At 39.4% G+C, this 72,089-nt stretch overlaps 2 protein-coding genes across 2 annotated transcripts; both read left to right on the top strand.

Moving 5' to 3' along the window:
* Positions 1 to 490: 490 nt before the first annotated feature.
* Positions 491 to 29,220, top strand: LOC144581048 (histone H3.3A-like). The gene is made up of 3 exons (XM_078363030.1): positions 491 to 591; positions 4,629 to 4,684; positions 28,658 to 29,220. The coding sequence occupies exons 1-3, from the start codon at positions 491 to 493 to the stop codon at positions 29,218 to 29,220; spliced, it is 720 nt and encodes a 239-aa protein (XP_078219156.1).
* A 4,736-nt stretch (positions 29,221 to 33,956) lies between these two features.
* On the top strand, positions 33,957 to 39,520 carry BMP15 (bone morphogenetic protein 15). The gene is made up of 2 exons (XM_035289586.2): positions 33,957 to 34,333; positions 38,636 to 39,520. Exons 1-2 carry the CDS (start codon positions 34,006 to 34,008, stop codon positions 39,484 to 39,486), a joined length of 1,179 nt encoding a protein of 392 aa, XP_035145477.1. The 5' UTR covers positions 33,957 to 34,005; the 3' UTR covers positions 39,487 to 39,520.
* The last annotated feature ends 32,569 nt before the right edge of the window (positions 39,521 to 72,089 follow it).

The raw sequence follows: 72,089 nt of genomic DNA on the forward strand, positions 1-72,089 counted from the left end.
ACATTTATTAAGCACTGCTATGTGCCAAGGGTTGTAATATGCTCTAGGCATAAAATTGCTGCTCAAAAGGAGCTCAGAGTCCAAAGGGAGAGATAGACAAGAAAACAAAACAAAGCATACCATGATGACTGAGAGCATGGCTTTCATCATCAATATATCTGAGTTCAAATCATAACACTACCATATTTTGCCAGTAATATCTGATCCTTGATAGTCTTATCTACAGAATGGAGATGATAGTATCAGTTCATTTCTAATAGGATTGCACGGTGAAGACTAGAGGACTTAATATGTGCACTAAACTTAGAAAGGTACCCAGCCTGTAGATGCTATTATTATTATTATTATTATAGGTTTCTCTGTTTTATGATAGAGTGCCAGTGGCTAAGAGAAGGTACTAAGCCAGTGTTTGAGTAAGAGACAGAGGATGCCTGGATGGAGGATGCAGAAGAGGGAGGCAGGGGCTAGAGCATGCAGGACTTTGAAAACCATGCACAATGCCAAGCTAAGAAGCAGAATGGGCTTGGATCAGTTGAATAGCACCTACATCTCTGCTACTTTCAAGGAACAGAAGGCTGATGACCAACCTGTGTAAGTGGTCTAGCGACCCTAGCATGCAGCGAACATTTTTTTCCTTAACTCAGGTTCGCAGATTGAATAGCTGTGAGTGGCCATGTGAACTGCTGATCTGTCTCTGAGAGAAGCTCAACCCTCCCTTAGCTGTCAGCAGCCTTGTACTCCACCTGGCAACAGCTGGGAAGAATGAGGCTATTGGATAATGGCTTTTGGAGCTGACTTCTACAAGGCAAGGATTTGGAACCGAAGTGGATGGAGAGAAAGAGGGTGAGGCATTACACTGAGCCATTGGATAGTGTTTGGCCAAAGGAGACAGGCACCTTCAGGATCTGCTAGGATGACTTTCAAACAGCTTGTGATGATTCAATATGCCCCCCACGGATTGTGTTTTTTATAAAAGTGTATTTTCCAACTTGGGCCAGACAAACCAGTGTCAGTTTTATGGCCACTGTATTTTTGGTTATTTACTTCCCATCTTCTCTTTTTTTCCCAGGTGACCTACTTTAGCTGCTAGACCTTGGGGAGTCTAAAAAGAAAAGTAATAATTAGTCCTCATATTGGTACAATGCTTTATGATTTACAAAGAACCCCCACATTCATTGGATTTTACAATACTTCTACAAGGGAGGCAGGACAAGCAGTTACATGTTTATCATTTCCAATGTTACAGATGAGTAAATCAAGGCAAAGAGAGGGGAAAGCACATGCCCAGAGTTACACTGCTAGAGAGTGGTGGGGCTAGGACTCTGTATTACTTTTCTGTGCTGTATAATAAATTACCACAAATTTAGCAGCTTAAACCATTACATATTTACTATTTCAGTTTCTTTGCTCAGAAGTCTGGGCATGGCTTAACTGAGTCCTCTGCTTAGAGCCTTACAAAGTCACAAAGGCCAGGTTTGGGGGCTCAGCTGGAGGCTTGATTAAGGAACAATCTGTCTCCATTTGTGTAGTTGTTGGCACTGTTCGGTTGCTTGTGGCTATTCACTTTTTTTTTTTTTTTTGAGATGGAGTCTTGCTCTGTGGCCCAGGCTGGAGTGCAGTGGTATGATCTCGGCTCACTGCAACCTCCACCTCCCAGGTTCAGGCCATTCTCCTGCCTCAGCATTTCGAGTAGCTGGGATTAGAGGTGCCCATCACTGCACCCAGCTAACTTTTGTATCTTTAGTAGAGAAGGATTTCACCATCTTGGCCAGGCTGGTTTTGAACTCCTGACCTCATGATCCACCCACCTCAGCCTCCCAAAGTGCTGGGCTTACAGGCGTGAGCCACTGCTCCCGGCCGGCAACTCACTTCTTGAAAGCCTCCAAGGGGAGACAGTGAGTCTGCTAGCAAGATTGTATCTTGTAAAATAGAATATAATCGTAGAAGTGATATCCCCTTTCCTTTGTCATATTCTATTGGTTTGAAGCAGGACACAGGTTCCATTCACATTCGAGGGAAAAGGCTTACACAGGGGCAGGAACACCGGGACATGGAGACCGTGGTTGCCACCCCAAAGTCTGTTTGCCAACACAGCTTTGTCTGACTCCAAATGCACTTGTCTTTCCACTGGATCACACTGTTGCCCTTAGGGATGTGTGACATACATTCTCGCCACTCTCAAATGTGCATACACCCATTCAAAAGTACATTTGCCAGTCACAGAGTGGAGTAAATCTAAGAAGCCTGCTCTTCCCCTTAAACCTGTGTCCTGGGTTACACAGCCTAGAATCCTAACTGACTAACTTCTGAATACACCCCCACTCTCTTAACTCAGAAAACGTTTTTTTATCACTTCTAAAGATGGAATGTTGTTTTGGGACAATTTTGTGCAAACCCTGAGCTTGTTATCTTCGAAAAAGAATGCGTGTCTTTCTCATTTAGGAGACTTAAACGCTTACCCTGACAATTTCTAAATTGCTGACAAAGGCAAAGGAAGTCGTGCTGTGTTTTGCTTCTTTAGCTTTTGTGGCTAAGTCTCATTATTTCGATCCTATTAATGACTGTCAGAGAAGATATGGCCTTGGAGGAAACGGGTTAAAGAGAGTTCTTTAAATCTCTCAGCCGAGGCCAGAAAGCTCTCTGAGGATGGCTTCTGAAGTTTAGGCATGCCTGCAAAGAAGCCCTGCAGCTCTCTCCAGATGCCTGCTTTTCACTGACAATAGGGGCTACCTTAACTATTCATTTCATTCATTCAGTCAGTCAGTCAGCAAGTATTTATGAGCATTTCTTTGTGCAAAGCACCATTCTAGGTACTAGCCATGCTGAGACCACCATTCTCATATGCAAGAAGCTTCCAGTGGAGTGAAGACTCAGACTAAGAAAGCTATTACAAGGCTATAGAATTGCTTTAATGAAGATATGCTCTGAGTCTTTGGGATTCTGTCTGATGGGGTTGGGAAAGAGATGTGCTTCCTCCAAATTGCAAACCCAAGGCCTTCAGGACAAGGCGAATGAATCAAACAGGTGGATACAGGGATTGGTAGGGTTTATACCAAACTGGAGGGCATTGTAATTAAAAATATTAAACACTATGTGGTCCTAATAAAACGTGCTCTGTAAGCTGCCGATTTATGACTCCAGTTTAGACAAAGGAGGCAGTGTTTGTGCTGAGATTTAAATGATAATAGCAAACACTTATATAGAGGTTACTGTGTACCAGGTACTCTCGTAAACAATTAAATGTATTAACTCATTTAATCTCCATAACAAGCCTATTAGGTAGGTACATTAATTAGCCTTATTTTATAGATGAGGAAATAGAGGCCTAGAGATGTTCGATAACTTGCCTGGCATCACACAGCTAATGACCACAGCTGGAATTCAAACTTAGCCTGGATTCACAGCCCATGTAGCAAACTACTGTGTACTCAGCCTCTGCTAAAAAGTGACTAAGTGTTTGAAAAGCAGCCAGATAGCGAGATAACATGCCATGCAGAGAAAGGGAGCATCTGCAAAGGTGGAGGCCTAAAGAGTCTGAGGGATTCCAGGGTCCTTAAAAATTGTGGTATTTCTGGAATAGCAAGTGTGTGTTTTGAGGTAATGGGGGATTGGGTGGAGCAAGGTCAGGAGATGGATGGAGAGAAATGAGATCAGAGGTCGGGCACAGTGGCTTATGGCTCATGCCTCTAATTCCAGCACTTTAGGAAGCCAAGGCAAGAGGATTGCTTGAGCCTAAGGGTTCAAGACCAGTATGGGCAACCTAGTGAGACTCTGTTTCTACAAAAATAAAAATAAATAGAAAAAAATTAGCGGAGGGCAGTGGTGCACACCTGTCCCAGGTACTCAACAGACTGATCTAGGAGGATCCCTTGAGCCTGGGAGGCTGAGACTCTAGTGAGCCTTGATCATGCCACTGAACTCCAGTCTGGGTGACAGTGTGAGACCCTATCTTAAAAAAAGATAAAAAAAAGAAAGAGAAATGAAGCCAGACAAAAAATCAACAAAGACTTATATGCCATGCAAAGCACTCATCCATTCATTATATAGACATGTATTAAGCACTTTCTGTGTGCTAAACATTTACAAAGCATCATGCTAAGGAGATAGTTCCAGGCACATCTTTTTTTTTTTGAAGGGTGGTCCAGAGAAGGCATGAAACTCAGCATGAGGGAATCTAAAAACATGTTCCAAAAAAGTGATTGAATTGACCTAAGCCTTAAAGGATAAGTAGAGGCTGGCTTGGCAAAGGAGACATGAAAGGGCATTGCAAAGAAAGGGAGCAGAGTATGCAAAGGCATTTCTGAACGCATGGTAATAATGGTCATCCTTCTTGTCTTGAGTTTTCCTCTTCTTTCTATCCTCTCATCTATTCACGTCACAATGGGAGATAGAAAGCCAGAGAAGAATCAGACCAAGAGTTGCTCCACAGGATGTTTATGTTCTGGCATGCCTAGAACAGAAACAAGGGGGGAAAGGGATATATTTGAGGTTAGAATAACTGGATTTGGGCTCAGGCATTTTATCGACATTAACTCCATTTAACACTAAGGCTCAAAGGACTGACATGTGAGGGGATCATCACATCAAACTTGCAAATTTTTCCTTTTGATCCTTTATCCCTATTTTAGAAATGAGGAAATGGAAAGTCAGAGAGGTGATGTCACGTGCTTGAAGTACTCTGTTAGTAAGTGGCATGATTTGGGGTTAGAACCCAGGAACGTCTGACTCCGTAACCTGTGTTCTGTTGTTCTCAGCTTCTGAGAACCTTCTTTTCCCTGAAAGCATGCTGTCTTTTAGTAGCAATAGCTAAAAATCATTTATTGCAAGCTCAGTCTATAATTTCAAACTGCTTCCCTCTACATGTCAGTCCTTTGAGCCTTAGATTTATCAGCTGTAAAACAAGACCATGGTGGAAAATATTACTGTTCACTAATATTCAGTTCCTTTCTACTTTCAGTAATATAGCAGTGTTATACCTCTTTTCTTCCTTGAAGCTAGATATGGCCATATGGCTTGTTCTGACTAATGAAATATGAGTAGAAGTGACATGTGTCACTTTAGGAAGCGTTTAAGAGATCATGTGATTCATGTCTTCTCTTAACGCTACTACTAGACAAAATTCCGAATGACAGTACCTCGACTGGCCTGGGTTTCTCTGTAAAAGTGACATATACCAGAATCCTCCACTGGCTGGCAATGGACATGAATGAAATTATATAAACATACACACATACACACACACAGATATATGCACATACACTTTCATTGGTATAAGCCACTGAAAATCTGGAGTTGTTTGTCACCATAGCATAACCTATTATATTCTGACCAATATAGAAGTTAATGATCTCAATCAGTACCAGCCATTCCAAAATCACACTGAATGCTAAAGAGCTTCAACATAATGAAGAATCTACAACAACTAACAGGCAAAACAGCCACTTAGAATCAAAATGGCAGTATCAAATTCACACATAACAATATTAACCCTAAATGTAAATGGACTAAATGCACCAATCAAAAGACACAGACTGGCAAATTGGATAAAAATCCAAAACCCATCAGTGTGCTGTATCCAGGAAACCCATCTCACATGCAAGGACACACAAAGGCTCAAAATAAAGGGATGGAGGAAGATTTACCAAGCTAATGGAAAGCAAAAAAAAGCAGGAGTTGCAATTCTCATCTCTGATAAAATAGACTTTAAAGCAACAAAGATCAAAAGAGACAAAGAAGGCCATTACATAATGGTAAAAGGATCGATACAACAAGAAGAGCTAACGATCCTAAACATATATGGACCCAATACAGGAGCACCCAGATACATAAGGCAAGTTCTTAATGACCTACAAAAGGACTTAGACTCCCACACAATAATAGTGGGAGACTTTAACACTCCACTGTCAATACTAGACAGATCAACCAGACAGAAAATCAACAAGGATACCCAGGGCTTGAACTCAGACCTGGAGCAAGCAAACCTGGTGGACATTTACAGAACTCTCCACCCCAAATCCACAGAATACACATTCTTCTCAGCACCACATCACACCTACTCTAAAATTGACCACATAATTGGAAGTAAAGCACTGCTCAACAAATGCAAAACAACTGAAATCATAACAAACAGCCTCTCAGACCATAGTGCAATCAAGTTAGAACTCAGAATTCAGAAACCGACCCAGAACCGCACAGCTTCATGGAAACTGAACAACTGGCTCTTGAATGTTGACTGGGTAAACAACGAAATGAAGGCAGAAATAAAGAAGTTCTTCGAAACCAATGAGAATGAAGACACAACGTGCCAGAACCTCTGGGACACATTTAAAGCAGTCTCTAGAGGAAAATATATAGCAATAAGTGCCCATATGAGGAGAATGGAGAGATCCAAAATTGACACCCTATCGTCAAAATTGAAAGAGCTAGAGGAGCAAGATCAAAAAAACTCAAAACCCAGCAGAAGACAAGAAATTACTAAGATCAGAGCTGAGCTGAAGGAGATTGAGACACGAAAAACCCTTCAAAAAATCAATAAATCCAAGAGCTGGTTTTTTGAAAAGATCAACAAAATAGACAGACCACTAGCCAGATTGATTAAAAATAAAAGAGAGAACAATCAAATAGATGCAATAAAAAATGATAAAGGGGAAATCACCACAGATTCCACAGAAATTCAAACCATCATCAGAGAATATTACAAACAACTCTATGCACATAAACTAGTAAACCTGGAAGAAATGGATAAATTCCTGGACTCCTGTGTCCTCCCAAGCCTAAACCAGGAGGAAGCTGAAACTATGAATAGACCAATAACAAGGTCTGAAGTTGAGGCAGCAATTAAGAGCCTACCTCACAAAAAAAGCCCAGGTCCAGATGGGTTCACAGCCGAATTCTACCAGACACACAAGGAGGAGCTGGTACCATTCCTTCTAAAACTATTTCAAACAATCCAAAAAGAGGGAATCCTTCCCAAATCATTTTATGAGACCAACATCATCCTGATACCAAAACCCGGCAGAGACCCAACGAGAAAAGAAAACTTCAGGCCAATATCCATGATGAACATAGATGCAAAAATCTTCAATAAAATATTGGCAAGCCGATTGCAACAGCAAATCAAAAAACTTATTCATCATGATCAAGTAGGATTCATCCCAGGGATGCAAGGCTGGTTCAACATACGCAAGTCTATCAACGTAATTCACCACATAAACAGAACCAAAAACAAAAACCACATGATTATCTCAATTGACGCAGAGAAGGCATTTGACAAAATTCAACAGCCCTTTATGCTAAAAACCCTCAATAAACTCGGTATCGATGGAACGTATCTCAAAGTAATAAAAGCTATTTATGACAAACCAACAGCCAATATCATACTGAATGGGCAAAAACTGGAAGCATTCCCTTTGAAATCTGGTACTAGACAAGGATGCCCTCTCTCACCACTCCTATTCAATATAGTACTGGAAGTTCTAGCCAGAGCAATCAGGCAAGAAAAAGAAATAAAGGGTATTCAAATAGGAAAGGTGGAAGCCAAATTGTCTCTATTTGCAGACGACATGATAGTATACCTAGAAGACCCCATCGCCTCAGCCCAAAAACTCCTGAAACTGATAAACAACTTCAGCAAAGTCTCAGGATATAAAATCAATGTGCAAAAATCACAAGCATTAGTCTACACCAATAACAGACTTAAAGAAAGCCAAATCAAGAGCGAACTGCCATTCGCAATTGCTACAAAAAGAATAAAATACCTTGGAATACAACTCACAAGGAACGTAAGGGACCTCTTCAAGGAGAACTACAAACCACTGCTCAACGAAATCAGAGAGGACACAAACAGATGGAGAAACATTCCATGTTCATGGTTAGGAAGAATTAATATCGTGAAAATGGCTATACTGCCCAAAGTAATTTACAGAATCAACGCTATCCCCATCAAGCTACCATTGACTTTCTTCACAGAACTGGAAAAAACCACCATGAGCTTCATATGGAACCAAAAGAGAGCCCGCATAGCCAAGTCAATTGTAAGCAAAAAGAACACAGCGGGGGGCATCACACTACCGGATTTCAAACTATACTACAAGGCTACAGTAATTAAAACAGCATGGTACTGGTACCAAAACAGAGATATAGACCAATGGAACAAAACAGAGGCACCGGAGGCAACACAACATACATACAACTATACAATCTTTGATAAACCTGACAAAAACAAGCAATGGTGCAAGGATTCCATGTTTAACAAATGGTGTTGGGAAAACTGGCTAGCCATGTGCAGAAAGCAGAAACTGGACCCCTTCCTGACACCTTACACTAAAATTAACTCCAGATGGATTAAAGACTTAAACATAAGACCTGGCACCATAAAAACCCTAGAAGGAAATCTAGGCAAAACTATCCAGGACATAGGAGTAGGCAAGGACTTCATGAACAAAACACCAAGAGCATTGGCAACAAAAGCCAAAATAGACAAGTGGGACCTAATGAAACTCCACAGCTTCTGCACGGCAAAAGAAACAGTCACTAGAGTGGATCGGCAACCAACAGAATGGGAAAAAATTTTCGCAGTCTACCCATCTGACAAAGGGCTGATATCCAGAATTTACAAACAACTCAAGCAGATTTACAGGAAAAAAACAAACTAGCCCATTCAAAAGTGGGCAAAGGATATGAACAGATACTTTACGAAAGAAGACATATATGAGGCCAACAATCATATGAAAAAATGCTCATCGTCACTGGTCATCAGAGAGATGCAAATCAAAACCACATTGAGATACCATCTCACGCCAGTTAGAATGGCGATCATTAAAAAATCTGGAGACAACAGATGCTGGAGAGGATGTGGAGAAAAAGGAACACTTTTACACTGTTGGTGGGAGTGTAAATTAGTTCAACCATTGTGGAAGACAGTGTGGCGATTCCTCAAGGCCTTAGAAATAGAAATTCCATTTGACCCAGCAATCCCATTACTGGGTATATATCCAAAAGACTATAAATCGTTCTACTATAAGGACACATGTACACGAATGTTCATTGCAGCACTGTTTACAATAGCAAAGACCTGGAATCAACCCAAATGCCCATTGATAATAGACTGGATTGGAAAAATGTGGCACATATACACCATGGAATATTATGCAGCAATCAGAAATGATGAGTTCGTGTCGTTTGTAGGGACATGGATGAACCTGGAAAACATCATCCTCAGCAAACTGACACAAGAACAGAAAATGAAACACCGCATATTCTCACTCATAGGTGGGTGATGAAAAATGAGAACACATGGACACAGAAAGGGGAGTACTAAACACTGGGGTCTATTGGGGGGAAAAGGGGAGGGCCAGTGGGAGGGGGAGGTGGGGAGGGATAGCCTGGGGAGAAATGCCAAATGTGGGTGAAGGGGAGAAGAAAAGCAAAGCACACTGCCATGTGTGTACCTACGCAACTGTCTTGCATGCTCTGCTCATGTAACCCAAAACCTATAATCCAATAAAAAATTAAAAAAAAAAAAAAAAAAAAAAAAAAAAAGAAGTTAATGATCTCTATCTCACAGATTTGTTGTAAGGATCAATGGAATAGTGGAAGTAAAAGTGCCTTATAAATTCTGAGGCTGTGTGCACTTGCCAAGTTGCATGTCTGAATTCAGGTCCTATTGAACTGTGCTCTAATGGAATATGGCTGTACAAATAGGATATTTTTAGATACTTGTATCTTTTTACACTATGGGCAGATATTTACTTGACTGCAAAGCATTCTTGTGAGGGAGGCTTCCCTTTTATAGATAGGGGGAACCAACTCTGAAAACTGAAGTTCACTCCCCAGAGACTATGGGTAGCTGAAACAATGAGCCATTCTGATCAAAATGGTTACTACTGTTTCCAATGTTTTTCCCACCTAGGCTTAAAGAATCAATTTAGGGAGACCCAACCCTGATCTTCTCAGATAGCAACTCTGGATTCTACTTCTTCTAGAAAAGAGGAAACGCTGGTCATCCTAGGCCTGATAATTCCAAGCTAATAACCCTGCCAGAAGCTGACTTGGAAACATTGGCCTGAAAGGACTAGTAATGACATTTGTCATGTGGAGTGGTTTAGATAGTTTATGACCATGGGAAAAAGCCAGTTTTTCCCTAGGCCTAATAATCTCACTCTTTGATCTAGCAAACTCACTCCTGAGAGTCAATTGTAAAGTAAAAATTTAATAGAAAAAAAAGCTATATCTATGGATATTTTTATAATAGTAAAAATATAGAAAAACACCTAAAACTAAATAACAGGGTAAAGGCTATACAAAATTTAAAGGACAGTTACAAAAACTGTGCAGAAACATGGAACTATATGTCAGAAGTGAGAAAACTGATGCAGAGGAAGGCCAAATCAATAATCTGAGTTCACCTGCTCAACAAATGGTAAAGCTGGGACTTGGACTGAAGCAATAAACATCAGGGTTTGTGGGTACCTTAGTCTGCTTGGGCTGTCATAATGATATGCCGTAGACTGGGCGGCTTAAACAACAGAAATTTATTTTCTCACAGTTCTGGAAGCTGGAAAGTCCAGGACTGAAATTCTTCCTGGCTTACAGATGGCTGCTTCTTGCTATGTCCTTACATGGTAGGAGGTGAGGAGAGCATGAGAGAGACAGAGAGAGAAAGAGAGAGAGAGAGAGAGAGAGAGAGAGAGAGAGAGAGAGAGAGAGAGAGAGAGAGAGAGAGAGAGAAAGAGATCTGGTGTGTTTTCCTCTTTTATAATGATGCAAGTTCTCACATCAGTGGTCTACCCTGATGACCTCATTTAACTTTTATCACCGCCTTAAAGGCAATACAGGGGGTGTTAGGATTTCAACATGAAAATTTTGGGGAGACACAGTTCAGTTGATAGCATTCTATCTCTGGACCCTGAAATTCATATCCTTATAGCAGGCAAAATACATTCTTATCATTCGAACAGCCCTAAAACTCTTAATTATAGTATCAGCTCTAAATTCTAAAGTCCAATGTTTCATCTAAACATCGCCTAAATCAGAGATGGGCGAGACTTGAGGTTTGATTGATCCTGAAACAAAATTCCACTCCAGCTGTGAACCTGTGAAACCAGACAAGTCATGTGCTTCCAATGGGACAGGCATAAGATAGAAAGAAGTAGGAGAGAAGGAAGTGGTGAAGAGTCCCAATCAAATCCAAAGCCTAGCAGAAAAAGTTTTATTAGATCTTAAGGATCAAGAATATTCCTCTTTGGCTTGATATCCACCTTCCAGACCTAATGGGACAGTGGCTTCACCCCCATGCTTCTGTCTCCTGTTACAGCTCTTGTAGAAGAGTGGGAATAATTTGATCTGGAGTATTGCAATCCCAGAAATATCAACCCTGGTCAGCTCCAAAAAGGCCATAGGACTCGGTGGGTTTGATCTTCTGGGTAGGCCTGAAAGATTCCAGAGGAGGAACGCTCTTGGTTTGTTCACCAGGTTTGTGATACTTGTGAGCCAGGTCTCCTTTTGACCCTCTACAATGATGATGAAAAGCCTGTGACTTTCTGGGTCTGTTTATCCCACTGTGTCTCATACCCAAAGGGATCTGCTGGAAGTGATCTATCTTTGGAAATGGCCTAAATCCTCCTGCTGCATTCTAATCAGTTCTCTATGTTGGGCATGTGGGATGGAGAGTAAAGGTGATTTTAATTGCTTTTTAGCTCAACAACAGGATGATTAAAATTGCTTAAAGTATGTTTTTTTTTTTTTTTTTGAGACAGAGTTTCGCTCTTGTTACCCAGGCTGGAGTGCAATGGCGCGATCTCGGCTCACCGCAACCTCCGCCTCCTGGGTTCAGGCAATTCTCCTGCCTCAGCCTCCTGAGTAGCTGGGATTACAAGCATGCGCCACCATGCCCAGCTAAGTTTTTGTATTTTTAGTAGAGACGGGGTTTCACCATGTTGACTCGATCTCTTGACCTCATGTTTTAAGCTGCAAATCAACCTTTACTCTGCAGTTATATTTTACATTGGCTTTTTTCTGTTCCAGTGCCATCACAACATCAGTTCTGAGCAAAATTGTACTGTTAGCTGTTTCCCATCACCTGCCTCCCACTTGCATTTTCTCTGTCTGGGCCCCTCTTTCTTTTTTTACACTTCTCCCCCCCTCAGGGACTTTCAGTAATACCAATCCCTTGCTCAGGAAAATGAAACTCTCATGGGATACAATCCAGAGACAGGCTAACAGGAGTGATGGTTTAATGCAGTGAGGACCACAATGATTTCCATAAGTCCCACCGTTTAAGTATCCTTCAGCTTCCCAAAATAAACACTCCAGTCATTACTATGTACAGCTCCTCTCAAAAAGTGCCAAGGAAACTGAGGTAAACTCATTTATTCATTCATATACTTATTCATTTATTTATCAATTCTTTGTTGAGCACCTCAGCTGAAGGCATTCTAGGCAAGGCAAACAGCATGAGAAATGGCAGGGAGGATTAAGGGAGAGATTGGCTGGGGGAGAATGGTTAGTACTTTGGTTTGAATGGAGGGTAGGATGCAAATGTAGATATGAACACAGATGAGGTCTGATAAATATTTATGGATCAGATCAGAAAGTCTTTGTTGATATTTCTGAAGAGTTTGCGATGTCATCCTAAAAGTAGTGGAGAACAACTGAAATGTGTTAAGCAGGACAGTGACATCATGAGATATGTGCTTTAGAAAGCTTACTCGTAGAGTCACAGTATAGATGATCTTGAACAAAACTAAGGATACCATTAAGATATCATCCAAGCGAAAAACAGGGTTTTAGCCTATTAAACTTACAGATAAACACCTCTTTGTTTAGTGGACATCAGAAAAATTAAGTATGGCTTATTTAAAAGCAACTGAGAGCAGTGTATTTGAGTCTGATCACGGCACTCCAAGGTAATCTGCTTTGGTTGGCTGTGGGCCCAAGCTTTCTGTCTATTGCCTAACATTAACCAATTTCTGGTTTTTGGATCTTGAAAAATAGAATTGGTACATGACACATTCCCATCAACACTTATAAGTTTCTCACATTAAAAAATTTTCTGGATCCCACATTTTCCTTCAGCTACCACTTTTCTCACCTTATAACAACATTTCTATAAGGGTTTTCTAGCCTAACTTTTTCCAATGCCTCTCCTCCTATTCACCTCAAATGCAAAACAATCACATTAGCATTACCCCACTTCACCAAACAGAACTATCACCGGTTGTCTATGACCTTGATGCTAAATCTAATAACCACTTGTTAGCTCTCATTTTCTTCACTGCTGTGCATAATTCAATACAGTTCATCATTTGCTTCTTCCTGAAACACTGTCTTTCTGTAGCTTCTGGGTTAGGCACTCTCCTAGCTCTTGTCCTGCCTCTTTGTCCCTCTTATCTTTATCCAGTCTTCAAATGTTGGCATCATGTAGTTTCACCTTAGGCTCTCTCATTTTCTCACCCTGTACTTATCTAGATGAACTCACCCACTCTCATGTCTTCAATAACAGTGTATATGCCAATGAATACCAGTTTTATACTTCTAGATTTCTCTTCTGAGCTTCAGAATGGTAGAGGCATATCTCAGAGATATTGCAGATTTGGTTCTAGACCACTGCAATAAAGTGAATATCATAATAAAGCAAGTCACATGAATTATTTGGATTTCAGTTCAAATAAAAGTTACCTTTATACTATAACATAGTCTATTAAGTATATAATAGCATTATGTTTCCAAAATGTACATACCTTAATTATAAATACTTCACTGCTAAAAATACTAATGATCATCTGAGCCTTTAGTGAATCCTAATCTTTTTGCTGGTGGAAGGTCTTAACTCGAAGTGTATAGCTGCTGATTGATCAGGGTGGTGGTTGCTGAAGGTCGGGGTGGCTTTGACAATTTCTTAAAATAAGACAACAATGAAGTTTGCTACATTTACTGACTCTTTGTTTCATGAAATATTTCTCTGTAGCATGCCATGCTGTTTGATAGCATTTTACTCCGAGTACAACTTCTTTCAAAATTAGGGTCAGTCCTCTCAAACCCTGTCACTGCTCTATCAACTAAGTTTACTTAATATTTTGAATACTTTGTTGTCATTTTAGCAATGTCCACAGCATGTTCACCAGAAGTAGATTTCACTTCTCAATAAACTATTTGCTCATCCATAAGAAGAAACTCCTCATCCATTCAAATTTGATCATAAAGTTGCAGTAATTCAGTCACATCTTCCGGTTCCATTTCTAATTCTCGTTCTATTGCTATTTTCACCACATCTACAGTTACTTACTCCACTGAAGTCTCGAATCTCTCAAAGTAATCCGTGAGGGTTGGAATCAACTTCTTCCAAACTCCTGTTAACGTGGATATTTTGGCCTTACCCTATGAATCAGAAATGTTCTTTTAAAATTTTTTTTTGAGATGGAGTGTTGCTCTGTTGCCCAGGCTGGAGTGCAGTGGCACAATGATGGCTTACTACAATGTTCGCCTCCTGAGTTCAAGTATTTCTCCTACCTCAGCCTCCCGAGCAGCTGAGGTTACAGGTGCATGCCACCATGCACGGCTTTTTTTCTTTTTTTTTTTTTTTTTGTAGTTTTAGTAGAGATGGGGTTTCACCATATTGGTCAGGCTGGTCTCAAACTCCTGACATCAAGTGATTTGCCCGCCTCTGCCTCCCAAAGTGATGGGATTACAGGTGTGAGCCACCACGCCTGACCATGAACGTTCTTAATGGCATCTAGAACAGTGAATCCTTTCCAGAAGGTTTTCGATTTACTTTGCCCAGATCCACCAGATGAATCACTATCTATGGCAGCTATAGCCTTATGAAATACATTTCTTAAATAACGACTTGAAAGTCAAAATTATTCACTGATCTATGGGCTGCAGAATCATGTTGTGTTCGTGAACATGAAAATAACATGAATCCTCTTGTTCATCTCCATAGAGCCCCTGCATGACCAGGTGCATTGTCAATAAGCACTAGTACTTTTAAAGGACTCTTCTTTTTTCTGAGCAATAGTTCTCAACAGGGGGCTTAGAAATATTAGTAAACCATGCTGTAAACAGATGTGCTGTCATCCAAGTTTTGTTCCATTTACAGAGCACAGACAGGGTAGATTTAGCATAACTTTTAAGGGCTCTGGGATTTTCAGAATGGTAAATGAGCTTCAACTTAAAGTCACCAGTGGCATTAACTCCTAACAAAAGAGTCATCCTGTCCTTTGAAGCTTTGAAGCCAGGCATTGACTTCTTTTTATCTATGAAAGTCCTAGATGGCATCTTCTTCCAATATAAGGCTTTCCGGTATACAATGGAAATCTGATATTTAGTGTAGCCATCTTCGTCAAAGATCTTAGCTAGATCTTCTGGATAACTTTCTGCAGCTTCTTCATTAGCCTTGCTGATTTACCTTGCACTTTGATGTTATGGAGATGGCCTTTTTCCTTAAACTTCATGAGCTAGCCTCTGCTAACTTCCAACTTTTCTTTTGCAAGCTTCCTCACCTCTCTCAGGCTTCATAGAATTGAAGGGTCCAGGCCTTGCTCTGCGTTAGGCTTTAGCTTAAAGGCATGTTGTAGCTGATTTGATCTTTTTTCATTTGATCTTCTATCCAGACTACAAAAACTTTCTTATCAGCACAAAGCCTGTTTTCCTTTCTTATAATTCCTCTGTTTACTGAAGTAGCACTTTTAATGTCCTTCGGTAACTTTTCCTGGGAGGTCAGCTTCAAGATGGCTGACTAGAGGCACCTGACACTCACTTCACCTGCAAAGAAGGACCAAAACAGTAAGTAGATAAGAACACATCAAATAGATATTCTGAAAGAGAACACTGGAATTCAGAGAAGTGACAGGGAGCCTCTAAGGCATGGAAGGAGAGGGAAGTGAAGCATCTTGCCTGGCTAGAATTAGCTCACAGACAGGAGGAACTGAGCATTGCAGAAAAAAAGTAAGCAAGAAATCCCCAGCAGTCCACATTTCTGCCAGACTCCTATAGTCCTAGCTACAGGAGAGCCCCTTGGCCCTTGCAGGCCCTGAAACTAGTATAAGAAGCTGCCTGGAGTCCATGTAACAGCATTGTTTCAGAGAGGTTGTTTACGCTGGATCCTACACACCTCCAGAGACCCAGGCAGCTGCAGCATGGCACCATTTTGACAGCCCAGCCCCCAGAGACTACATTCTGCCTTGGAATCCAACAGCCCCTATATCTCCACATCCCTGGAGCCTCCTGACATCCCTGCGCACCCACCCAGAGGGTTACAGCCACCCGACATTGGCTAGACCTAGTGGTGCAGCAAGGGCACCAGCATTATAGCCCACAGGGTGTTCTAAAACCCAGGGAATGGACAGTGCAGTGTACCAAGGAGGCTGCCCCTCAAACAAAGGGAGCTGAAATACATGCTAACAATAGTCTGAGAGCTGCCTATTTGGGGCAACTGCCACTGCCAGCAACACTGCCTCCTACAGTGGCAGGGCCACCATGCACCTGTATGTGCCTTCAAGGCGTCTAGGGACCAGTTTTCCTGTGCACTATTCAGGAACCTGAGCATGGACCTCCCCTCCCACCACCACCACTGCAGGTGCACGAATGCAGTGTTGGAGGCATGAGGATTGATGTGCCCTACCCACCACAGCTGGTGCTTGTGCTCACCATTGAGAGGCCTTACTACAGGTTCAACACACCTGCCACCACCACTGCTTGCACCAGCACATGTTGTCCAGGGGCCTGAGGACAGAACCACCCCATTTTCAACCACTGGTGCCCATGCATGCCATTCAGGAATCTGAAGACAGTTCTGCCCTGCCCACTCACATTGCTGCTGCCACCAGCACCCATGCATGTAGTCACAGTGCCTGGCGATAGGCTCACCCTGCCTACTACTATGGACATACATGCACACCATCTAGAGGTATAAGGGTGAGACCACCACATTCCACCCCACCACCAGTGCCCGTGCCTCCTGGGGGCCTCGGAACTGGCTTGTCCAGTCTGCCACCACTGCTACCAGCACCCATATGTGCATGCTGGCTGGGGGGGCATGGTGACTGCCCTGCTCAGCCTGCCATCACCGCTGGCATTTACAGGAGCCACTCAGAGGCCTGAGGGTTGGCCTGTCACTGCTACTACCACCACTGATAACACAGACACTATCTGAGGGCCTGAGGACCTGCCCACCTGGCCCACTGCTGCCAATCATGGCGCCTGAGCACACCACCTGGAGACCTGAAGACTGGCATGCCTGGCCTGCTGCCAACACCACTAGTACCTAAGGACTGGCCTGCCTGGCATGCCCATCCCAGGGAAGCCTCATCATAGCCTTCATTAATAACTGTAGCCAACCCACTGAGTAACTCACAGACACCACTGACACTGATTAGAGCCAAAGAAACCATACAGAAAATACAAACTGTCCCCACCCAGACTGATAGCCAAAGAACCCTATCCAACCAACACTAGAAATACATCTATGTGAAGAGGGATTTTCCTATGAAAGCTAATTTGTAAAAATTGGAAGAAGTGACTGTTACACCAGATATCAGTGTAAGTACACAAGAAACATGCAAAAGGAAGGAAATATGACACCTCCAAAGCAACACAATGCTACTCCAGTAACAGATCTTTAAAAAAAAGAAATTTGTAAAATGTCTGAAAAAGAATTAAAATAACAGTATTAAAGAAATTCAGTGAAACACAAGTGAACACAGATAAACTTATAAAGAACTAACATTGATACTCAAGCTAGTCCAAAACATGATGAGAAGAGAATTCTTCCTAACTCATTCGACAAGGCCAGCATCACTCTGATATCAAAACTGGACAAGGAAGCAACAACAAAAGAAAAACACAGGTCAATATCCCTGATGAATATAGATGTAAAAATCCTCAACAAAATACTAGCAAATAAAATCTAATAACCCATTAAAAAGATAATATACTATGATCAAATGGGGTTTATCTCAGTGATGCAAGGATGGCACAACATATGCAAATCAAGAAATGTGATATATCACATCAACAAAATGAAAGACAAAAACCATATGATCATCCGAATAGATTCAAAAAAAGCATCTGATATAATTCAACATCTCCTCATGATAAAAACTCTCAACAAATTAGGCATAGAAGGAACATGCCTCAACATAATAAAGGCTATATATGACAAATCCATGGCTAATATTACACTGAATGAGGAAAAGCTGAAAGCCTTTCCTCTGAAACTGGATCAAGACAAGGATGCTCACTTTAACCATTCTTTTTCAACACAGTACTGGAAGTCCTAGCCAGAGCAATCAGGCAAGAGAAAGAAAAGGCATCTAAGTTGGGAAAGAGAAAGTCAAATTGTTTCTCTTTGCAGATGAAATGATTTTATATTTAGAAAAACCTGAAGACTCCACCAAAAAACTCTTGAAACTGATAACCAAATTCAGTAAAGTTGCAGGATATAAAATTAACATAGAAAGTTCAGTAGCATTTCCAGACACCAACAATAAACTAGCTCAAAAAGAAATTAAGAAACCAATCCTGTTTACAACAGCTAAAGACAAATGCCTCGGAATAAATTTAACCAAGGAAATGAAGGACCTCTGCAACAAAAATTATAAAACAGTGATGAAAGCAACTTGAAGACAGAAACAAATTAAGAGATATCCTATACTCACAGATTGCAAGAATTAATATTGTTAAAATGATTATACTACCCAATGTGATCTACAGATTCAATTCAATCCCTATCAAAATGCCAATGACATGCAAAGAAATAGAAAGAAAAAATTAAATAAATAAATAAAATATTAAAATTAATATGTAACCACAAAATACCGTAATAGCCAAAGCAATATTGAGCAAAAAGAATAAAGCTGAAGGCATCACACTACCCAACTTCAAAAAATACTACAAAGCTAATAGTAATCAAAACAGCATGGTATCAGTATAAAAGCAGACACATAGACCAATGGAACAGAATAGAGAACCCAGACATAAATCTATGCATTTACAATCAACTGGCTTTTGACAAAGGCACCAAGAACATATATTGGGAAAAAGATACCCTCATCAATAAATACCACTGGGGAAGCTGCATATTCATATAAAGCAAGACCCCTATTTATCACTATATGCAAAAATCAACTCCAAATAGATTGAAGACTTAATTAAACATAAGACCTGAAACTATAAAACAACTAGAAGGAAATACAAGGAAATAATTCTGCAGTGGTCTAGGCAAAGATTTTATGAGTAAGACTTCAAAAGTGTAGGTAACAAAAACAAATGGAACTATAGTAAACTAAAAAGCTTCTGCACAGCAAAATAAATAATTAAGAAATAAAAATAAAGGCCTAACTCCTCCAACTAAATGAACAGACCCCTCTCAGCCAAGGGCACCCCAGATAAACCTTAAAAACTATGTTCCTCAAGCCTGTAATCCCAGCACTTTGGGAGGCCGAGGTGGGCGGATTACGAGGACAAGATATCAAGACCATCCTGGCCAACATGGTGAAACCCCATCTCTATTGAAAATACAAAAAAATTAGCTGGGCATGGTGGCGTGCGCCTGTAGTCCCAGCTACATAGGAGGCTGAGGCAGGAGAATTGCTTGAACTCGGGAGGCGGAGGTTGCAGTGAGCCAAGATTGTGCCACTGCACTCCAGCCTGGCACCTGGCAACAGAGTGAGACTCTGTATCAAAAAAACAAACAAACAAAAACAAACAACTGTGTTCCTAGGCCAGGTGCAGTGGCTCATGCCTGTAATCCCAGAACTTTGGGAAGCTGATGTGGGTGGATCACCTGAGGTCAGGGGTTCAAGACCAGCCTGGCCAACCTGGTGAAACTCTGTCTTTACTTTTTAGTAAAGTTTTGTATTTATATACAAAAATGAGCCAGGAGTGGTGGTGGGTGCCTGTAATCCCAGCTACTCGGGAGGCTGAGGCAGGAGAATTGCTTGAACCTGGGAGATGGAGGTTTCTGTGAGCTGAGATTGTGCCACTGCACTCCAGCTTGGGCAACAGAGTGAGACTCCATCTCAAAAAACAACAAAACAAACAAACCAACAAACAGAAAAGACAAATGCTAGCGGGGATGTGGAGAAAAGGGAACTCTCATACAGTGTTGGTGGGAATGTAAATTAGTATAACCACTATGGAGAACAACTTGGAGGTTCCTCAAAAAACCCAAAATAGGACTACCATATGATCCAGCAATCCCACTGCTGGGTATATGCTGAAAAGAAAGGAAGCCAGTTTACCAAAGACACATCTGTATTCCCTTGTATGTTGCAGCACTGTTCACAACAGCTAAGATTTGGAAGCAACCTAAGTGTCCATCAAGAGAAAAATGGATAAAGAAAATGTGCTACTTATGTACAATGGAGTACTATCCAGAAACCTTCCATTCGTAAAAAAAAGAGAACCCACCACAATATCTGTGAAGAGCAATGAAGAGAAGCATGATAAAATGAGGCATGCCTGTGTATTCAGTCACCTATTTGACATGTACTTGAAATCATAATAATGAAACTCATTGATGAAACGATGAAACAGGAGAGTTCCTTGACTCCCCTTACAGGATGTGCAACAGGGGTGTGACTTGTCTGTTCAGTAACTGCTGCTGCTCAAACCCCTTATGGGAGGGGGAGCACACAAATAGAAAGGCACAGCAGCCCAAACAGAAAGGCACAGGAGCCCAAGTGTATGTTACAGTGTGCCCTTTGAGCCTTGACATCCATGGACGGCTTGAGTGTTAACTAGCTCAGTGGACCCTCTACCTTTCTGCAAGGGCAGAGGGTTGGTGTGACAGCCTTCTGTATCCTGAGCTCTTGTCCAGCTTCCTGGAAGAATCAGGTCGCACATGGACTTGAAGAATGAATGCAGAAGTTTTATTGAATGGTGGAGGTGGCTCTCAATGAGATGAATGGGGAGCTGGAAGCGGGGATGCAGTGGGAAGATGACCTTCCGCCAGAGTTTGGCTGTCCAGTGATCAAACTCTTCTCTGATGACCACCCCTAGCTGAACTCCTCTTGGCATTCAGACATTCCTCCTCTTCTTTCTCTGCTGCATTGTTCTGCCATTCATCTTCTTGTCTCCTTTTCTGCTCGTCTGCTTCTGGAGCCTGGGGTTTGGGGTATATATGGGCATGGGACAGGGGGGTATGATGGACAAAAAGGCAACTTTTTGGGCACAAAAACAGAAATGCTTGTTTTCACTTAGGGCCATGGGTCTCCAGGCTTGAGGTTGAGCCTTTGTCAGGGAACTGCCCCCTCCAACCAGTGTTTCCATCTCCTGTCTGTATCATTATTTCCTTTTGTCCCCATTTTCTTCTTCCAGTGCTCACCGACTCAGTAACATGAAACACCATTCCTGCAGTGTAGCATACCAGAATTTGATCATTCTTGATAATTTGCTCTCTCAAATCCAAAATTGTTTGTATTGTCTAAATGGTCGTTGCATGCTCTGACCCCTGATGAATTCTCTGCTCTTATCTCCTGTTTTGTGTTCATGCCAAACTTGCCTTCTTTCAATTCCTTTGGGACCAGTACACCCAAAATTTGGCCTCAGGGTCTTTATATTGGTATATCTTCTTCCTGGAATATTCTTCCTCCAAATCTTTTCCTGGTGAGTTTCTACTTAACCTTTATGTGCCGGCTGAAATATTTCTTCTTTGAGTGAATCTTCCTGGACCCATCTGACTAAATTCAGTCTTCCATGCCACCTTCATATCCTGATGGTTTAATTTCCCAGGGAAGCCTGTATTTCCCTTTATAGCACTTGACAACTGAAATGAGTGACTGAGGTATAAGTCTGAATGATTGAGCTTTATTACACCAGTTTTAGGGCATGTCTGTGAAGAACACAGTCTCTGTGGCTGTTTTTCCAAAGAGGTTTTCAGGAGATATCGTATTTGTATACTTCCTTAAAGCAGGGAAGGTATGTAGGAAGAGAGGTAGGTAGGTGGTTAGGCGAATAGTTAGTTGCATTCCTGTGAGACATTAGTTAGTGCCCAGTAAATCTACATTTTATATAAGATAAAGTGAATATCTGGAAAGAAAAAGGGAGCAAAAGATAAGTCAATTATGCAGCTGTCTCTAGGTAGGTGGAGGAAGGAGTCTTTGTTCTGCACCTGGGAGGATAAGCTTGTAATGACATTATCAGTGTAGAATCAAACAGACTTTAGTATTAGGATCTAGACTTAGATTGTAGACCTAGTCACATTTGGCATATCCTTGTTTATGGAAGGCCAGCAAATAACTAAGTTGTTGGGGGGCAGTTCTTCGCAGATATCTGAGGACTTTTACCTTTCCATGGTGATCTGGCTAATGCATAATATTAGGAACAGGTATTCATTTGGAAGAGTGTGTTGCAATGAACTTCTCTTTTTCTTCAGAAGTTTGGGGGGTCCTGAGATTATTTTAAAAATTTCCTTTGCACACTCTCACAATTTTAAGTATTTATTTGTGAGATTGTTTTCATAATGTCTGCCTTCACTACTTGACTGTAAATTTCACAAGTGTTGTTCTTGTCTATGTCCTCAACACTGAGAAGTGACATGTAGCAGACAGTTAATAAATATTTATTCAGTGAACATATGTATAAATGAGTGAATGAGTACAAGTTTTTCTCAAAAAGCATATATTCCTCTCTTAAAGAGGAAGGGCCTCCTCAGTTTGGGAGCCTATTCAGGGTCCTATGAATAGATACTCTGAAAGATTAAGAGCTATCTTTGATGGCCAGGCATGGTGGCTCATGCCTGTAATCCTGGCACTTTGGGAGGTTGAGTCCGGTGGATCACTTGAGGTCAGGAGTTCAAGACCAGCCTGGCCAACATGGTGCAACCCCATCTCTACTAAAAATGCAAATATTAGCTGGGCATGGTGGCACACCTGTGGTCCCAGCTACTCAGGAAGCTGAGGCAGGAGAATCGCTTGAACCTGGGAGGCAGAGGTTGTGGTGAGCCGACGTCACGCCATTGCACCCCAGCCTGGGTAACAGAGTGAGACTGTCTTTAAAAAAAAAAAAAAAAAAAAGCTATCTTTCAGAGCTCAGTAAAGTTCTTAACAATATTCCAAGTCATTTTTACCCTCCGCATTTGAGGTAAGTATTATACTATGTTGTTCTACACACAGTCCTTTCCGTAGGATTTTCACCAGCTCTTCTTTAACCTGAAAAGAGTCAAAAGGAAAAACACAATAAAAAATATTCATTAGATTTTCCTGAGAATCTAAAACATTTGAAGTTTGCTTAGAGATTTGGCTGAAGCTTTGGATTGTCTCCAAGTTTAAGCAATCAATTTATCTGGGGCTAATTTCAGCTGTTCACAAGGTTGTTTTTTTCCTTCAACTTTCAGTTTCAACATGATAGATGGAGTTAACCTCCTCATAGTTCAAATGGAGCAGTTAAACTCAGGGCCCAAGTTGGAAAATCTGACATAAGGAATCTCTGTTTCCAAACCTCATGACACCTGGTGATTACATTCCAGATTCTGGCTCCTGGGTCCATGGGAGCAGTAAGCTCTGGTTTTTCCAAAAGTCTTGTCATAGTAGTAGGGGAAAGGAACACTTCTCATGGACAGTGAAAGAGAAACACTAACCCGTCCACTATCTTCCAGACATCAGAAGTGAAAAGTAAGACAGAGGCATTTCTGACCTTGTCTGACTCAGTAGAAGAGTGTCAGAATTTGTTTAGAGAGAGAAGGTGACCATCCTTAAAAAAAAAAACATCCCTTATGCTCCCTACTGTCGGTCCTAAGTGCATGGCTTAGGTCCAGCCCTAGGTCTTTTTCATTTCAACACCAAACTACACTGGCTTTTGAGATGAAGACAGGGGTTATAGATCTGCAGAACATCAGAATAGCTGCTGAGTGCTTGTAAGAGCCCATTCTAAACCGCCCTTTTCTCTGTCCCAGTATCCAGAATGTCTTCCCTGTACTGAGTTGTTCTGGACCAGGCTCCGTTGTTATTTAGTCATGCCCAATCCCTGAGAATCTGACATACAATAGAAAAATGGAGTGATAATTATGCAGCCAGTCTCCGTAGGACTTTTAGGGGAAGAACCGCCTTCCTAGGAAGTTAGTTACCTAGTCATTTGCTTTAGTTATATATATATATATATATATATATATATATATATATATATATATATATATATATGGCTACTGAGACCAGAGGGAGCAAGGCCAGAGGATAGGAATATGGCCAATGTTTTACTGATGTTTACTTGGCTGAAAAAATACTCTCCTTGTTTCTCTGGGAGTTGTGGTTTGTAAGCAATAATGACAGTTAAAATTCTGCACTATCATGCTAAGGTTTACAAGGTTCTGTTTCTAGATTTCTTTTCCTGGAGATTCTCTATTGGACACCCCCACCAGCCTAAAGATCCCAGAAACGTGTGAAGAGCTCTCATAGGAACTGTTGGATAGAAGCAACTCTATTGCCACACTGAAAACCAAATCCTGGAGATCTAGCATGGGATTCCAACCCTGAAGAATGCTGCAGAAGGTAAGTACAGATTCCTCAAAGGTATGACAAAAGCCCTGGCCTGGGACTCAAAAGACCTGAGTGCAAATCTGCCTGTCATTATAACTGCTTGATCCAGGTTAAATCACTTAACTGCTTTGAACTTCAATTCCTCTTCCTGTAAAACAGGAATACAATTACGGTACCTACTTCACAGTTGTGATTAATGAACAAACAAATGCACAAAGGATCCAGTATACAGTAGCTGATAAGTATCAGTGACTTGTATCAGAATTTGTTTCTTATAATTGCTGTGCCTTAAAAATGCTGCCCAACTTTCCATAAGGGACCCATGGTAGGGATGACACTGCTCTTCAGGTCCTTCCTACAATTTTCAAGGCAATATTTGAAAAATTCTGAAAGGATCCTGGATTGGCAAGCTTCTTTTCTCCACCTATCAAAATCCTGTTCATAACTGTGGATCCAACTCAAGTGTCAACCTCATTACACATCTTCCTCAAATACTTTTTAGATCTTACCTAGGACCTAGGGAAGAGTTCCTCAAGGAAGAGATGCTTGAGCTGAGAGATGAAAGCTGAGAGAGAGTACCCTGGGGTAGGGGAGAGGAAAGAATATTCTGGATAAAGGAGACAATATATGTAACGGTCTTGAGGTAAAAGGTAATCTAGTTTGTTGGAAAAATGGAAAGAAAACCAGAATGCCAGTGAGGCTACACCACAGGGAAGTCCAGAAGCCTTATAAATAGAGTAGTTGTGCATGGCTGTGCAGTTGGAGCACAACACAAAGGTCCTTATCAAGGGAACATGTGAGGACTGAAATCCAGCCCGTGTTCTCCTTGCTAAACCATGCATTTATAGGGTATATAATGTATATATAGGTATCCACCCAGAAGGAGTGCCTTTTTCCACTCTGTCCACCCTTGTTTTCATTTTCAGAAAGATACACAAAAGTTAGCAGCATCTCTTACAAGGCCATGCGTCGTCTGGTTCCTACCTATCACACCAGTCTTACCTGGAACTCTTTCCCCCATTCTCTTCTTTGTGCTCCATCCACACAGGTCTTTTGCATCCTCAGGACTTTGCACATGTTTTGCTTGTTATATTGGATTTCACTATCGTCTACCCAGTACAATCCTTGGCATACTGCTGAGGCTGGATGAGTGTGTTTTAGTGTTGAGTCCATGACCTGAGGCTGATTTGGCTTCATCTGAGTCTGGACCTGAACCAACTGCAATTGGGTTAGAACTGCTCTGGTCTTCAAGCCAGTGAGGCTGGTGCAATGCCCATTTCTAAATGCTAGGAGCAGTGAATCTTGCTACCCAGGCATGGCAAAGGGGGCATGTTTTTTCTTGGGGCTGCTAAAATATTTAGAGATTGAGAGAGTCTCAAGGACTTCTTAATACAGGCAATATTGATTTACTTTTTCTGCATAGGATTGAAAGAATTGAGGAATGTGGTTGTTTCAGACTTTCCTGTACTTCAAAACTCAGAAGAGCTTCCTCTAAGGATACATTACAACATATTCAGCAAGAGTCTGCCCATCAGCCTGGATTTCTGAAAGAATGATAAGCTCCTACTGCTACCATTTGTTCAACAAATATTTATTGAGCATCTACAATAATTAATAAAATAGGCATGATCTTTGACTTCACAGAGCTTAGATTTTCGTACCGTGTTCAGAAATCTCTGTGGGATAATTTTACAGATGAAATGTGTTTTCTTAAGGTGCCAAATGATCATCGGCAGCTTATATAGCTACTAATAAGGTTCAAGAAGAGTCAGCCTTCCTTGGGTCCAAATCCTAGTGCAGTCTACCATTTGAGAGCTGTGCTACTACCTTGGGCAAGTTACCTTTCCTTATTTTCAATTTTTTCAGCTGTAAATGAGAATAATAATGCTTAACTTCATAGAGTTGCTATTAAGATTAAAGTATAATATGTAAAATGATGTAGCCTAGTGCCAGATCAATAAATATCTTTACGTGATACAGCATACCCTTTTGTTTTATGGAAAATGAAAATTATTTTTAAAATAAAATTTATCTAGGAAATAGGTCCGTTTCTTGGGAACTTAGTAATCAGAGGAAATGTCATGGCTATTGGAAATGTTTCCTATCTAGTATGTCCTGATCCAGGTTGTTATTTTCTTGAGATAGAAATTTTATCTTGATGTCCCCAGCCAACCCTAGTGCCTAGCATTGTGCCTGTGAGTGCTGCAGATACAGGGCTTGTCCCATTAATTTCTGCACTCTAAGGGTCTAGTGTAGTGTCTAGAACAAAGTACACATATTATTAGGTTGGTGCAAAAGTAAGTGAGGTTTTTGTCATTGAAATTAATGACAAAAATGACAATCCCAAATAATGACAAAAACCGCACTTACTTTTGTGTCAACTTAATAGCTGTATAAGCTTATTTCAATCTCACAACAACCCTCTAACACGATGCTATTATTACCATTATTATTAGATGAGGAAGCTAAGGCACAGGGAGATTAAGTCAATTATCCTAAATTACCATGGTAAGAGTGATGACAGAGCTGCAATTTAAACCAAGCAGCCTAGCTCTTGTCCTGCACCTTAACACCTAACACAACCACATGGGAAGTGATTACTAGATATTTGATGAAAAATGCAATTGTAAGAAAATGTAAGTTACGACCATTTAAAGGAAGAATTCTATTATACATGTGTGCTTAATACAATAGCCATATTCTGAAAAGTTAGATAAAAATCCATTATTTGTAAATTTCATGATCTATCATTAGTAGGGTGCCCAGAACATTGTAGTTTGAAAAAGTAATTCATACTGAGCTTTAAGGGTTCCTGCCATTCAAAGCAAATTGCAGTGATCCATTTTGCTGTGTCCTTTTGTCATGTCAGTCATCATCTCCTAAATTTCCTGATTTATAATTAGCTTTTTTCACATACTGGCTTTTTCTAAAGCAGAATGGCTGGTATATATTCTTTTGTAGATCTTGTTCCAATCACCTATTAAATGGCTGCCCCCTACCCCCACCCCCAACCCCGCCATCAACTAGAAGGCTAGAAAGACAGCTGGTGCCCTCTTCTGGGGGTTTGGGGCTGTTGCATACCTTAGGCCCACCACAGGGCATTTCCAGAAAACAATGATGTCAACTTCTTTTCAAGTCTGATGATAAGAATGGGGTTGGATTTTTATTCTTTCTTTGAAATAAGAAATTGTTTCTTTCTGAAAATAAGAAAGTTGAGTGTAGTGTCCAGAAGAAAGTATGCATATTACATGCATAAGCCTATTTCATTCTCACAACAACCCTATTAATATCCATTTTAGACAATGAAAATAGATAATAATAGGAGACTCAGCCAGGCGAGCCTCCCAAAGCCTTGTTGGGTAGAGGGATGGAATTCCACTATGGTGCTGAAAAGATGCTTCCTTCTGTCAGATATATTTTATTTTTTAATTTTGAGGCAGGGTCTCACTCTATCGCCCAGGCTGGAGGGCAGTGGCTCGATTTCAGCTCACTGCAACCTCCACCTCCTGGGTTCAAGCTGTTCTTGTGCCTCAGGCTCCCAAGAAGCTGGGATTACAGGCACATGCCATCATGCCTCACTAATTTTTTGTATTTTTAGTAGAGATGGGGTTTCACCATGTTGACCAGGCTGGTCTCAAACTCCTGGCTTCAAGCCATCCACCTGCCTTGGCTTCCCAAAGTGTTGGAATTTCAGGCCTGAGCCACCACACTCGGCCTCAGTCAGATATATTTTAGGTGTACTTTAAAATTGTACACTATTAATGATTAAGTTGAGCATTTATTGAGGATAATATACGTGCTAGATATTTTAGATACATTGTCTCATTTAAATCTCACCACAACCCTACAAGTGCAAACAATACCCCTATTTACAGTTAAGAAAACTGAGATGCAGAGATATTAAGCATTGGCCAAAAAATAACAGAACCAGGAATTTAAACCCAAATCATGCTCTTTCCAATGTAATATGTTTTCTCTTTCTACTTCTTATGATCCTGTATCAAAATCCCACTACTAATAGAGATGGCAAGGAAATGTTCTTGACATATGTAAACCCAATCCAACATCACTGAAACATCAAAGAAAATCATGCTCCAAACTTTTATATGGACCTCTTGCTAGTTGTTCTGACATCTTGTTGTTTTTTTAAAAATGTAGTTGTATTGAATTCTTTTTTAATGTAGTTGTGTTGAATAGAAACATAGGAAGTGGTGTTCGCAGCCACCACCACACTGCTGTCACTCTCCAATGCCAGCTCCAGCAGAAGGAGAAAGTGGGTAAGGAAGGAGGTCTCTATATCGTGGCTCATACACAGCAGACTGCCTGCAAATCGACCGGTGGTAATGCACCCAGGAAGCAACCGGTTACAAAGGCCGTTTGTAAGAATGCGCCCTCCTCTACTGGAGGGGTGAAGAAACCTCATCATTACAGGCCTGGTACTGTGACTCTCCGTGAAATTAGACGTTATCAGAAGCCCACTGAATTTCTGATTTGCAAACTTCCCTTCCAGCATCTGGTGCAAGAAATTGCTCAGGACTTCAAAACATATCTGCACTTCCAGGGCACAGCTATGGGTGCTCTGCAGGAGGCAAGTGAGGCCAATCTGGTAGGCCTTTTTGAAGACACCAACCTGTGTGCTATCCATGCCAGACGTGCAACAATTATGCCAAAAAGCATCCAGCTAGCACGCCACATACGTGGAGAACATGCTTATGAATCCACTATGATGGGAAACATTTTATCCTAAAAAAAATTCTCTTCTTCCTGTTATTGGTAGTTCTGAACCTTAGATAATTTTTTCCCATGGGGTTAAAAGGTACCTAAGTATATGATTTCAAGTGGAAAAATAGGGAACAGAAATCAGGTTTTGGCAGTTTTTCTGTTTTCATTTGTGTGTGAATTTTTCATATAAATGTGGAGACTTAAAGCATTAATGTACATTAAAATGTTTCAGTGAACAAGTTTCAGCGGTTCAACTTTATAATAATCACACATAAACCTGTTAAAGTTTTCTGAACAACGCCAGCATTTGTATTTTTTTAAAACAAGTAAATTTCTTATTGACAGCAACTAATTGGTGTTTGTAGCATTTTTACCATATAGTACATTTCATCCATCCACTATACTTTTCTGAGTTTTCCTACATGCAAGTACATGCTTTTAATGTTGTCTATCTTCTCTGCTGTTCCTGTAAGTTTGCTATTAAAATACATTAAACTATAAAAAAAAGGAAGATAGGATGTTTAAATTGGTAACAGACAGAGGTTAAAGAACAAAGAAACTTTTGGGAAGCAGAGAAGGGGTTAGGAGAGGAGGCAGTGTGTGGAAATAGAGTACAGCATCTTCTGTCTTCTTGGCTGCGTCTCTACAACTCGTGAGGCCAGAACTAGCATGCATATCAGGTTGAGTCTCAGCTTTCTGGGGAATTCAGCTTGCAACAAATGTAATAATAACTAACCTACATCTAGTACTTACTTTGTGCCAGGCAGTCTTTTAAGTGATTTACATGTATTAACTCATTTAATCCTCACAAAAAAAATCCTATTTTACATGTTAGAAGATTTAGCAGAGAGAGGCTATGATTTTCATTTTACAGATGAGGAAACTGAGGCACAGAGAAGTTAAGTAGTTTATCCAAGGTCAAGCTAACAAGTGGTGGAGTTGGAGTTTAAATTTAGGATTCTGCTTACAGAGCTGTATTCTCACCTCCAATGATATAGTTAACCCTTGAACAACATGAGTTTGAAATGCATAGGTTCACTTATATGCAGATTTTTTCCATAAATATATTAGAACATATTTGGGGATTTCAACAATTTGTAAAAACTTGCAGATGAACTGTATAGCCTAGAAATATCAAAAAACTTAAACAGTTACCTATGTTATGAATGCATCAATATATGTAAACACTAGTCTATATTAGTTTCTACCATAAAATCTATTGCAAAAAGTTAAAATTTATCAAAATTTACACACACACAGACCATACATGGTACCATTCACAGTCAAGGGAAATGTAAACAACTGTAAAGATGCAGTATTTAATCATAACTGCATAAAATTATGTACCCACCTCCTGTTGCCATGGTGGTGAGCTCAAGTGCTGAGAGTATCTGCTTAAAATGCCACCATGTGATGCTAATCATCTCCCATTGAGTGGTCCGCTTTACCAATGAATTGCATATGGAGATAATAAAAATTGATCTCTCCTGAGGCTGCAGTGAGCCGTGATCGTGCCACTGCATTTCAGCTTGAGCAAAAGAGTGAGATTCTGGCTCAAAAAAGAAAAAAACAAAGCCATCTCCGGCAGTTCTCCTGTACGTTTCACCGTGTATGTTTCATTGCGTTTAGTGCACTATTGTAAACCATGAATAACACTGTGGGACTCATATGAAGTGCCACTACTGCTGCCAGAAGTGCTCCTAAAAAGCAAAGTCGTGACATTCCAACAAAAAGTTGAAATGCTTAATATATATCATAGATTGAGATCTGCAGCTGTGGTTACTGGCCATTTCAGACTGACGATGTAAACTTAGAGTATTGATAAATACAGTACAATATTGTAAATGTATTTTATGTTTTTAAATCATTTTTTTCTGAGGCAGGGTCCTGATCTGTCACCCAGGCTGGCTGGAGTTCAGTGACGCCGTTATGGCTCAAGCAATCCTCCCACCTCAGCCTTCTGAGTAGCTTGGACCACAGGTGCACACACCATCCTGGCTAATTTTTGTATTTTTTGTAGAGACGATATTTCAGCATGTTGCCCAGGCTGGTCTTGAATTCCTGGGCTCAAGCAATCCTCCCTCCTTGACCTCCCAAAGTGCTGGGATTACAGGTTTGAGCCACCACACCTGGCCTTAAAAATCATTTTCTTTTCTGTAGCTTACTTTATTGTAGGAATACAGTATATAAAACATAGGACATACAAAATATGTTAATTGATTATTATCCATAAGACGTCTAGTCAACAGTGGACTATTAGTATAGTCATCCCTCCTCTCTGTTTACATGAGAGATTGATTCCGGGACCTACTTCAGATACCGAAACTTGTACATATTCAAGTCACGCACAGTCTGTATTTCAAAACCTGCACATACAAAAAGTCAGTCCTCTGTGTAAGTGGGTTTTGCATCCTGTGAATATTGTATTTTTGATCCATGTTTAGCTGAAAAAAAATCCATGTTTAAATGGGCTCAGGAAGTTCAAACCCATGTTGTTCAAGGTTCAACTGTAGTTAAGTTTGGAGTCAAGTTATGCAAAATATTGACTGCATGGGAGATGGGGTGAGGTTGTTCAAGGGTCAACTGTATTGCCTTTTCCAGTATGTTGTAAGGATAAGTATTGTTTCAGAAAAGATTTACTTCAAGATATATATGGGTGTGTGCTTGTGTTTGTAATGGGTAACAATGTAAAATGTATTTATTTTTGTAAGTCAAAAGTGTCTAAAAGTGCTACTGCTCTAGCAGTAGCATTGCTGAATTGTTTATCTTCAGCCTTAATGGAGATAATGCCAGGTTGCTCTCCAAAATGATTATACCAAATCACACTCTCAACAGCAGTGTGAGATGTTCCATATCTCTCTATATAGTCTATATATTATACTTATGTTCCATACCCTCACCTGAACTTAATAGTGTCAGAATTTTCAGATGCTATCAATCCAGTGGGTGTTGAATAGTATCTTAATATAGTTTTCAGCTGAGTTCTTCAGATTTCTAATACATCTTTTCAGACATTTGACCACTTAAATTTTGCTTATTGTGAGTCATCTGTTTATATCCCTTACTTGTATATTATACAGTTCAACCCTCACAACAACTCTCTGAAGGAGCCAGCAGTATAGATGAAGAAACTAAATCTGGGAGAAATCTTGCTTAAAGTAACCCAGCTAATGAGTTTTGAGCTGAAATTTGAGTCCAGATGTAGAGGACCCCTAAGCCTATGCCTTTGTTTTACACTACGTGCCAGTGCCCAAGGTCATGTCAGAAAAAAAAAAAGAGGAAGAGAACAAATAAATTTAAACATGCAACCATTAGCAACCGTGTCTTGTGTCAAACTAGGCTTTGTGCAATTAACGTAGCTTATTTCCCTGTGTCCCCACAACAACCTGTGAGGTAAAACGTGTTATCCCTATTCTACAGGTGAGAAAACTAAGGTGTAGAGAAAGGAAGAAATTTGCCTTGGAAGGGTTAAATTACAGCTAGAAATTTGCCTTGGAAAGGTTAAATTACAGCTAGGGACAGAATCATAACTCAAACACAAATCTCAACTCAAACAAGCACAGATCTCAATCAGAGAAACTCAAACAGAGATCTGCCTGATTACAAAGTCCATCCCTGTTCCACAATAATGTTGTCTATCCATAAATATTCCTGGTGTAAGGTAAAGGCCTCCCACAAATCAAGCCTGATTCATCATCTCATAGAGCCAGGTCTTGACCTGTTTCCCCACTTTCTCTGCAGATCCCCATATGTTTCTACTTTGATGAGGCCAGGACTATACCTACTATCTTTCTGCAGAATCCTGGTCTGAGGTAGCCTTAAAACAGGCCCAGCCCTGCTGCTTGACATTAACCATCTGAGCTAGGTTAGCTCCCATTCATTGATTGCTCTTCTACTTCCTCAGGCTTCTTTAATGAAGCCCAATCAAGGTCTCAGCACCTTCCATGCAAAACCAGAAAATTATAAGCAGAGTCCTTAAATGTGGCTGCACATTAAAATCACTTGTGAACTTAAAAAAAATCCTCATGCGCTAGTTACAACCCAGACCCATTACATCAGAATGGTACCCAGGCATTAATAATAGCTAAAGCCTCCCAGATGATTCTAATCTACAGCCAAGATTGAGAACCACTGTTTCAGCATCTTCTTCAAGCTCCAGCAGCCATACTCAGTAGCTTCCACATTTTAGGTTCTCAAAGGAATTTCCTGGAGCACTTGTCAAGACCCAGATATCTGGACACCACCCTGGAGAATCCATGTTTGGGTTCAGACGCAGGAGTCTACATTCTTAATAATCACCCCAGATAGTTTCACTGCAGATTATTAGCAGACCATATTTTGGGAAATGCTGCATTAGAGGCATGGAAGTAGGATGGGAACAGGAGGCCTCTGGCCCTTTAAGGGTAGATTAAGGGACTACTTTTAAGGCTGTAGGGCAAAGTAGGGTCAGGCTGCTTTTTTCCATTCTAGTGGATAAGTTAAGGAAGTGGGGCCTGAAATGGACCTCTCCTTTTAGTTACCTCAGCCTCTCAATTGGTACTATCTTGTTCTCAGCCCTGGAGAGCGGGAGGGGCATGCTGCGTTGTTCCACCTTCTGTTTGTTTTGATGCAAAGAGGCCAAGTTATAAGGCATTCTTTGGCCCAGGAGATCCTCTTAGAGAAAGCAACATAGGGCCTGCCTGCCTTTCTTTTTCATGCCCCATCCTTGGTTGTGGAGCCAGGATGCAGTTATCTGCATGAAAGGAAACGATCAGAGTGACATCCCTTGGACTTGTGTTGGGGCCTGTCGTTGAACACCAAGCCTTTCAAGATGACCCTCCTCAGTATTCTTAGAATTCTTTTTCTTTGGGAACTAGTGCTTTTCACGGAACATGGGGCCCAAATGGCAGAAGGAGGGCAGTCCTCTATTGCTCTCCCAGCTGAGGCCCCTACCTTGCCCCTGATTCAGGAGCTGTTAGAAGAATCTCCTGGTGAACAGCCAAGGAAGCCCCGGCTCCTAGGACATTCACTGCGGTACATGCTGGAGTTGTACCAGCGTTCAGCTGACTCACATGGGCACCCTAGAGAGAACCGCACCATTGGGGCCACCATGGTGAGGCTGGTGAAGCCCTTGACCAATGCAGCAAAGCCTCGCAGAGGTGAGTTGCTATGACCCCATACTGCCCTTGACGGGAGAGAAGTGGAGAGGAGTGTAGAGAAAAGGGAATTGGTGGGTTTGCGGCCTTATTGCTGTGTGGGCAGGTTGTTTCTTTAGTCTTGGCTTTCAAAGGATAGTAAGTCAGGGAGAAACCAGCACCAAGCCTACTTCCTTCACGGCATCAACTTAAGAACAGATTGCTTTGGTGCCTACTGAGAAGTGTTTTCTGGGTCCCAGGACAACTGAATGATGTGTTAACACCTATCTTTCACAGAAACCTTTTGCTTGTGATAGTTCTGAATAATGTAATTCAGATATACCCAGCTATACTCTTCTGGAGGGCTATTTAAGTGGCTTGCTCTTAGAAGGCATAGAGTACAGGATGCTGAGTTAGTTGGGGAAACTTATAAGGCCTCAGAAAGGACATAAATAAGCTAACATCTGAGGGTCTGCATACCTGGCTCTGTGAGCATCTGCTATTGTATTTAATTCTTAATGAAAGCTACTATCTCAGCTGTCTTGATGCAATTAGCCTGATTTTAAAACTAAGGCATGGAGAGGTTAAGTAATTTGCAAGTGTTGCAGAGTGGGTAGCAGAGATGGGATTTCAGCTCAAGTCTGTCTGATTCTAAAGTCTGTCGGTAACTTCTTAAGTCTTTAAATGCAGTATTCCAATATCCTTGTACCCCCAGCGGTTTTTCTACTTGGGTCATATTGCTACTTTGGGATTCTAGTACTAAGTGTATTTTGGAACTTTTTCTTGTTCCCATCACGTTTGATTTTGCTTTCAACATTTGCATCAGACATTGTTCCAGGACAGCAGTGGGCTCCTGAAATGTAGGACTCTCTAGGGTATGCAGACAGTCATCAACTTCAAGGAATTCTTGGGAACCTAATGAGATCAATCTGTGACCTTCACTAGTCTCAAAGGCGAAAAGAGACAGGACTTAACCCCTTCCCCAAGTAAGACAATATTCTCGTACCTAACCTTTACTGTGAGCTTACTGTGTGCCACGCATTGCACACAATATTTTATACACATTATCTTAATCCTCACAACTACCAGATTAGGAGGTAGTATTAACATACCTACTTGATAGGTGAAGAAACTGAGGATCAGAGTCATTTACTCGATGTCATACAACTAGTAATTGCTAGAGCCAGGTATCAAACCGAGGTCCTCAGACCCAAAGGCTGTGTGTTAATCATCATGCTGTTATGACTCCCTGTTGGATTTTAATTGAGTGCCAGACAGTGTGTTTGGGTTGGGTATATAGAAGCAAAAATTTCCCAACCTCTGGAAGCTCCCAGTATAGTGGAATGGATAATTACATAATATTACAGTATGCCAAGTGCTTTGGAAAGGATAAACAGTAGGGCTCCCAGGACCTATGAGAAGAAATGGCTCATTGCTTGAAGCCAGGATTGGGAAGCGAGGAGACTATTGGAAGGCCTCATGGAGGAGGTAGTACTTGAAAGTGACCTTGCAGAAGGAGCAAAGAGGCCATGAATTGAGGCAGATAAGTGTATTCTGATATAGGAAAGAGAAAATGGTGTGGGTAGAAATTCATTGAACAAATATTTATTTGGCTCCTACTGAGTACTAGGCATACAGATATCATCAAGATAGGTAAAACCCCTACTCTCATGGAGCATGTGTTCTCATAGGGGAGACAAAGAAGCACACACAGTTAAATCGTGAATTGTGGTAAGTGCTATCAAAGGATGAAGTCAGTTGTTAAGATATAGAATGGCAATGAAATCTTCCCTTTCCATGGAGTTGTCAGGGAATTTATCTTTGAAAAAGTGCCATTTGAGCTCAGGTCTATAAGATAAGCTAGGCATGGGAAGAGTAGGGAGAAGCCTGATTTAGGCAGAGGAATGACAGGTGCAAATGCCTAGAGGGTGAAAACAAGTTTGTTCCAATTAAAGAACAGGGGAAAATTAGTATGGCTGGACCCTCATGAGCATTGTGGGAAATGGCAGGATATGAGGCTGATGAGAAGCAGGGACTTGTAGGCTGTGATAAGGGATCTGGATCCTATTTGTAAGTGCAACAGAAAGTTGCACAAAATCAAGCACTGTGGGAGGCCAAGATGGGAAGATCACTTGAGTCCAGGAGTCTGAGACCAGCCTGGACAACATAGGGAGGCATGTCTCTACAACAAATAAAAATACATTAGCTGGGTGTGGTGGTGCACACCTGTGGTCCTAGCTACTCAGGAGGCTCAGTTGAGCCTGGGAGGTTGAGACTGCAGTGAGCCATGATTGTGCCACTGCACTCCAGCCTGGGTGACAGTGAGACCCTTTCTCAAGGGGAAAAAAAAGACCAATCTCACAAATGAAGAAAAAATTAGGCATATACAGATGATGTGAGGCTAGAAAGGAGGATACCTAGAATTAGGCATGTATCCTGGTCTCACTGTGGAACATATTGGTATCTAGGGACTCTGGAAAGGATCCAGAGACAGATGACAAATTCAATCACACAGGAAGTGTGAGTCAGCCCTTTCCCTGAAAAGCTCTGACCAGACCCTTCCTGGCTCTGATTCTTAGCAACCCCATCCTGCTTCAGGAAACATGTGATGTCAAGGTCTCAAAGGAAAGGGCAGTTCCTCCCCAGACAGCCTGCTAGAGCTTGGGTTGGGTTCCTTTATAGGCAGGGTGGAGCAGGTTTATGGGTGGGCCTCTAAGAAAGATTACTGTAAGAAGGGAGTATGGAATAACTTGAGAAAGCAAACATAAGCCTGACTTAGATTTGTGTGAATAATATCTAGTGCCCCAAACCCAAGGGTATATTAAGCATGAGTTGGAATTTGAACTTTTAAAGACATTCTGGGGCTGGGTGCAGTGGCTCAAATGACTGCTAATCCCAGCACTTTGGGAGGCCAAAGGGGGCAGATCACTTGAACCCAGGAGTTTGAGACCAGCCTGTCAACATGGCAAAACAAAGAAACAAAACAGAAAAAGCTGGGCATGGTGGCATGTACCTGTAGTCCTAGCTATTCAGGGGGGCTGAAATGAGAGGATCTCTTGAACCTGGGAAGTCAAGGCTGTAGTGAGCCATGATTGCACCACTGCACTACAGCCTGGGTGACAGAGTGAGACTGGGGGAAAAAAATTTCTGGAACATCAAGATGTTAAAGAACTTCTATGTTGAAAATGCCACAACTAATGAAGTATTCCAGTCTTGTGGATTCAGTGAAGAAGGAGTAGGAGAATAATATGCAAATTAACCTGGAATTATTTACTGATGTCTGAAGATGAGAGGTGGCTCTTTTCCTGAGGTGCCAGGCTATTGTAGTCTTTGCTCTTGACCTTTGCAGGGAGGGGGTGCAGAAGTTTGGAGCACCTTGGGTGCAACCTTTTAATCCTTTGACAGTTGGATGTCAGCAATACAGTTTGGATTAAAGTTCTTATTCACGAAGGAGCATGCAGCTTTTAGTAGACTTCTCAGCAAACAAAATATTTATGTGATCAAGACTGTGTGGAAAATAGTATTTAGAGAAATAGTGGTCAGTATTTAGAGAAGTAGTGGTGAAACGAGTGAGATAAATGGAGAACAATTTCCAGCAAGGACTGGCAAAGAGAGATTGAGGGCCAATGGAGGAAAAGATGCTTAAGAAGCAATTCTTAAAGTAGATGGAAGGCAGAAGTAGTAAGATAGCTGTCTGTACTAGAGGAGGCTAGAAAAAATTATTTTGTACTGCCTTGATCCTGAGCTTGAAATTATAGCAGGCCACAGCACCCAATATTGAATTGCTGTCCCAAAGCTGCACGTGTATAGTGAGATGACATAAAGATTCTTTCTTAATCCATGTATGTTTCGACAATTCTAAATGGACACATTTAATAGTCAACTAATAATAATATTGATCTTCTCCCTACATAGAGTATGTGCACAAGGTAATTCTATATTCAAATTTTCCCCCCTGAGCCCAACACTGTAAGTAATCTAACAGTGAGACAGTTTCTCTTAAGAAAAACAAACAGACTTGGCTTCAAATCTTACCTCTACCATATACCGGCTATCTGTCCTTTGACATAGCTTCTCTGAGCCTCAATTTCCTTGTCTGCAAAATAGAGATGATAACTATCTCCTAAGACTATTGAGAATTAAAGAGCTAATACATGTAAAGCATCTAGTGTATTAGTAAGTGCTCAATAAATGATGGTTTCCTTTTACCTTGAGTTAATTTTAGGGCTGATTGTAGCTGCCAGTCTGTATCAAGCAGGTCTTTGAGGAAGACTCAGGTTGGGAGGTAAGCTAAACCTCTGCTCTTGTTCCCTCTTACTTGTGCAGGTACCTGGCATATACAAATACTGGGCTTTCCTCTCAGACCAAACCGAGGATTATACCAACTAGTTAGAGCCACTGTGGTTTACCGCCATCATCTCCAAGTAACTGGCTTCAATCTCTCCTGCCATGTGGAGCCCTGGGTTCAGAAAAGCCCAACCAAACACTTTCCTTCCTCAGAAGGAGGTTCCTCAAAGCCTTCCCTGATGTCTAACGCTTGGAAAGAGATGGATATCACACAACATGTTCAGCAAAGGTTCTGGAATAACAAGAGACAGAGGATCCTGAGACTCCGTTTTATGTGTCAGCAGCAAAAACATAGTGTTGGTCTTGATCTCTGGCATGGCGCTTCATCCTTGGACATTGCCTTCTTGCTACTCTATTTCAATGATACTCATAAAAGCATTCAGAAGGCTAAACTTCCCATGGGCATGGAGGAGATCATGGAAAGGGAATCCCCTCTTCTACGGAGAACCCGACAAGCAAGCAGTATCTCAGCTGAGGCTACTGCCTCTTCCTTGAAAGATAGTGAGCCTGAAAATAACCAGTGTTCCCTCCACCCTTTCCAAGTCAGCTTCCGCCAGCTGGGCTGGGATCACTGGATCATTGCTCCCCCATTCTACACCCCGAACTACTGTAAAGGAACATGTCTCCGAGTACTACGCGGTGATCTCAATTCCCCCAATCATGCCATTGTTCAGAACCTTGTCAATCAGCTGGTGGACCCGAGTGTCCCTCGGCCGTCCTGTGTCCCGTATAAGTACGTTCCCATTAGCGTCCTTCTGATTGAGGCAAATGGGAGTATTTTGTATAAGGAGTATGAGGGTATGATTGCTGAGTCTTGTACATGCAGATGACAGCAAAAGCACAGATAGCTCAGGTTTCCCAGGAAGTTGGAGGAGAGTTTAAAATATCAATGTTAAAACTGCAAGTGATCCTGTACCAATCTGTAGGTTTTATTTCTTGCCTTGTTACTTAAGTCTCTTCCCCCACTTTGTAGAAACAGTTCTGATAGCAGTCTCCTAGCATGAATCAGTACAGTTTGACCACTAGTCAGAGCCCTTGCTTGGATAAGATGTCCTCTATTTTGTCTTCCTTGGGGCTTTGTCAAAGTCAGCAGTCTGTAGCAGTAGAACTTCAGAAATTGTCCAACCTTTCCTAGCCTGGGAAAGGAGGGTTCTTCCCAGTGTCCATATTCTCTGAAACTCTAGAAGATTCAGGGTGGTGAGCATAGCTTGGGATTTTATACTCTTCTTGCCTCCTAGGTCCTAGAAACTACTAGTGGCTAATCAGATAAATTGCCTGCTTCTCTGTTTGCACTGCCTTCTAAACTTTTCTCAGACAGGCTGGATAATTTTCAGGTAACAGTCTTCATAGAAATCTTTTTCTAAACCAGCAGGGCTTTTCCTCTTAGCCCCTGAATCTGGGAAAAGTACCTGGGATTCTTTTCTGTCCTAAGTGAGTACAGTAGCCTTTAAGGAAGCCCATAAGGAACCTACATTATGAAACTGTCTGGGATGATAATCTACTTCAAAACCTGCATTTATGGTGAAGAAGAGAAAACCTGTCATTGTTGATTAGTATTATGAATAGGGGAATTATTTTAAGTATTCCATGGATCAATAGAGTTCAGGGCATTTTCCTTATGTGATGCTTAAACCCCTGTAAATTACTGCATAAAGAAAGTTCCCAGGTGGCTCAGAGGCTAGGAGTTGGCCTGATTGGGAGTGCAGGGGATTACAAGGCTGTGATGGAAGGAGTATGGGATGAGGGTGAAAACTGCCAAGGCCTGGAGCTGACTTTTTATTCTGGGCTTGCCTGTTTTATGTGTTCAGTTTGGATCTCAGGTCCAGATACTGAAATAAACAATGCTTGCAATGTGACTCCTTTCTACTCCTATACTGTATTTAAGTGATGGGACTGGGTTTTGTTGCAAATAAATCATTCTTTTGTTGAAGAAAATCTTGACTGTTGTTAGAACTGGGAGAGAGTGGAAGGAATTTATTTTCTTCGTTCCCTTTAGCTGAGGCTAGGAATTCAACCCTAATCCCTGAAGGGCAGGGCTGGTGCATCCTCACAAGTTCTCTCTTAAGGAAACACTGCTAGCCATCAGCCCTCACCAAGGTACCCCTTTGGCGAAGCCCAGTAAGCCCAGTAAGTCTTTCCCTACCCAATTGCTCTTGACTAGTCTTATGGCAATTCTCATGGGATAGGACTGATTTAGGGTAGGTATGTGTGTTTGTCAAATCCCTACATTTCTTACCTATTAATTGTAAACTAACTTATTTTAACACTCCCTTCAACAACTGGTTCCAGCTAGGCTGAATATCTTGCAAGTGTATAAATACAGGTTTTATTCTTGTGACTGAGGAGCTGTTTCTTAACATCCATTTGCCTGTCTACCTTCTTTACTGTATCATTAATAGTCAGTTCAGGCATTTCTCATCTTCTCAATGTTCCCTTGAGACACCAGCCTCAGGTGTGTATTAAGTTTTCTATGTATTCAGAACTCACAAAGCTAGGAGATCATGACTTATTGAAAATCCCTAAGATCCAAGATGCTAAACTTAGGATCTGGTCTTATAACCAAGGTTCATCTTCAGCTAGACTGAATATCTTGCAAGTCTCTAAGTGTCCCTCTGTGTTCATATAGCACTTTGTACTTGCCTATAATATACTCTAGTATAAATGTTTATTCTTGCAAAAAGATGGAGCCCCTTTTGAGGAGTTTCAACTGCATCTTGCCCTTTTCTATATTATAAGAGCCTGACACCTAGTAGGTCCTTAATGAATACACACAATTATGACTTTTTTGGTGAGTGATACATTCTTCCTGACATGAAACATCTCAATTTTCACACATTTTATTTTTCCATGGGAATAAATATAAAATACTTTGTATATCAAGTAAGATGATTATTGAATCCCACTATTTTCAAAATCATGATTTAAATCATAATAGATTATAACAGCGATGTTAGGCAGTTTTTGTAATCATTATATATGCTGCAAATTGGTCTGAGAGAGGAACTATGGGCTTCCAGTCTAGCCATTTCCCCAGCCTACTTGGGGTAGGCACAAATATCTAACAGGCCTGAAGACGGACCTTGATTATAGGACCAGATCCTGAGTTCAGCATCTTGGTTCTTAGGGATTTTCAGAAAGTCATGATCTCTTAACCTTGCGAGTGCTGAATATATAGGAAATTTAATCTGTTTATGGAGAGTTCAGAATTAATTGGCCCTATTATATACATTAAGCCCTGAGTTATCAGAATACCCAAGAAAAACACTGGCCGGATGGCGTTACTTGGTTACTTAGGATGATGTTATGAATTCTGTCTTTCTTTGAAATATTGCTTCAGTTCAGTACTTTTTCTCAAATCCAAGGTAAGAATTCTGTACCTCAAGCCTTTCTCTGAGAGGAAGAAGACATGCTTGCTAGTGGAGGATGTTGATGGGTGGGGGTGGGGCCTGTCTGCCCATGTGGGTGGAGAGAAATGGTTACTTGACCTGGAAAGGGAAAGTCGGAAGCAAAGTCCACCTTGCCCCAACAATCCCAGTGAGTAAGCTAGAACTTCATTTAATGTGTGGGTGCAAAAGGAGCAGGTGTAGGCATTTAAGCTTGTGTCTAATCATGGCTCTCTTTTGCATTTACCTTGGTAGTATGTCACAACCAATTCTGGGCAAAGTTGGAAAGCAGGCAGAACTTCAGTTACACAAAATATTTGGCCTAACCTTGTAAAACATTTCATCTCTTCAGTTAATTCTTCCAATAGCACTATGAAGTGTAGGAGGTATTAGTCTTATTTTTTTAAAACTGCCTCATTGAGGTGTAATTTACCATAAAAGCTACTATTTAAGGTGTACAGTTCAGCGGTTTTCAGTATATTCACAGACTTGTGTAAACATCAACACAATGTAATTTTACCACAAAAGAAACCTCATGCCTTTTAGTGGTCAATCCTCATTCCCCTAACCCTTACTACCAGCTCCTGACAACCACTAACCTACTTTCTTTTTCTCTGGATTATGGACATTTAAACAAATAGAATCATAAGATATTTAGATTTTGTAACTGGCTGCTTCAGTATATTTTCAAGATTCACCTGTGTTATAGCACATATCAGTACTTTGTTTCTTTCTGTTGCTGATTAATATTCTGTAGGATATATCAAACTTATTCATCAGTCTGATGGATCATTCACGTTTCTATGTTTTGGTCATTATAAATAATCTTGCCATGAATGTTCATGAGAAGTTTTTATATAGACGCATATTTTCATTCCTCTTGTACATACATCTTGGAGTTGAAAAGGTGAATCATACGGTATATTTAACATTTTGCGGAACTACGAAACTATTTCCCAAAGTGGCCTTACCCTTTTATAATCCAGCAATGTATGAGGGTTCCAATTTCTCCACATCCTCATCAACACTCATTATTGGCTGTGTTTTATATTCTAGCCATATTGGTGGAAATGAAATGGTGCCTCCTTGTGGTTTTGCTTTGCATTTCCCTAATGACTAATGACGTTGACCATCTTTCCATGTGCTTATTGGCAACTGGCACATCATCTTTGGATAAATGTCTATTCAAATCATGTGCCCAGTTTTAAATTGTGTTGTCTCTTGTAAAGGTTCTTTATATGTTTAAAATATTAATCTCTTATCAGAAGTATGATATACAAATATTTTCTGATTCTGTGCATTATAATTTCACTTTCTTGATGGCGTTCTTTGAACACAAAAGTTTTTAATTTGGAAGAAGTCCAGTTTATCTATTTTTTGCTGCTTGTGCTTCTGGTATCATTGGAGAAAAGTTGAATAATCCAAGGGTCATGAAAATTTACACCTATGTCTTTTTCTACGTGTTGCATAGTTTTAGCTGTTATATTTAGGTTTTACACCTATTTTACTTAATTTGTACATCCTGTGTGAGGTGAAGGTCCAAATTCATTCTTTTGCATGTGGTTACACAGTTGTCCCAGCATCATTTATTGAAAAGATTAATCTTTCTCCATTGAATTGTCTTGGCACCTGTGTCAAAAAAATGACCACAAATATAAGTTTATTTGTGTACTCTCAAGTTTATTCCATTGATCTATATATCTATCCTTATGCCAGGACAATACTGTCTTTATAACTGTAGATATGTTGTAAGTTGTGAAATTGTAAAGTGTGAGATGGGCATGTTTGCTCAGGCCTATAATCCCAGCACTTAGGGAGGCCAAGGCAGGTGGATCACTTGAGTCCGGGAGTTCAAGACCAGCCTAGTCAACATGATGAAACCTCATCTCTACTTTAAAAAATACAAAAGTTAGCCAAGTATGGTGGCACACGCCTGTAATTCCAGCTGCTCTGGAGGCTTAGGCACAAGAATGACTAGAATCTGGGAGGCAGAGGTGGAAGTGAGCTGAGATAACACCACCACACTCCAGCCTGGGTAATGGAATGAGATCCTCTCTCAAAAAACAAAAGAAAACAAAACAAAAATTGGAAAGTGAGATTCTTCCAAATATTTTTATTCTTTAGCAAGATTGTTTTGGCTATTCCGAGTCATTTGTATTTCCATATAAATTTTAGGGTCAGTTTTTCAATTTCTGCAAAAATACCAGCTGGGTTTCTTTGATGGGGATTACATTGAATTATAGACAACTTTGAATAGTATTGCCATTTTGACATTAAGTCTTCTGATCTGTTTATTTAGGGCCTCTTTAATTTTTTCAATGATGTTTTAGCATTTTCAGTATATGTCATAAATTTATTCCTAATTTTTTAAAATTATTTTTGATGATATAAATGGAATTGTTTTCTACATTTTGTTAAATCAGACTGTTTATTACTAATGTGCAGAAATACAATTCATTTTTTTGGTGTTGAATTTATACCCTGCAGACCTGCTGAACTCATTTATTACATCTAATAGTTTGTGTAGATTTCTTAGGATTTTCTGTATACAAGTTTATGTGATCTGGGAATGTGAATAGTTTTACTTTCTTTCTTTCCAAACTAGATGCCTTTTATTCTTGCCTAATTGCTCTGGCTAAAACTTCCAATAAAACAGTGAATGGAAGTTGTGACAGCAGACATTCTCTTCTTGTTCTTGATCTTGAGTGAAAGCATTCAGTCTTTCATCATTAAATATGATGTTAGCTATGGTTTACTATAGATAACTGACTTTAACACTTACTTTAAAGTTACAGTAATCAAGGCATCATAGTATTGGGGAAAGAATAAACAAATAGATCAATGGAATATAACAGAAAACCTAAAAAATCAATCCACGCAAATGCAGTCAATCTTTGACAAAGGAGCAAAGACAATTCAACAGATAAAGATAATTTTTTCAACAAATGGTGCCATGACAAAAACAAATCTAGACAAAGACCTTATACTTTTCATAAGAATTTATTGAAAGTAGATCATAGACATAAATGTCAAACACAAACTAAAACTTCTAGAAGATAACATAGGAGAAAACATAAATAACTTTGAGTTAGGTGATAACTTTTCAGAGACAAAACCAAAAGCATTATCTAAGAAAAAAAAAGTTAGGCTTTGTTAAAATTAAACCTTCTGTTGTGTGAAAGACTTAAGAATATTAAAAGATAAGCTACAAACTGAAAAAATAATTGCACAACATTAGATAAAGGGCTTATATCTAAAATATGCAAAGAACTCTGAAAATTCAACAGCAAGAAAATCAATTAAAAATGAGGAAAATATATGAACAAACACCTCAAAAGAAAAGGCATGGGCTAGGCGTGGTGGCTCACACCTGTAGTCCTAGCTCTTTGGGAGGCCGAGGTGGGCAGATCATGAGGTCAGGAGTTAGAGATCAGCCTGTCCAATACGATGAAACCCCATCTCTACTAAAAATACAAAAATTAGCTGGGCGTAGTGGTGCACACCTGTAGTCCCAGCTCCTTGGGAGGCTGAGGCAGAAGTTGCCATGTGCTGAGTTCATATCACTGCACTCCAGCCTGGGTGACAGAGCAAGACTCTGTCAAAAAAAAAAAAAAGGCATATATATGGCAATAAGCATATAAAAAGATGCTCAAGAACATACATCATTAAAACAGCAAGGAGGTACCACTTCACACCTATTAGAATAGCTGAAACCTCAAACATTGATATCAAATGATGATGAGGATGTGGAGAAACAGGAACTCTCCTTCATTGATGGAGGGAATACAAAATGGTATAGCTGCTTTGGCAGACAGTCTGGCAGTTTTATAAAACTACAGTCTCATCGTACAATCTGGCAATTACACTTCTTGATATTTAATTGAGTTAAACTTATGTTCATACAAAAACCTGCATGTAAACGTTTATAGCAGGTTTATTCATAATTACCAAAACTTGGAAGTAATCAAGATATTCTTTAATAGGTAAATGGAAAAACAAACTGTGATAATGTGCATACAATGGGTTATTATTCAGCAATAAAGAGAAAATGGTTATCAAGCCATGAGAAGACATGGAAGAGCCTTGACTGGATATTGCTAAACGGAACAGGCCAGTTTGAAAAGGCTACATTCTCTATGGTTCTGTTCATATGACATTCAGAAAAAGGCAAAACTATAGAGACAGTAAAAAGATTAATGGTTTCCATGGGTTTGCAGGGAGGGAGGCATGGAGCATGGGGCATATTTAGGGCAGTGAAATTCTTCTGCATGATACCATAATAGATACATGTTATATGTTTGTCGAGACCCATAGAACTGTACAACTGAAAGAGTGAACCCTAATGTAAATGATGGCCTTCGGTTAATAATGGGTCAATATTGATTCATGAATTATAACAAATGTGCCACACCAATGAAATATGTTCATAATGGGAGAAAGCTGAAAGATGTGTTGGAGAGAAAAAGTATATGGGAATGCTCTGTACTTTTAAGTTTTTATTCTTAAATTGATAAAGTTGCATGCAATATATCATGTACAACATGACTTGAAATATGCACTGTGGAAGACCTAAATCAAGCTAATTTAACGTGCATTACCTCACATAATACTTTTGTGGTGAGAACAAAAAATCCCTTAGCATTTTCAAGAATACAATTTATTGCTATTAACTACAGTCAGCATGTTATGCAATAGATCTCCTAAAATTACTGCGATCTAACAGAAATTTTGTATTTTTGTTCAACACCTTCCCACCCCAGCACCTGGTAACCACTATTGTATTCTCTGTTTCTATAAGTTCAACTTGTTTTAGATTCTGTGTATAAGTGAGATCATGTAGTATTTGGCTTTCTTACTCAGTTTATTTCACTTAGCATAATGTCCTCCATCTTCCAGGTTCATCTCCATTGTCAAAAATGACAGGATTTCTTTTTTATGGCTGAATAGTATTCCATTGTGTATATATACCACATTTTCTTTATCCATTCATCCAGTGATAGACACTTAAGTTGATTCCATATTTTGGCTATTGTGAATAACACTGCAATAAATATGGGAGTGTAGATATCTCTTGAACATACTGATATCTACATTCATTCGTTTCATTTGGATATATATATCTAGTAGTGGAATTTTTTGATCATATGGTAGTTCTCTTTTTAATCTTTTGAGGAACCACCATACTATTTTCCATAATGACTATAATAATTTACATTCCCACCAACAGTATGCACTTCCTTGCCAACACTTTGTCTTTCTAAAAAATATTGTAAATTGAAAATTTATTGCTGCATATATTTATGAGGTACAACATGGTATAATTTATAAATATAATGTGAAATGAGTAAATCAAGCTAATTAGCATCTCTATTATCACAAATACCACTTTTTGTGGTGAGAACATTAAATTGACTCTCCAAGAAATTTTGAAATGTACAGTACCATGCATAGTGAATATTAACTTTATTTACTATACTTTATTAAATATATTCACCATGCTGTGAAATAGATCTCAAATACCTTATTTCTCTTGCCTGATATTTTGTAGCCTTTGACTATAATCTCTCCAGCATCCCCACCCCTGAGCCTTGGTAACCATCATTCTACTTTGTATCTATGAGTTCAATTGTTTTTGATTCTACACACAAGTGAAATCATACGGTGTTTGTCTTTCTGTACCTGGCTTATTTCACTTAGCATAATATTCTCTAATCCCATCCATGTTGTTGCAAATTACAATTTCCTTCTTTTTAAAGACCGAATAGTATTCCATTGTATACATATACTACATTTTATTCATCCATTCATCTGTTGATGGGCACTTAGGTTGATTCCATAACTTGGCTATTGTAAATAGCCATAGAACATGGGAATGCAGACATCTTCCACAAACTAATTTCAAATATTTTGTATAAATACCCAGACATGGGATTGCTGGATCATATGGTGTATTAGTCTGGTCTTACATTGCTATAAAGAACTATCCGTGACTGTGCAATTTATATAAAAAAAAAAGAGGTTGAATTGACTTACAGTTTCACAGGCTGTACATGAGGCATGGCTGGGGAGACCTTCAGGAACTCACAATTGTCGCAGAAGGATGAAGGGGAAGCGAGCACGTTTTCACATGGCAGCAGGATAGAGAGCTAAGGGGGAAGTGCTACACACTTTTAAACAACCAAATCTCGTGAGAACTCACTCTCACAAGAAGAACAAGGGGAAAATCTGCTGGCATGATCCAATCACCTCCCACCAGGTCCCTCCCCCAACAATGGGGATTACAATTCAACATGAGATATTGGTTGAGACACAGGGCCAAACTATATCATATGGTACTTATTCTACTTTTAGTTTTTTCAATAACTTCCATACAGTTTTCCATAATGACCGTACTAATTTATATTCCCACTAACCATGTATAAGTACTCTCTTTTCCTCACTTCCTTGCAAACACCTTATCTTTTGTCATTTTGAACATAGCCATCTTGACAGGTGATACCTTACTATGGTTTTGATGTGCATTTTGCTGATAATTAGTGATACTGATAATTTTTCATATACCTTTTGGCCATTTTATGTCTTTGGAGAAATGTCTCTTTGCCCATTTTTAAATCAGATTATTTGTTTTCTTGCTATTGAATTGTGTTCCTTGTATATTTTGAATATTAACCTCTAATCAGATGCATGGATTGAACATATTTTCTCTTATAGCTTGTCTCTTCACTCTCTTGTTTGCTTCTTTTGCCATGCAGAAGCTTTATAGTTTGATATAATCCCATTTGTCTATTTTTGCTCTTATTGCCTGTGCTTTTTTTGGTCCTATCCAAAAAATAATTGCCAAGATCAGTGTCATGAAGCTTTTCCTCCCGTGTTTTTTTCTGGTAGTTTTAGACTTTGAGATCTTCAAGTCTTTAATCCATTTTGAATTTATTTTTGTATATGGTGTGAGATAGAGTCTAATTTCACTCTGCATATAGATACCCAGTTTTTTCACAACTATTTATTCAAGTGGGTATCCTTTCCCATTGTGTGTTCTTCGGACCTTTGTTTCAAATGAGTTGGCTGTAAATGTGTGAATTTATGTCTAGGTTCTCTGTTCTGTTCCATTGGTTTATGTGTCTGTTTTTATACTAGTACCATGCTGATTTGGTTACTATAGCTTCGTAGTACATTTTGAAGTCAGGTCGTGTGATGTCTCCAGATTTGTTCTTTTTGCTCAAGATGCCTTGGCTATCAAGGGTCTTTTGTAATTCCACATGAAATTTAGAATTAATTGTCTTTCCTATTTCTCTGAAAAAATCATTGTAATTTTCTTGAGGCAGAGTCTTGCTCTATTGGCCAGGCTGGAGTGCAGTGGTACAATCATGGCTTACTGCAGCATTAGCACCCTGGGCTCAAGCAATCCTCCCAGCTTAGCCTTACAAGTAGCTGAGTCCATAGGCCTGGGCCATCATGTCTGGCTAATTGTTAATTATTATTTTTTTTTTTTAGAGATGGGGGTCTCCTTATGTTGCCCAGGCTTGTCTCAGACTCCTGGGCTCAAGCAGTCCTCCTGTTTTGGCCTCCCAAAGTGCTGGGATTACAGACATAAGCCACCACACCATGCCCATCATTCTAATTTAATACACATTGCATTGAATCTGTTGATTACTTTTGATATTATGAAGAATTTAACAATATTAATTTTTCCAACTTATGAACACAAGATTTTTTTTTATGTTCATCTTATTTGTTGTGTCCTCTTTAATTTCCTTCATCAACATTTTTTAGTTTTCAGTATGTAGATATTTCACATCCTTGGTTAAATGTATTCCTAATTTTTTTTGTAGCTTTTGTAAATGTGACTGTTTTCTTTTTCTGAGAGTTCACTGTTAGTGTATAGAAATGCTATTGATATTTGTATGTTGATTTTGTATCCTGCACCTTTATTTTGTTATTCTAACAGTTTTTGGTAGATTCCTTAGGATTTCCTACATATAAGATCATGTTACCTACAAACAGGGACAGCTTAAATTCTCTTTCCAATTTGGATGGCTTTTAATTCTTTCTCTTGCTTGGTTGCTCTGAATTGGACTTACTGTACTATGTTGAACAGAAGTGATGAGAGTGGGCATCTTTGTCTTGTTCCTGATCTTAGAGAGGAAAAACTTTCACCTTTTCCTCACTGAATATTATGTTAGCTGTGGGTTTGTCACTTATGACTTTTATTATGTTGAGGTACAGTCCTTCTGTATTTCATTTGTTGGAGGTTTTTTTTTTAATGAAAGGAGAGTGAAATTTGTCACATGCTTTTTCAGCATGTATTGAGATGATCATATTGTTCTTGTCCTTCATTCTGTTTTTGTGATATATCACATTCATAGATTTGTTTATGGTGAACCGTCCTTGCTTCTCTGGGATAAATTCCACTTTATCATGGTGAATAATCTTTGTAGTGTGCTGTTGAATTTGGTTTGCTTGTATTTTGTTGAGAACTCTTACCTTTACATGTATTAGGGATATTGGCCATTAGTATTTTTTGTAGAGTCCTTGTCTGGCGTTGTCAGGGTAATTCTGGCTTTCTAAAATGAACTTGGAATTGTTCCATTCTCTTTAATTTTTTGGAAGAGTTCAAAAGGTTTAATATTAGTTCTCCTTTAAATATTTAGTAGAATTCAGCAGTGAAGCCATCAGTTCCTGGACTTTGCTTTGATGAGAGGTCTTTTATTACCAATTCAATCTCCTGTTATTGGTTTGTTTAGATATTCCATTTCTTCATGACTAAATCTTGGTAGGTTGTATGTGCCTAGGAATTTATCTATATCTTTCTAGGTTGTCCAATTTTTCAGTGTATTATTGCTCATAATAGTCTGTTATGACCCTTTGTATTTCTGTAGTACAATAAATTGTATATTGTCTCCTTTTTATTTTTGATTTTTCAATTTGAATCCTCTTTTTTTTGGTGTGTTTATGTAGCTAAAGGTTTGTTGATTTTATCTTTTTTAAAAAAACTCAGTTGTTTCTTTTCTATTGTTTTTCCAGTTCCTGTTTTATTTATTTCTGCTCTGATCCTGATAACTTCTTTCATTATTCTGTGGCATTTTATTTTGTCTCCCTGGTAATATGTTTCCCTGATTGTTCTTGGTCCTCGCGGCTATACATTGGTGTTTGCACATCTGAAGAAGTAGATACTTATTTCAGTTTTTGCACACTAGTTTTGTCTGGAAAGGCTTTTTACCACTCAACCTATCAAGAATTTCTGGGAGTTTTATCTGGCATGGTTTATATAGGTGAACTTGCAGCTGGAGTCCTCAAGCTGGCTGGCCTGGTAGCTAGGCCTAGAGTCTGGATCCACTGGGGTTCACTTATGATTGGGTCTGCCAGGGTGGGACTGGAGCATGTATCCCTGGGGTATGGCCTGAAGCCTGGGTTCAGGGACTGGCTTGGTGCTGGTGTGGGCTTTGAGCCTGAGTCTCCAGAGGCTAGTCAGGTACTGGGATGGGCTTGGAGCCTATGTCTTCTGGGACAGGCATGGAACCTAAGTCCATGGAGGAGAGCCTGGGTCCTGGGTCTACAGGAGCTGACGTGGAGCCTAGATCTGCAGGGGCTTTCCTGGAGCCTCAGTTCACAAGCGCTGGCCTGGCATCAGGTTCTACTGAAATGTACCTGAACCTTGGTCTGCTGGAGCTAGCCTGGACCCTGAGTCCACTGGAGGCAGGGGTCAGACTGGTGCTGGGGCAGCTGTGGAGTCTTGGGTCTGCAAGGGTTAATCTGGAGCTTGGGATCACAGGTGCTGGCCTAGTGCTTATAGCCATGGGGCCTGGTCTGGAGCCTGGGTTTGTGGAGAACACCTAGAACCTGGGTCCATGTGAGTCAGTCTGATGGGTGAGTGTTTGGTGCTGTCCTGGAGGCTAGGTTTGCAAGAACTATCTTAGGTTCTTGGGGCCTCAGGCCAGCCTAGAGGGTGGGCCCACAGAGACTGGCTTTATATTGGACAGTCCTGGAGCCCATATCCATGGGTGCCAGCCTGGTGATTAAGGCCTGGTATGCCAAACTGGCATTAGAGCAGGCCGATATCCTGGGGCTATGTGGGCTGACATGGCTCTGGGCTGGTCTAGAATATGGAACAGGCTTGGGGCCTATATATTCAGGGACTGGCCTGCAGGATGGGTCTATTGGTGCTGGCCTGATGACTAGGGCTGTGGGTGCTGCCCTGTGCTAGAGACATTAGGTCAGCTGGCTGCTGGGTGAAGTTTAAGGCCTAGAGTCCTGGGGATGGCTTGGCCCTGGATGTGCCTGGAGACTGAGTCTGAGGAGGGTTTGCCTGGCACTGGTGTGGGCCCAAGGCCTAATTCTGGCTTGGCACTGAGGATGGTCCAGAGCCTGGGGCCACTGAGTTTGGCCTGGCAGTAGCGAAAACCAGAGATTCAGTCTACCATACAGGCCTGGAGTCTGGGATTGTAGTGTCCAGCCTGGTGCTGGGGCAAGCCTAGAAACTTAGTCCATGGGTATTGACCTGGGGTCTGGGGCTGTGGGGTCTGCCTGTTGCCACGCTTTACTGTGGCAGATCCAGTGATGTCATCCAAAGTCAAGTCTGATGCTCACTTTTCTTTCACCCAGGCAAAGGATATCTCTTTTCACACTCTGATGCCTGTGGTTGGAGAGGGATGACTCAGGTAATGTAAAGTGACCTTTCTACCCTCTTCAGTGTGTATTTTCTTATTTGCATGCTACCTCTAGGTGTTGCGGTATCTCACCTGGTTTCCTTAGCAATTGTGAAGGTATTTTTGAACATGGATAGTCAGGTAAATTGATGTTTCTGTTAGGAGCATGATCGCTGAAGAGTTCTATTTTACCATCTTACTTCACCCCTCCTCTGACTGTACTTTTGCTCAATTTTTCTCTAAACCTAAAACTGCTCTAAAAATAAGTCTATTAAAACAAGAAAAAGGCTCTTTGCATGGGCAAGCTCTGAGGCATGTCAAATAAAGATGAATCATGTGAATGAATGTTTCCAAGGAATTGTTAAATAGTGATGGGTCAAATACTGCCAATTTTCTGAGAATGGGACTTGGTTTGAGACCTCCAAGCTAGTCTGCCCCCTCTAGTGGCTGCTAGGCTACAGTACAGTTTTCACAACTACTGGAGTTGTCAGTGTGTTGGTTCTGAAGGCTACTGCAGAGCTAAGAAGAGGGGGATTGGATTAGGAAAAGTTAAAATGCCATAAAGCTGACTGTTGTTACAGAGGTTCAGCCACTTTTCTTGAACAAATGCTCATTGTATTGTTGCAAGTCTTTAATTAGTTCTAGGGTTCATAAAATGTTGATTTTGATCATTTTTGCCAGGTCACTCATTGTTTTTGTTGAGGAGCAGATTTTTGGTTTTTCTTGATTCATCGTTCCTGAAGCATTCTTATTAGCCCCACTGCAACTTGCCCCAGAGATTCATTTTTCCGTGTCTTCTGTATTCATTCATTTCTTTAACAGATGTAACTGGATTTCCACAGATAATAGGCTATTTTTTTCCTATGAAGTTTTAAACAGGTTTAGAAACTACAGTGTTTATCCACTCATATGCATATAGGCATATATACAGTCCCACCGTCCACAATACAGATTGAATACTATCTATCGCATGTGCAATTTCATTTGAAAGTAGAGTTTATTGCTAGTGTTAATAGGAAGGGAGTAGATGGTCTCCCTACAGTAAGCTTTTCCCAATAAAAATTTTTTAATCACTTTCTCATCTTTGTGGATTTGGTGATTTTATCCTCAGCAAACAGAAAACTAACCCTGAACCTATTGCTTTTACCTGGTCCTGGAAGGGTCAGTGGAAAAATATCAGAAAGCCAGATGAGAGGGCGTTGGGGTCAAAGAGGCAGGGGCAAACAGATTTCCGTGCACCAGGAATGTATTAAATACTTGAATAATATCTGTTAGGTGGAAGAAGCAATCTCCAGAGTGGGTGTGGGGATGGCCTACTGAGTATAAAGAGTCTCAGTAAGTACTTTTCATTGAGATGACAAAAAGTCAGCTGATATCTGCCAAGACTATTTTCCAGCAGTGCCTACACACTGTACCTTACTGGAGTCATGCCATGTTTTGCTGTTGCTTCTGGATCCTCAGCTGGTAAGTCTGATAGAACTTCACAGTGCTAAGGCTTGGGGGGTAAGTGAGATGGCAGATAGGCATTAGATTGAGCCTGCTTTCTCATTTATCACTTTTATATTCAGATATTGATCAACTCAACTGAAGATACTATTGTCTTTGAATCTGTGGCAAAACCATCAGAAGGCATGAGACTACCAAGCATCTCTAGATGTCTAGGATGACCTGTTATAGAGAATCCTTTATGGAAAAACTTGTTGAAGTTCCTACATTTGGATCATAGAGTGTGTAACCAAATATTGCAGGTGAGAGCTTTGTCTTGGCCTCTGTCCCTCTGGCTACTGACAGGTTCAGTAACATATGACTCTCGGCTTTTTGTTTTTAGAAATGCATATTGTGTAGTCAAAAACTTAGGGGCTGAGACCATCGGGAAAGTGGACAGAACCATGAAGGGAAACAAACCACTTGCATTGAACAATGCATTTGCTGTCTCTTGTTTCTATACCAGTAGGCCTAAATAAGTATTGGCATAATTGAGTTTTTTGGTTATAGCATATTTTATTGTGTCTTACTAAAAGGATATATACTTTATATCAGGCTGAGTACAGCTGGGAATGATATGTGACCAGGAGGAGAGACAAAGCCATCAGTGCTGTTACTATGTGTTCATTGTGCCCTAGCCCTGTCTTATCTATTTCTCAGTAGCAGTAGGACTTGTCAAGACAGCATTATAATAAATGGGGAATTATTTTACTTAGAAGATGCTTCTCCCAGCCTGGGCCATATATTAGACTTAGGGGGAGTGTGACCCCATGTCTACAGAATAATTTTTAAAAGTTATCTGGGTGTGGTATTGCGTGCCTGTAGTTACAGATAGGAAGCTGAGGTGGGGAGACTGCTTGAGCCCAGAAGTTCAAGGCCGAAGTGAGCTATGATCACACCACTGCACTACAGCCTGAGCGACAGAGCAAGACCCTATCACAAAAGAAGAAAAAGAAGAAAGAAGAAGAAAAGGAGAGAGGAGGAGCTCTGACTTTGAGAAGAGTTCAGTGTAACAAGGTAGAAGAAATGTTTTTTTTTTATTTCTTTATCTCACCCTTCCACTTGATACACACACATACATTGTGTCTGTCAACAGCTGGGCAGTGCTGAGAACAAGCACTGTGCTTCCCATGGATGTTGTCTAGACCTGTACATTTAACATCAGCTCACAAATTTTCCTATCCCACAGGAATGTAGAACCCTTGCATCATATGCCACATCTCCTTGCCTTTCTCCATTCACCAAGGGTCTTACATTCTCCAATAAGACAAGGATATTTTTCTCTTTCTAGAGTATATACACTGCTGTCTTCTCATCTTTTACATCCCCGCATAAACCAGGAGTGAGTGAGTTATTAGGAAGGCTCTCTGTGTATGGAATTCCCTACTTCTTACTATTTTCATATCTTCCAATGGTCCAAAACCAAAAATTATACCCTCTCTTATCTTCATAAGAATGATAATAGGCAGCATGTATTAAATGCTTATTAATCAGGTAATATTTTAAATAATTTACAAGTATTATATTGTTTATTCCCTGCAGCCACTTTATAAGGTGACTCTTATTATTACCTCTGTTTTGCAGCTGTAGAACTGAAGCCCAGAGGGCACATAGCTGGTACAAGGTAATGTAGCTGGTAAGGGATGGAACCAGAATTCGAGTCCCAGAGGTCTGACTTCAAAGTCCCTGCTCTTAGCCATGATACTATTATGCCTCCCATAGCTGGACACAGAGTTGTTTTACAATTGAGATCTGTTGTAAAATTGTTCCCTAAAGTGCTCACTGTCTCTGACTCTGTGGAGTTACTGCATACAACGATGAGATATGATCTGTGTTAGTTATCTACTGCTGCCTAACAAATTACCCCAAGACCTAGTGGCTTAAAACAATGTTTCTACAGATCAAGAATCTGGGCACAGCTTAGCAGGGTGCCTCTGACTTTGGGTCCCTCTCTAGGATGCATTAAAAAAAATTAGTTTCAAAATAATAAAAGTAATGCATATACCTAAACATCCCAATAACACCAAAAATATAAAATCCTACTGCCCAGAGGCAGTCTCTATTACCAATTGATTGCATGTCATTCCAGAACTCCTGCATAAACTTACAGATATGTAGCTGAACTTTTTAAAAAAAATCTCTGTAATTATTAGTTTATAAGTATCATCTAGGGCTCAGATGTTCATTATTCTTCCTGAAATTACATAAACAAAAGTAAATGGAAAGAATTCAAGTTAAAATTATATAAAAAATACCACTCCATTACAAAAGCTTGTAAAATTACAAGAATGCTATTTTAAAATACCGGCACTTTAAGAAGATGATAATATCAGAATAAACAAAATTTCCAAATTATTCCCTAAACTGCTAAGCAGATAAACATGACTAATGAATGAGTTTGGGTTTTGTAAAGAAAAATCATTTAAATAAGCTAAATAATTTATACTGAGTTGCAAAGGTTGTATCTTCTTTCCTCCTATCTATCTAATTTATGAAGGGGCAAACCATAATATAGGAAAATGTAACCTATTTTAAATGTGGCATCTTCATTTTAAAAGTTGGTCCAATTAATTAAAAATATTTTTAATGGACTTTGAGTTTCCTGAGCAGTTCATACTTAGATAAATGGGAAAAGACATCTACAGCCAGCATTTTCATAGTCTTTACAAATTTCAACCAAAAATTTAATATGGTAATCTTGTATTTTAAGCTCACACTTTTTGGGTATATAGTCTCAAGTCTTCTTTAATGTTGGACCTGCAAAATATAATTGCCGTTACATGGTAATGGGAGTTAAAGAACATAGAGTCCTCATGTAAAGGTTAGAATGCACTTTTCTATTTAGTGCTTCAAAGAACAGACTTTCAAAATGTTTGATCTTAATAATCCCATGTTGTGAGTAGATTGATTACTCTTCAGTTTGTAAATATAAGTGGGCTATATGAAATTTTATCAACTAATTAAGAGTTTTGAGCTTCAGTTATAGATAAAAATGGTCTCAATTTAACTCCATTTACCCCCATCATGATATGCAGGGTGTGTAGACAAAAGTTGTTTTTTTTTTATCACCTATCTATATGAGAGGATCAATACTGTAATAATTTATGTGATCAAAAATGGACAAAAGCAAAAGACTAGCTTCCCTTCACAAAGAAAAATTTCAGACCTATGATAAGGACTACAATACTAATTTTAAAAATTGTATTAGAAGTGTTCAGAATGTCAACAAAACTGCTACAACTTTTTTTTTTATAATTAGAGTGGTATTCAGTTAACAGAAAAACTATTTCACACAAGCTGCACCAGAAATATCTGAAGATGAAAATACTACCATCCCCATATATAACTAATTTGTACTATACACCATCAAGAACCCGCTTTAAATCCCTATGCCAATTTACAACCCCTATATCATACCAGGCAGTTTGTGGCCATCTACAGACACATTTGATAGTGTGATAACTACATGCACAAAAAGACACCATAAGGTTTAAAAACAAATCTTGTATAGCTCACATTTTAATTTTTTCCTTTAAAAGGACTGAGTTGTGTACAGAGGGCTTAAATGCTTTATAGGCAATAAAAATACTGCTAGAACCAACTTATTCATCGTTATTACTTTTTTTATTTTCATCTTTCTCATTTTTCTCCTCTTTCTTCTTTTTCTTGCTTTTTTTCAGCCTTGATGACTCCCTTTTTTGTGACATCAGGCTTTCCTTTACCTCAATATGCAGCAACATCCATTTCATATTTTTCCTTCAGCTTCATAGCCTTTTCTTCATAAGGGAGCTTGTTATCTTCAGCAGTGTAATTCCACATCTATCCCAGTTTCTTTGCAATATCACCAGCAGATGAGCAAGGATGTTCTTTGATTTTGGGGCACTACTGAGAAGAGAACATGGAAAAAGGCCAAAGGAGGCCTCTTGAGTGCATTCAGATCTTTGAACTTCAATTTGGTCTCCACTTTTGGAGGGATATAGATTTTCATTTCTCTTTTATAATGGGCCATGTCTACACTTGCCAAGTCTTCAAATTTTCTTTTCTCTTTAGCAGACGTGGTCTTCCACCTCTCTAAGCACTGCTTAGGAAACTCTGAGAAGCTGACTGAAGCATCTGGGTGCTGCTCCTTGTGCTCCTCCCAGCAAGTTTGCACAAAGATTGCATAAACCTAAGCACCTCCCAAAGGCCACAGTTCCAAATACCATCACATTGGGAATTAAGGATTCAAAACCTGACTTTGGTGGGGTGGGGAGACATAAATATTCAGTTCATAGAAAGATGTGTGATAAATTCTTATAATTTCATAAATTCTAGAGATATCATTTCAATATGAGAAAGTGTTAGTGGGACATAATTTGCTTTCTTTTTGCCCCAGTGAGAATATTGTAACTTAAATGCTTTGAGTATTACAAACAGAATGAATCTCTCTAACCGATGCTATTTGCTATGATTTTTGTCTACTGGAACCTCTGGAAAAGGCCAAACAACACAAAATAAGAGACAATTTTTAGATGGAGATTCACTTTTTGAGTTTTAAAAAGAAGTTTTTAGGTTGCAAATGGACTCTCAGAATCTGATACTTAAAGGCTAATGATTTCCCACTGCCTATTTTTGAGTGAGTCAAATAGACACTAAGGGCATATGGAATCCTTACCTGTCACTTGAACTTGGACCACAGTTATCTGTCTTTGCAACATTTTTACTTTGTTGCTGCTGAAGAAAAGCCACTGGCTATTTTTGGAATTCTTAATTCACAGATCTTAATTACTTGAACCTGACTCTAAGCCGATAGTGCCTTCTACGGGCAGTTTCAGCCTGAGCAGGAGCTGTGCATAACTGAAAGCAGTCGATTAGCAGAACTCTGATTCTGGGACTCTATTGCATATTTTAAACACCCTTCTTTGGTATCCTAGTCTATAAATACATCATTGATGCTGGCTGGACTATCTGGATCACTTGCAGATGCCCATGAGCAAGGGCTTGTTTTCTGATTAAACCATCTAAGATTGAGCTGCTGACTGGTTTATATTCCTGATGCAGAGGCTAATTGTGTTCCTAACCTGTGATTCCTGCCCCAAATTATAAGTTGGGGATGGACATATTACAAGAAATATGAATCCTCTACTGACTCATGACAGATTGGACACTTGACTCATTCTTAGCGGTGTCTCACTGATGTTGATTTGTTTCTTGATTAATTACAGTTTGTAACAATAAACTGATGGCCTAACTTTACTTCCCTTACTGTTCTCCTGGTGCACATATCTCAGTAAGGCAGTTTATTTAATGCAACTCTCCCCAGAAAGAGATTTTGCTTTTCTAGGCTGCCCAGTTGGATAAGTGGTCAGGACAAAGGAAGTGTGAGGTTATGTAAAACCATCTTGAAAAGTGTTGAAACTCAAAATTTTGTCATGACCAATTCCTGAACATGTATCATTCTAGTTACGTTGTACAGTTTTTTTTTTTTCTTGTGAAATTGCTTTTGTCCCTTTTGCATACAACCTGCCCAGATGAAAATGACACGGAATTTTTCTTGATCACTTTTGCCAGCCAGAGATACTCAGCTGGCAACACCCTTGCCCTGCCTTGACCCACAGCTTTGGAGCTTGGCCCCACCACTGTTCCTGTCACATGGGGCAGCTGCCCTCTGCTGGTTGAGGGCAGAGGGTCACAATGTTACAGCCTTCTCTGTACCCATGTTTGATGGATCCTGTGCTCTTGTCTTATGTCCAAGAAGAATGAGGACACACTGACAATCAAAGAGTGAGGAGGGCAGAGAATAATTTTATTGAGAGAGGAAATAACTCTCAGTGGAGAGGGAACATAAGGGAGGTCCTCCAACCAGAGTCAGGTGGTTTCTCTCTCAGTGTGGCTGAGTTCAGAGCTTTTATGGGATTAGAATAATGGAGTGAGTGCTGATTGATTTGTGAGTATGCAAAAAAAAAAAAATTAAGTTAAAGGTGCCACTCAAAGGTGGACATGACACTGTAGGGAAGGGTAGGTATATGTAAAACAGGAGAAGAGTGGGAAGGATCAATCAGAGGAAAGTGCACCAAACAGGAAGTCAAATCCAGTCTGTGGATTTGACTTGCAGCTTGGCTTTCAGACTTCAAATTGTCTTTGGCTTGGAGGTGGGGTTTCACCAGGAACCCTGCCCTGTCTGCCTATGCATTTGTCTGCCTCCTGCCTCTATCAAAAAGCTCTAAGTGAGAATTAAAAATATGATGATTGGGGGAAATGTAAAGTTTCAATGATTGAATGGAACACACTGATTTTATAAAAATGGGAGAAAAATCAAAACCCTGCCACCTGTGGAGGCATGAGGAGGAGTGGGGAAGGGAGATATTAACGATCTTTGGTTTTTTAGAACTGTTCCTTGAACCTTTCCTTTTGTCTTGAAGGAAAACTCCTCATGCTGTCTTTCCAAACCCCTGCAAATGCTTTGTATGTATGATCATATCTGTTGGTATGCTGACTCAGACAGCAATGGGTGGCCCCAGATCGTGCACCTTCTATGTAGAATACCTCCAGATGCCATCCACATTTTAAAGCTGATGAACTGATGGCATGTGCAAGCAAACCTGTTTGGAACAGACTACTTTAGTAATTTTCTCTGAAACCAAGACTAATTCTAATTTTTTGGACTGGACTGGGAAAATTATGCCAGGAATTCCCATTGTGGGGGCCACATTGGGGTCCTGATAAGTTGTACTGCCTAATGTATGTCCTACTTGGGGTACTCTAATAATAATAAACTCTTTGTTTCTAGGAGTACCACATGAGCTTCTGGGACTGCACTTCTTGTGTATACTCTGACTCTCATTACACTGCCTCAGTCCCAAAAGGATTTCAGGTCAGTTTAAACTAAGTGGCCAGAGCTGGGCTGTGCCTGAATTAGTGTGTTTTTTTTTTAAGTACAGAAATAAGTAAAAAGTCACATGGCTTTCTAGGAAACACCTTTATGGTGAATGGGATTTTTTTTTTAACTGATTAAATCCAGAACCTCTAATGGACATAATCGAGATCAATACCACAGGTTGGTCTCAACCTGCTACATGGGATCCTACTGATAAAACAACGTTGCTAGTGAAAGGCTTAACAATTTTCTTAAATTTTAACAAAGAACAAACTTTTGGTTTCATTGATTTTTTTTTTCTCTGTTGTTTTTCTTTTATCTCTTGCATTTGTTTCCATTCTAATCTTTACTATTTCCTTCCTTCTGCTTGCTTTGGGTTTATGGCTCTTCTTTCTCTAATTTCTTAAAGGTGGTATGGTATGCTATTGGTTTGGGACTTTTCTTTTTCTCTTCTTTCCTTTTTTTGAGATGCAGTTCTCACTCTGTTGTTCAGGCAGGAGTGCAGTGGTATGATCACAGCTCACTGTAGCCTCAATGTCCTGGGCTCAAAAGATCCTCTTACCTCAGCCTCCTGAGTAGCTAGGACTATAGGTGTGTACCAATATACCTGGCTTATTTTTAAATTTTTTGTAGAGATACGGGTCTTGCTAGGTAGCCCAAGCTGGTCCAGAACTCCTGGGCTCAAGCAACCCTCCCACCTCAGCTTCCAAAGTGCTGGGATCACAAGCATGAGCCATCATGCCCAGCCTCTTCTGCATTTAGAGTGATAAATTCATCTCTAAACTGTGGTTTAGCTGCATCCCATTAGTTTTGAAACATTGGGTTTTAATTTTCATTTACCCCAAAGTATTTTTAAATTTCCCTTGTGACTTCTTCTTGATCCATTAGTTTTTTTAGGACCTGGCTGTTTAATTTTTATATATTTGCCCATGTCTCTAAATTTCCTTCTGTTCTTGATATCTGACTTCATTCCATTGTGATTAGAGACATCTTTTGTATGGTTTCCTGCATTATTACTTTTTATATTAAATAGATATTTTCTACCACGCCATTTTAATTTCCTTATCATTTCCTGTGTTACATTTTTGAGTTATTTTGTTAACACTTGCTCCGGAATTTACAATTAGCACCTTAAACAATCTAATTTGGTTCATGCTAACTCAAGTTCAAAGGTACACAAAAACTTTGCTTCAGTATAGCTCTATTTTCTATTTTTTCTGTAATTTTTTGTCATACAAAAGACATTTTTTATACATTATAAACACATGAACAGTTTTAGAATTGTTACTTTATATATGCAATTGTCTCTTTAATCAGATAAGAGAAGAATAGGGTTACAAACTGAAATACATTTATACTGTGTTTTATATTTACCTACCTTTACTGGTGCTTTTTATTTCTTCTTGTCAATTTGAATTACTAGTTAGTGTTTTCCATTTCAGCTCAGAAAGATGCTTTTTAGTACTTCTTATACAGAAGGTCTTTTTATTTAAATTGTATGTTATATGTTCTAGGGTTCATGTGCAGATCATGCAGGATTGTTGCGTAGATGTATACATGGCAAGGTGATTTGCTGTCTCCATCCCCACATCACCTATACTGGGCATTTCTCCCCACATTATCCCTCCCCACCATCCCCCCTCACTGTCCCTCCCCTAGCCACCCCCAGCAGACCCGAGTGTGTGATGCTTCCCTCCCTGTGTCTACATGTTCTCATTGTTCAACACCCACCTATGAGTGAGAAAATGCAGTGTTTGATTTTCTGTTCTTGTGTCAGTTTGCTGAGAATGATGGCTTCTAGATTCATCCATGTCCCTACAAAGGACATGAACTCATCCTTTTTATGGCTGCATAGTATTCCATGATGTATATGTGCCACATTTTCATTGTCCAGTCTATCATTGATGGGCATTTGGGTTCGTTTCAGGTCTTTGCTATTGTAAACAGTGCTGTGATATACATGCATGTACAGGTGTCTTTACAATACAATGATTATAGTCCTTTGGGTATATACCCAGTAATGGAATTGCTGGGTCAAATGGAATTTCTATTTCTAGATCCTTGAGGAATCACCACCCTGTCTTCCACAATGGTTGAACTAATTTACACTCCTACCAACAGGGTAAAAGTGTTACTATTTCTCCACATCCTCTCCAGCATCTGTTGTCTCCAGATTTTTTAATGATTGTCATTCTAACTGGCATGAGATGGTATCTCAATGTGGTTTTGATTTGCATTTCTATAATGACCAATGATGATGAGCATTTTTTCTTATATTCGTTGGCTTCATATATGTCTTCTTTTGAAAAGTGTCTGTTCATATCCTTTGCCCACTTTTTTATGTTTTTTTTTTTTTAATCTGCTTTAGTTCTTTGTAGATTCTGGATATTTGCCCTTTGTCAGATGGGTAGATTGCAAAATTTTTTCCCATTCTTTTGATTGCTGGTTTACTCTAATGGTTGTTTCTTTTGCTGTACAGAAGCTCTAGAGTTTAACTAGATCCCATTTGTCTATTTTAGCTTTTGTTGTCATTGCTTTTGGTGTTTTAGTCATGAAGTCCTTGCCTATTCCTATCTCCTGAATGGTATTGCCCAGGTTTTCTTCTAGGGTTTTTATGGTATTGGGTCTTATATCCAATCCTTAATCCATCTGGAGTTAATTTTAGTGTAAGGTGTCAGGAAGGAGTCCAGTTTCTGCTTTCTGCACATGGCTAGCCAATTTTCCCAACACCATTTATTAAACAGGGGATCCTGTTCCCATTGCTTGTTTTTGTCAGGTTCATCAAAGATCAGATGGTTGTAGATGTGCGTTGTTGCTTCTGAGGCCTCTGTTCTGGTCCATTGGTTTATGTGTCTGTTTTGGTACCAGTACCATGCTGTTTTGATTACAGCAGTGTGATGCCTCCAGCTTTGTTCTTTTTGCTTAGGATTGTTTTGGCTATGCAGGCTCTCTTTTGGTTCCATATGAACTTAAAAGTGTTTTTTTCCAGTTCTGCCAAGAAGGTCATTAGTAGCTTGATGGGGATAGCATTGTATCTATAAATTACTTTGGGCAGTATGGCCACTTTCACAATATTGATTCTTCCTAACCAGGAGTATGGAATGTTTTCTCATCTCTTTGTATCTCCTCTTATTTCCTAGGTATCAATGGAATGTATCACACAATAATAAAAGCTATTTACAACAAACCCACAGCCAATATCATACTGAACGGGCAAAAACTGGAAGCATTCCCTTTGAAATCTAGCACTAGACAAGGATGCCCTCTCTCAGCACTCCTATTCAATATAGTATTGGAAGTTTTAGCCAGAGCAGTCAAGCAAGAAAAAGAAATAAAGGGTATTCAATTAGGAAAGGAGGAAGTCAAATTGTCTCTCTTTGCAGATGATTGTATATTTAGAAGCCCAAAATCTCTTTAAGTTGATAAGCAACTTCAGCAAAGTCTCAGGATACAAAATCAATGTGCAGAAATCACAAGCATTTCTATACACCAAAAACATACAGAGAGTGAACTCCCATTCACAATTGCTACAAAGAGAATAAAATACCTAGGAATACAACTAACAAAGGATGTAAAGGACCTCTTCAAGGAGAACTGCAAACCACTACAGCAGGTCTTCTAGTAAATAATTCTTTCAGCTTTAATTTATCTTGGTTTCTCCATTATTTTTATTTTTACAATGATTTTAATAACAAAAGTTTAGTTTTTATATAGTATTACATTTACAGAAAAGTTGTAAAGATAGTACAAAAAAATCCCATATACCTCACTCTCAGTTTTCCCTACTACTAATATCTTACATTACTATGGTACATTTAAAACTAATTAACCCTCATTGATACATTGTTATTTACTACAATACATACTTTATTCAGATTTTCTTAGTTTTGACTGAATGTTCTTTTTTCTGTTCTGGGATCCCATCCAAGACAACACATTGCATTTAGTCATCATATCTCCTGGGGCTCCTTTTAGCTGTGACAGGTTCTCAAACTTTCCTGGTTTCTGATGATGCTGACAGTTTTGAGGTATACTACTTAGGAATTTTGGAGAATGTTCCTTAATTGTGATTTGTGTAATATACTTCTTATGATTATACTGGGGTTATAAGTTTCAGGGAGGAAGATAACAAAGGTAAAGTACAGTTCTCATATATAAAGCATGCATGCTATCAATGTGACTTATCACTGTGGATGTCCTGATTACTTGATCACCTGGCTGAGATAGCGTTGGACACTTTTCTCCACTGCAAAATTACTCTTGCATATTTATATGTATACACATATATTTATACATGTATATAGAATATATATTTATATTTAAATATAAATATATTCATATATGTATATATAATACATAATATACATATATGTATAATATATTATCAACTTATTAAAAATAAATTTATTAAAAATATTTATTAAAATAGGTTTATTAAAAATTATTAAATGTATTAAAAATAAATACATATTGCTTTTATATAGAATATAATAAAGCAGAAACATATTCTATGTAAAGACATATATGCATTTATATGTATACTTTGTGTGTGTTATTTATACATATATAAATACATATATATTTGTATATACAGAACTCAGTACTATCCAGTTTCAGGCATCCACTGGTGATCTCAGAATATATATCCCATGTGCTGCATCTAACTGATTCTTTCCTTTTTTATTCTCTTTCTCAAATTTTGATTAAATGTATTTTAGTCTTTTTACTGGACTCTTTTTGTCTTTTTATGTCTTTCATGTATTTCCCATCTTCTGTTTCTCTATTCTGCATTCTAAATAGTACCTTTGACTTAGCTCCCAATTCACTAATTCTCTCTTCAGCTGGGTCTAGTATCCTGTGAATGTTTTAACTCTTAGTTATGTGATTTTCATTTCTATAAATCCTATTTTGTTATTTTTCAAATTTATTACCTCTTTAGTTTTCTGGGAAGAAATCTTCAAGCTTAAAAATTTCTTTTCAAAAAATTAAGCATGCATTTTGCATCTGTAAATTCTTATTACTCCAATTTCTAAAGAAGTCTTTGTGTATCTGGGTCTTTCTGCCTGTTGTTTTTGCTGATTCATTATTGTGGTATCTTGTTTCCTAGTTCTTTGTTATCTATGCTTATAAGCCAATCACTGTGTTAAATATTACTTATAGGCATAATTTGAATCCTAGAATGAAAGTATCTTCCTCCAAAAAGGATTCACATGTGCTTCTATTAGGGGGATAGTCCCAGTTCAGGACCATGTTAATAAGGTTAAAGCTTTGATTTTCTCCACATGGCCCAGTTAAATCAAACTAGATGTGATTCCAAATGAGGATTATTCTACTTCCAGTTTACCTCCACCTAGATACTGTAGCCTTTTGAAATCCTAGATTATTATGCAAAAGCTCTACTGTTAGATTTCCTATCTTGTGAGGGACTTGTGGTTTGATTTATTTTACCTGAAACTTCTAAATAAAACCATTTTCATACTCATTTACCTCTCTGAATTCTTAGTTTCCTTTCAACTTTTACTGTTAATTTCCTTTCTGTCTTGTCAGTTATTTGTTGTGTTAAGAAAACTTTTAAAAATAAACCTCATTTATTTTTACAGTTTTTTTTTTTTTTTTTTTTTTTTTGAGACGGAGTTTCGCTCTTGTTACCCAGGCTGGAGTGCAATGGCGCAATCTCAGCTCACCGCAACCTCCACCTCCTGGGTTCAAGCAATTCTCACGTTTCAGCCTCCTGAGTAGCTGGGATTACAGGCACGCACCATCACGCCCAGCTAATTTTTTGTATTTTTTGGTAGAGACGGGATTTCACCATGTTGACCAGGATGGTTTCAATCTCTTGACCTCGTGATCCACCCGCCTCGGCCTCCCAAAGGGCTGGGATTACAGGCTTGAGTCGCCGCGCCCGGCAACAGTTATTTTTAATGGGAAATTTTGTCCAAATTTTCTGGTTATGATCATCATAACCAGAAACAAAATTGTGGCTTTCCGGTGTAGGAGACTGCCATCCTAGATTATCTAGGACATCTTTTTTGTAAATTTCCATTTATTAAACATAGCTTATATATTAGAATGGTGGTAAGATATATCAGTCAGCGTTCTTGATGGCAAGCAACAAAGATCAACTTTGACTATTTTGAATGGAAAAAAAATTATGAAAACTTACTGAACCTTATAGAATCTCAAGGAAGCCTAGAGAAACAGACTTGGGGAAAGTGACTGAACAAAATAGATTCGTAAAAGCCTAGTCAAAAGTAATTCCACACAACTAATTTTATGCATATACTGCTGCCATCTTCACTGTTACAAAGTGATTGTGAGTGTTTCACTGCCAATACCTTTGGCCCCAGTACTGATATTCTTGAAATTGAATGTTCCTGCCATTTGTCCTACTGGCTCATGAAATAAAATATTATTCTCTCTTCTTTCTCTTTGTGTCACTGATTTCTGATTCAGGGTCTAGAATGGGTGCATCTGATTGACCCAGTCTGGATCATGTGCCCACACCCTTGGAGAGAAGATTGGAAAGTAAATGTCTAGTAATTGTAATTTCCATGATAGGAGGGAAATTTTGCTTTCTGTCTAGATTCAAAAGGTAGAAAATTCCCAGACATGGTAATTGAGTCTATTACATAAATACCATTTTTTGTTATAACAATCTTTTGGTAAAATTGTACAATATATGGTGTGTTGCTGATCCAGCTCTTCCGCAATATGCAAGATTGAAGGAGCCAGTAAATAACATCCCAGAGGCAGTAGAACTGGGATCAACTATAAACATTGGTGTCTTCTAGTCTAGGCCTAGCTATCACCTCCATTGTCTTGACTGTCCCACTTGCTCTGCTTATTGGACCTTCAGCAATCTCTAGATCCTTAGCAAATGTGACCAGAAAGACTGAGGCCAATAGCTACAGTAAAGGGCATAGAAAAATCTAAAGTTACATAGTCAAGCCTACAGGTATTATTCCTCTGCTTCTCTAACAATGTGATATACCATAGTCTCTGCTGTATCTAAGAGGCCACTTTGCTAGGCTTGTGGCTCAGATAGGCTGCTTTCATTAATATGTTGCACCTGCTTTATATTTCTGCTTCTTAATTCCCACCTTGTCATCATATATAGACATTTTGTTTTGTTTTTTACTTAATGCCACATTTTCAGCTAGAATTACATTGCGGGAAATTCACTGAAGTAAAATATAGATTTCTCAGGACAATAGTAGGCTAGTTTTAAGTTCTGCCACTCTCACAGAGCTCCGTGGATGACATATATGAAGTAACTAGGAAGGTCTTGAATAAGAATGCTCATCGTCACTGGTCATCAGAGAGATGCAAATCAAAACCACATTGAGATACCATCTCACGCCAGTTAGAATGGCAGTCATTAAAAAATCTGGAGACAACAGATGCTGGAGAGGATGTGGAGAAAAAGGAACACTTTTACACTGTTGGTGGGAGTGTAAATTAGTTCAACCATTGTGGAAGACAGTGTGGCGATTCCTCAAGGCCTTAGAAATAGAAATTCCATTTGACCCAGCAATCCCATTACTGGGTATATATCCAAAAGACTATAAATCGTTCTACTATAAGGACACATGTACACGAATGTTCATTGCAGCACTGTTTACAATAGCAAAGACCTGGAATCAACCCAAATGCCCATTGATAATAGACTGGATTGGAAAAATGTGGCACATATACACCATGGAATATTATGCAGCAATCAGAAATGATGAGTTTGTGTCATTTGTAGGGACATGGATGAATCTGGAGAACGTCATCCTCAGCAAACTGACACAAGAACAGAAAATGAAACACCGCATATTCTCACTCATAGGTGGGTGATGAAAAATGAGAGCACATGGACACAGAAAGGGGAGTACTAAACAGTGGGGTCTATTGGGGGGAAAAGGGGAGGGCCAGTGGGAGGGGGAGGTGGGGAGGGATAGCCTGGGGAGAAATGCCAAATGTGGGTGAAGGGGAGAAGGAAAGAAAAGCACACTGCCATGTGTGTTCCTACGCAACTGTCTTGCATGCTCTGCTCATGTACCCCAAAACCTAAAATCCAATAAAAAATTTAAAAAAAAAAAAAAGAAGAGCTTTGCCTAGTACAGTGGCTTTAAATAACATCTGTGTAACTTCCCATTTTATATCTGTAGCTCTGATCTTCCACTGAACTTTAGACTTAAACATGTGAGTGGAAATATCAAATAAACAATTGGATACATAATAAACATCAAATATGTCTCATGGCCAAAGGAGAATTCTGGTGATGCTACACAACAAACCTGTTTTTCTTTAAGTCTTTCCTCTCACAATGAAGGATGCCAGGTTAAACAGCCCCCAACAGTGCTGTTCTTATTAAGGTTCATTAGGTTTTCTTGAATAAATGCTCTTCAAATTGTTCCAAACCTTTTATTAATTATGAGCATTTGGAAAATGTTGATTTTTCATAAATTGACTATATTTTCATTGCTTTGCTGGAAAAGGAGATTTATGGAAGTTTTTGCTCCACCATTATGGAAGTTCTGCCATGTCTATGTTATTTGGCTGTACCTAGCATAAGAAATACGAAGAAATAAGTCTATTAAATCATCATGTGCATCAAAAAGCTTGTTAAAGTTATATGATCACTTTAATGTTGAGATTTAATTTTCTAAAAGCTCATTTAGAAAAATTTTACATTCATAAATGATATATTTTCAGAAGTTTTCTTTTAATCAATTTGATTTTGGGACTGGAATCATGCTGGCTTCATAAAATTAGTTGAGAAGTGTTCCCTTCTCTGTTATCTAAATGAAACTATGTAGAATTGGTGTTACTTTTCTCTATAAATTTAATAAATTTGCCTGAATTTTTGTTTTCAGAGTTTTAACTTAGTATTCAATTTTTAAAATAGTTACAGACTATTTCAGTTACCTATTTATTCTTGAGGGGGTTTACATAGTGTGTGGTTTGTTTTTGAAATTGGCCCCTTACATCGAAGTTGTCACTTTACATGTGTATATTTGTGCATACTATTCCATTATTATCTTCTTAAACTAAAAATAGAACTACCATACAATCCAGCAATCCCGACATGGGTTATTTATCCAAAGGAAAGAAAGTCAGTATATCAGAGGGATACCTGCATGCCCATGTTTATTGCAGCACTATTTATAATAGGCAAGATATGAAATCAACCATCAATACATGAACAAATAAAGAAAACGAGGTATAGTGTTCAGCCATTAAAAAAAAGAACAGAATTGTGTAATTTGCAGCAACATGGATAGAACTGGAGGTCATTATGTTAAGCTAAATAAGCCAGGCTCAGCCAGGCACGGCAGCTCACGCCAGTAATCCCAGCACTTTGGGAGGCTGAGGCAGGTGAATCATGAGTTCAAGACCAGCCTGGCCAACACAGTGAAACCCCATCTCTACTAAAAAATATAAAAACTAGCTGGGCATGGTAGCATGTGCCTGTAATCCCAGCTGCTCAGGAGGCTGAGGCAGGAGAATTGCTTGAATCTGGGAGGCGGAGGTTGCAGTGAGCCAAGATTGTACCACTGCACTCCAGCCTGGGCAACAAAAGCAAAACGTTTCAAAAAAAAAAAAAAAAAAAAAAAAAGCCGGGCTCAGAAAGATAAATGTTGCATCTTCTCACCCTTATGTGGTAGCTACAAAAGTTAATCTTATGGAGATCGAGAGTACGATAGTTGCTAGAGGCTGGGAAGAATGTGTGGTGGGGTGGGGCATGGAGAAAGGTTAGTTAAGGGATATAAACATATAGGTAGGTAAAAGAAATATGTCCTTATTTTTTATAGCAGTATAGAGTGACTATAATTAATGACAATGTATTGTAGATTTCAAAATAGCTAGAAGAGAGAACTTACAATATTGCCAACACATAAAAATGATAAGTGCTTGAGATGATAGGTATCCTAAATATCCTAATTGGATCATTACATATTCTAGGCATGGAACAAAATATCACAGGTACCCCATAAATATGTACAAATATCACATATAACAAAACAAATCTGTGTGACCTGACGTAATATTCTGTCATTCTTGATGATGATAATTTGTGTTTTCTTCATTTTACTCTTGCTAGAGACTTGATGATTTTATTAATCTTTTCAGAAAGACTGCTTTTGGTTTAATTGATTCTTCGTTAATTTTCTTTTCATATTTTACTGATTTCTGCCCTTATAATTATTATTTTTAAATTCTATTTGCTTTAATTTTGCTTCTTGTTTTCTGCTTATGTGAGAGGGAAGCTTTAGATTACCATTTTCAGATTTTCCTTTTTTTCTGACATAGAAATTTAATGCTGTAACTTTCCATCAAAGTAATACTCTAGCTGCATGGTGTACATTTTGTATGTTGTAATTTTATTTTTGTTCAATGCAAAATATTTTCCAATTTTGATTGAGACTTTCTTTTTGTCCCATATGTCATTGAATTTTCACATGTTTGAAAACATTCCTGTTTTTTCAAATCATTTTTAAAAGCATTTTGTCATTGCTTTTTAATTTAATTATATTATGACCTGAGAACATGCTTCACATATTTCAAATGCATTACATGTATTAAATTTTGTCTCATTACCTAGGATATGATCTGTTTTGAGTATTGCATATACATTTGAATTTATATTCTATTGTTGAGTGAAAAATTCTATGAATGTTGATTAGCTCTAGATTGAAGCATCATTCATTTATTCTACATCATTGCTGATTTTTTGTCTATCACATGTCGAAATTTCCAGGTATAGTTGTGGATTGATTTGCCTAATTCTCTTTTTAGTTCTGCTAATTCTTGCTTTATTTGAAATTAGCTAATATATATTTTATTTTTTTATTTTTTGAGCCGGAGTCTTGCTGTTACCCAGGCTGGAGTGCAGTGGTGTGTTCTCAGCTCACTGTAACCTCTGCCTCCCAGGTTCAAGCGATTCTTCTGCCTCAGCCTCCCAAGTAACTGGGGAGTACAGGTACCCGCCAACACGTCCAGCTAAGTTATGTAATTTTAGTAGAGACAGGGTTTCACCATATTGCTCTGCTGGTCTCGAATTCTTGACCTTGTGATCC

This window comes from Callithrix jacchus, chromosome X, assembly GCF_049354715.1.
Source record: "Callithrix jacchus isolate 240 chromosome X, calJac240_pri, whole genome shotgun sequence".
NCBI lineage: Eukaryota > Metazoa > Chordata > Mammalia > Primates > Cebidae > Callithrix > Callithrix jacchus.

What these genes read in the sequence shown, in the direction of transcription:
- LOC144581048 (XM_078363030.1), top strand. Translation starts at nt 491, where the DNA reads ATGCACAATGCCAAGCTAAGAAGCAGAATGGGCTTGGATCAGTTGAAT. An exon ending in AAGGCTGATGACCAACCTGT is followed by an intron (nt 592 to 4,628) that starts GTAAGTGGTCTA and finishes TCCCTATTTTAG; the next exon opens with AAATGAGGAAATGGAAAGTC. An exon ending in GTGCTTGAAGTACTCTGTTA is followed by an intron (nt 4,685 to 28,657) that starts GTAAGTGGCATG and finishes TTTTTAATGTAG; the next exon opens with TTGTGTTGAATAGAAACATA.
- BMP15 (XM_035289586.2), top strand. Translation starts at nt 34,006, where the DNA reads ATGACCCTCCTCAGTATTCTTAGAATTCTTTTTCTTTGGGAACTAGTG. An exon ending in TGCAGCAAAGCCTCGCAGAG is followed by an intron (nt 34,334 to 38,635) that starts GTGAGTTGCTAT and finishes TTACTTGTGCAG; the next exon opens with GTACCTGGCATATACAAATA.